Source organism: Salvelinus namaycush, chromosome 36 (assembly GCF_016432855.1).
Source record: "Salvelinus namaycush isolate Seneca chromosome 36, SaNama_1.0, whole genome shotgun sequence".
In the NCBI taxonomy this organism is placed as follows: domain Eukaryota; kingdom Metazoa; phylum Chordata; class Actinopteri; order Salmoniformes; family Salmonidae; genus Salvelinus; species Salvelinus namaycush.
In genome coordinates this window covers 19,844,439-19,916,527 of record NC_052342.1, presented here as the reverse complement: position 1 = coordinate 19,916,527, position 72,089 = coordinate 19,844,439, and the positions used below count along the sequence as shown (strand labels likewise).

The window sequence follows — 72,089 nt, the reverse complement described above, 5'->3', positions numbered from 1 at the left end:
CTCCACTACTGTCCCGTCGATGTGGATAGGGGGGTGCTCCCTCTGCTGTTTCCTGAAGTCCACAATCATCTCCTTTGTTTTGTTGACGTTGAGTGTGAGGTTATTTTCCTGACACCACACTCCGAGGGCCCTCACCTCCTCCCTGTAGGCCGCCTCGTCGTTGTTGGTAATCAAGCCTACCACTGTAGTGTCGTCCGCAAACTTGATGATTGAGTTGGAGGAGTGCAGTCGTGGGTGAACAGGGAGTACAGGAGAGGGCTCAGAACGCACCCTTGTGGGGCCCCAGTGTTGAGGATCAGCGGGGTGGAGATGTTGTTACCTACCCTCACCACCTGGGGGCGGCCCGTCAGGAAGTCCAGTACCCAGTTGCACAGGGCGGGGTCGAGACCCAGGGTCTCAAGCTTGATGACGAGTTTGGAGGGTACTATGGTGTTAAATGCTGAGCTGTAGTCGATGAACAGCATTCTTACATAGGTATTCCTCTTGTCCAGATGGGTTAGGGCAGTGTGCAGTGTGGTTGCGATTGCGTCGTCTGTGGACCTATTGGGTCGGTAAGCAAATTGGAGTGGGTCTAGGGTGTCAGGTAGGGTGGAGGTGATATGGTCCTTGACTAGTCTCTCAAAGCACTTCATGATGACGGAAGTGAGTGCTACGGGGCGGTAGTCGTTTAGCTCAGTTACCTTAGCTTTCTTGGGAACAGGAACAATGGTGGCCCTCTTGAAGCATGTGGGAACAGCAGACTGGGATAAGGATTGATTGAATATGTCCTTAAACACACCAGCCAGCTGGTCTGCGCATGCTCTGAGCACGCTGCTGGGAATGCCGTCTGGGCCTGCAGCCTTGCGAGGGTTAACACGTTTATATGTTTTACTCACCTCGGCTACAGTGAAGGAGAGCCCGCAGGTTTTGGTAGCGGGCCGTGTCAGTGGCACTGTATTGTCCTCAAAGCGAGCAAAAACGTTATTTAGTCTGTCTGGGAGCAAGACATCCTGGTCCGCGACGGGGCTGGTTTTCTTTTTGTAATCGGTGATTGACTGTAGACCCTGCCACATACCTCTTGTGTCTGAGCTGTTGAATTGCGACTCTACTTTGTCTCTATACTGGCACTTAGCTTGTTTGATTGCCTTGCGGAGGGAATAGCTACACTGTTTGTATTCGGTCATGTTTCCGGTCACCTTGCCCTGGTTAAAAGCAGTGGTTCCCGCTTTCAGTTTCACTCGAATGCTGCCATCAATCCACGGTTTCTGGTTTGGGAATGTTTTAATCGTTGCTGTGAGTCATCATACAATATGAGATGGAAGGAAGTTCCATGCAATAAGGGCTCTATATAATACTGTACGTTTTCTGGAATTTGTTCTGGATTTGGGGAATATGAAAAGACCCCTGGTGGCATGTCTGGTGGCATAAGTGTGTGTGTCAGAGATGTATGTAAGTTGACTATGCAAACAATTTGGGAGTTTCAACACATTAATGTTTCTTTATAAAAAGAAGAAGTGATGCAGTCAGTCTCTCCTCAACTCTTAGCCAAGAGAGACTGGCCTGCATAGTATTTATATCAGCCCTCTGATTACAGTTAAGAGCAAAACGTGCCGCTCTCTTCTGGGCCAGCTGCAGCTTCACTAGGTCTTTCCTTGCAGCACACTACCACACGACTGGACAATAATCAAGATTAGACAAAACTAGAGCCTGCAGAACTTGCTTTTTGGAGTGTGGTGTCAAAAAAGCAGAGCATCTCTTTATCACGGCTAGACCTCTCCCCATCTTTGCAACCATTGAATCTATATGTTTTGACCATGATAGTTTACAATCTAAGGTAACTCCAAGTAATTTAGTCTCCTCAACTTGCTCAACAGCCACACCATTCATTACCAGATTCAGCTGAGGTCTAGCGCTTAAGGAATGATATGCACCAAATACAATGCTCTTAGATTTAGAGATGTTCAGGACTATTTTATTGCTGGCCACCCATTCCAAAACAGACTGCAACTCTTTGTTAAGGGTTTGAGTGACTTCATTAGCTGTGGTTGCTGATGTGTATATGGTTGAATCATCAGCATACATGGACACACATGCTTTGTTTAATGCCAGTGGCAGGTCATTGGTAAAAATAGAAAAGAGTAGAGGGCCTAGAGAGCTGCCCTGCGGTACACCACACTTTACATGTTTGACATTAGAGGCGCTTCCATTAAAGAAAACCCTTTGAGTTCTAAACAGCAAAAAAAGAAACATCCTCTCACTGTCAACTGTGTTTATTTTTAGCAAACTTAACATGTGTAAATATTTGTATGAACACAAGATTCAACAACTGAGACATAAACTGAACAAGTTCCACAGACATGTGACTAACAGAAATGGAATTGTGTCCCTGAACAAAGGGGGGTAAAAATCAAAAGTAACAGTCAGTATCTGGTGTGGCCACCAGCTGCATTAAGTACTGCAGTGCATCTCCTCCTCACGGACTGCACTAGATTTGCCAATTCTTGCTGTGAGATGTTAGCCCACTCTTCCACCAAGGCACCTGCACGTTCCCGGACATTTCTGGGGGGGAATGGCCCAAGCCCTCACCCTCCAATTCAACAGGTCCCAGACGTGCTCAATGGGATTGAGATCAGGGCTCTTCGCTGGCCATGGCAGAACACTGACATTCCTGTCTTGCAGGAAATCACGCACAGAACGAGCAGTATGGCTGGTGGTATTGTCATGATGGAGGGTCATGTCATGATGAGCCTGCAGGGAGGGTACCACATGAGGGAGGAGGATGTCTTCCCTGTAACGCACAGCGTTGAGATTGCATGCAATGACAACAAGCTCAGTCCGATGATGCTGTAACACACCGCCCCAGACCATGATGGACCCTCCACCTCCAAATTGATCCCGCTCCAGAGTACAGGCCTCGGTGTAACGCTCATTCCTTCGACGTTAAACGCGAATCCGACCATCACCCCATGTGAGACAAAACCGCGACTCGTCAGTGAAGAGCACTCGCTCTCGTTGTCATTAATCTCGCTCTCGTTGTCCCTGCCTCTCTCCTTCTCCTACTCAGAATTTAGGAATAATTACTATTATGACTTTTGATAAGTTATTAGGTCTCACACGCACATAATTTTTTCCCCTGCTGATATCCTTCTTGTAATTTTCTCAATAATGTTGCCAAATCCTGTCCTCCTTCCTAGTCATGCCTGTTCTTCCTCATCCTCAGACTCGTCTCGCTCTCTCATTCACCTACGTTCCCTCTTCTGTCTCTCCCTAAACTGTCTCTGTCTGCTGTTCCTTGGTGGGGCCTTACAATCCTCTGCCATGTGACCTGTTTTATTGCAGTTGTAGCACTTTCTGTCCTCGGGTTCTATCCACCTTCTACTTTCCCTGTTTCCCCCTTTCTTTTTAAAATCTTTCCTGCTCTTTCCTGCAATTTCCCCAAGAGTGGCGATGAAATGTTCTGCTCCTGTCTGTTCTTTCTTAGTTTTCTTTTCCTTGCCATTATGCTCAGGGTGTATAGCATGCCTCTTTACTTCGGCTAATGTGGCTGTTCCTCACCCTATCAGAGTCTCTTTTATGATTTGGCAAATTTCAGGCTTCATACCACTCAAGAAGGCTATTTTTAACTGTTGGTGGTAAGGTCCGTCCTCTCCCTGTCTAGGATCTACCAGTCCACTATTAGCATTGAACACGTCCCTCAGTCTCTCTAAATACTGGCTAACAGTTTCCCCATCCCCTTGTTTACACTCATGTATCTTTGAAAAGTCTGCATGTCTATGGTAATAGTCCCTAAGATTATTACAGAGCTGTGTCAATTTGTCTGCATAATCCCCATCTCCTGCCCATGGTAAAACCTGTTCTCCTCCTTGCCCTGGAACCCAGGCTCCCCTCACTGCTGCCCAGTCTTTCCCCACTATCTGTCGGACAGCCCTTTCCAATTCTCCTGTATTTAGTTTAAAACTCTCGGTCAGTCCCTCCATATCTCTCCTAAACCCTTCTATTCCTGTTTTTGGATGTACTATTCCCTCAACTGCTCTTGCTACATATCTCTGAGTCCAGGGTCGATACACTTGTAAGGTATCCGATTGGTCAGCTTCGCCTGCTCTAGGATTAGGAAGCTCTATGAGAGGACACTGATCCTCTTCCCCATCTGATTGAACCTCCCTCAGCCCTGGCTTATTATAGGGTGCTAATCGCTTTTTAAGGTTAGACTCTCTTGGTTATGGCTCTTCTTTCCTCTCCCTGGCTATGGCTTGCTCTGTCTGTTCATGTTCATATCTTTCTCTCTCTCTCTCTCGTTCTTAATTCCGGGACCTCCTTTGAGGATTTACCACCCATGTTTATTCAATCACTGTTATGCTTATTCTCACAATCTATGTGTGTATTTACTCAATTACTACATTTATTTTCTAATATGTATTCTCACTTTCTACTTCTATAATCTGTTATTATACTTACATCTCACTTACTCCCGTTTGTCCTAGACTAACGTAATTTACTTTACTTTATTTTGCCTTCTATATTACGTTTTCCGGCTACTGTATTTCAACCAGTTTTACTTTTAGGTCTTACTGTTAGATACTGTACTTCAACCAGTTTTACTTTTAGGTCTTACTGTTAGATACTGTACTTCAACCAGTTTTACTTTTAGGTCTTACTGTTAGATACTTACTTCGAAATTTCTTAATTAGATCTGTGACCCAGTGCCGCCAACACTAACATAGATACTTTTGTCTTAAACTTTCTCTACATTAGATTATATGGACGATATACCCGATACAAATCTTACTTACGGTTAGTTTTACAGTTAAAAATCCTCCCTCACATTTATCTTGCTCTAATTTTTTGTAAGTTTAGAATTTAACCCCAAACAAATGAATAAAGATCACCGACCTTATCTTGCAGCTGAGAATTCAATGTTGGTTGGATTTCGTCACCGTTTTCTGTCGTGTACCAGTTTGCCACCGGCCTGAAATGGAACCTCAATTTCCAGAGGTCAGGTCTTTAACTTACGGATCTCTAATCCGTCCGTGCACGGTTTTCGGCGCTCCCATGGGACGACAGAAAACAGGTATTGAAATCCGGCTTCGAAGGACCAATTGATAAGAGAATTTCCAATCCCAATGATAATAACAATCAATCAATAGCTCTGACCAATTCCCGAGGTTTGTAAGACCATGGGTATAATAATAATTAGTCAAAGACCTAGCTTATACAAAAGGTTAGTACAGTTTATTCAGAGAACGTTCTGGCGTGCACAGTACAAAGACCTTCAATTTATAGTGACACACATACTTCCACACAAACCATCAAATCCGCCCGCCAATAGAGTTTAGGGGAGTCCGTGAGAATAGCGTCTCCCTGCCCTCCCCTAAGATAGGGAGAGACCTGGGACTGGGAAGTTCTCAGTGTCCCAGCCAAGGTCGTCCCGGATCTGGCTCAGACAGACAGTCTGTTATCAAAATACTAGACACATTGTCCCCAAAACATTGATTCTGACTAGGAACTACACTCCGGGATATATTATTATTCCCCTGACTAAAACCATCACACAGTATTATAATAATCGAATGATCCTAACACTTACATAAATGCATTATAATAGTCTAATGATTCAAATCAATTGCATACAATCATATGGCTAATCAATTTCATACAATCACATGGTTTCAGACTTATGGTTTTAGGAGTGTAATATTCTAATAATTTATTAAAACACATGTCCTTATCAGTTATTTACTTAAAACCTCTACTTCATCACCCTCCCGGATCCGGGATCCTCCTCATCAAAAAAGCTGACTACCATAGCCTAGCCTAACGGGACAGGGATATCATATAATATAATTTTCATGAAATCACAAGTCCAATACAGCAAATGAAAGATAAATATCTTGTGAATCCAGCCATCATTTCCGATTTTTAAAATGTTTTACAGCGAAAACACAATATGTATTTCTATTAGCTAACCACAATAGCAAAACACACAACCGCATATTTTCACCATGTTTCCACCGCATAGGTAGCTTTCACAAAACTGACAAAATAGAGATAAAATTAATCATTAACCTTGAACAACTTCATCAGATGACAGTCTTATAACATATTATACAATACATTTATGTTTTGTTCGAAAATGTGCATATTTGAGGTATAAATCATAGCCACCATCAAAAATAGCACCAAAGCAGCCAGAATAATTACAGAGAGCAACGTGAAATACATAAATACTCATCATAAAACATTTATGAAAAATACATGGTGTATAGCAAATGAAAGATAAACATCTTGTGAATCCAGCCAATATTTCCGATTTTTTAAGTGTTTTACAGCGAAAACACAATATAGAATTATATTAGCTTACCACAATAGCCAAACACACAAAGGCATTTATTCACCGCTGTCACGTTCCTGACCTGTTTTCTTTTGTCTTGTATTTATTTAGTTGGTCAGGGCGTGAGTTGGGTGGGTTTGTCTATGTGTGATTTTCTATGTTGGGATTTTGTGTTCGGCCTGGTATGATTCTCAATCAGAGGCAGCTGTCAATCGTTGTCCCTGATTGAGAATCATACTAAGGCAGCCGGGGTTTCACGTGTGTTTTGTGGGTGTTTGTTTCCGTGTTTGTATTCGTGCCACACGGGACTGTTGTCGGTTGTATTCATTTTGTTATTTTGTTTCATGTTAGTGTTCAGTTTCGATTTAATAAATTATCATGAGCACTACCCACTCTGCGTATTGGTCCGATCCGTCTCGCCTCTCCTCGTCCGAGGAGGAGGAAGATTATGACAACCGTTACAACCGCAAAGGTAGCTTTCGCAAAAACCAGCAATAGATATAAAATTAATCACTAACCTTTGGACAACTTCATCAGATGACAGTCTTATAACATCATGTTATACAATACATTTATGTTTTGTTCGAAAATGTGCATATTTAGAGCTGCAAATCGTGGTTATACATTGTGAATACGTAGCAACATTTCCCCAGAATGTCCGGAGATATTTTGGACACTCACCTAATCTGACCAAAGAACTCATCATAAACTTTACATAAAAATACTTGTTGTATGGCAAATTAAAGATACACTGGTTCTTAATGCAACCGCTGTGTTAGATTTTTAAAAATAACTTTACCACAATATACAGCTTGGGTTATTGTGAGACAGCGCTCACCAACACGGCGGAGAATAGGCATCAACATATTACACAGAAATACGAAATAACATCATAAATGTTTTCTTACTTTTGCTGAGCTTCCATCAGAATGTTGTACAAGGAGTCCTATTTCCAGAATAAATCGTTGTTTGGTTTTAGAATGTCCGTTTCTTCGGTCGAATTAGCAACCTTGGCTAGCATTGTGGCGCGAACATTCCCATCCTCTCTTGGCGCAAAGAACGGAAAATTCCAAAAGTCCCATTAAATGTTGAATAAACTGATAAAACTCGGTTGAAAAAACCTACTTTATGATGTTTTTCTCATATGTATCAAATAAAATCAGAACCGGAGATATTCGCCGTGTATACCGAACGCTTTTCAGAAGACAATGTCGAGCTCCCCCGCGCGCCGTCGAAGACAAAGAAAATACCGGACCTGTCACTCCAAAAGCTCTTATTTGGCCTCAGATCAAGCTAGACACCCCATTCCACCTTCCACTGCCTGTTGACATCTAGTGGAAGGCGTATGAAGTGCATACATATCGATAAATAAAATCCAGTTGAATAGACAGAGCCTCGTTTTCAGATTTTTCACTTCCTGTATGGAAGTTTGCTGCCAAATGAGTTCTGTTTTACTCACAGATATAGTTCAAACAGTTTTAGAAACTTCAGAGTGTTTTCTATCCAATAGTAATAATAATATGCATATTGTATGATCTAGAACAGAGTACGAGGCCGTTTAAATTGGGCACGATTTTTTCCAAAGTGAAAACAGCGCCCCCCTATTGACAAGAAGTTTTAACAAATAAGGAACACTCAAAATGTGCATATATAAAATTAAGATACTTTAATTAGAATACAGCTGTAGACAGAAGTCAAAGATCAAACATCAGACATACAACTGTTGTATCTCCTGAGTTCTGCCCTGAACAAAAGACAGCATCTTATATACCCCACACCTTATGGTATGATCTCCTGTCAAACCCTGCATGTGCAGCTAAAAGAACAAGTTATTCTTAACACAAGGTTTCTGAGAACCTGTCTTAGTGACATGCAAATCTGTCCTTGTTTTAGAGAAAAGCAGACGCTGTCTCTCTGTGTCTCGCTATCACCTTCAGTCCCTTTTCTCACCTTCTCTCACAGACGCGGGGCTGCGGGTTTTGGCAGAGAGCTAGACACAGACAGAGGAGTCAGGGAGCAGCATGACACAGTAATCATCATTGTCTATTCCAAGGGCCCTGCAGGCCCCTCCGTCTTTAGTCAATATGTAATCGAGTGCCATTTCATCTCTGGTCACTACTGCCTTCAAATTCTGCACATCTAGTGACAATTGAGCAAAACCCTGTACGGTCAAATTAGTAAGGGTCTGCATGGAGTAGGTCAAAATGTTAATCCACTTACCCTTTACTGCAACTCCTGCACCTGGAAAGATTACTAGGGCTGCCATCTCTATCTGAGACAGCACATGTCCATAAGCCTCACTTTTGGAAGTCCTATGCATTTAATCAGCTGGGAAATGTTACCTGGTTGTACGCTAGGAGCCTTCTTCAACCTTGGCCATTTAGTCTCAATGTGCCCACCCTCCTTAAATTCTTTAGCTGCATCTGAACTATTACCTATTGTCTTATTGGATAATCCACCTTCCCATGCTGCTTCCTTCCCCCTAGTGACCAACATCAGATTAGTATAATTGCTGTTTCTTTGTCGAACCCTGGTATTGTTCCTTTGCATCCAATTGGTACTACCTGGGTTCCCCACAGAGAGGCTGTGGAGGTGGGTTTATGGAAAATCATTACCTGTGTGCCAGATGTGTTCCCCTTCCCCTGTAATCCTATGTATGTCACCACGAGTGGGATTTGGAGAGCAATAAATACCCTGCATGTGTGTTTCCATGGTTGAGATTCTCTGTTTCACAACCATAGAGTGTGTGTATGATGGTGTCCTCGACATCTGATGACTTCAGGTTCTGTGGCTGAACCCTCTGTTGGTTCTTCTGGCCTTTGGTCTCAGCCCTCTGGCTGTGGTCTTCCCAGTTTCTCCTCTGGTTCACTCTCATCGGTGGATCTCAGCCTCTTTTGTTGCCATGGTCACCTGGAAGGGTCCATCTTGGCTGGTCCCATCCTCCTTTGGTCGTCTTTCCTTCCAGTTCTCTGCTGCCAATGACTGGAACGAACTGCAAAAATCTCTGAAACTGGAAACACTTATCTCCCTCACTAGCTTTAAGCACCAGCTGTCAGAGCAGCTCACAGATTACTGCACCTGTACATAGCCCATCTATAATTTAGCCACAACAACTACCTCTTCCCCTACTGTATTTATTTATTTAGCTCCTTTGCACCCCATTATTTCTATCTCTACTTTGCACATTCTTCCACTGCAAATCTACCATTCCAGTGTTTTACTTGCTATATTGTATTTACTTCGCCACCATGGCCCTTTTTGGCCTTTACCTCCCTTATCTCACCTCATTTGCTCACATTGTATATAGACTTATTTTTCTACTGTATTATTGGCTGTATGTTTTGTTTATTCCATGTGTAACTCTGTGTTGTTGTATGTGTCGAATTGCTATGCTTTATCTTGGCCAGGTCGCAGTTGCAAATGAGAACTTGTTCTCAACTAGCCTACCTGGTTAAATAAAGGTGAAATAAAAATAATATTTTTATTTTTATTTTTTATTTTATGGACTCGTAGTTTCACCTAGTCTCCTAAACAGATGGTCAGTGCATCTGGATCCTCACCTGGGATTGGTTCTGCTGCTTTCCTAGTGTGAGAGTGGAGAAAACTTACAACAGAAGTTAGTTCCTTCATGTACTCAAGATGGTCACACTGTCTCAGTTATGTCTATCTATCGGTCAGTCATAGGTCTCACCCCTGGGGGTTTTCTGATTTCCCATTGGCCATGGCTATCCTCTGTCATTAACTTGTCCTCCTTGTCCATAGGGCATAGGTGGCCCTGGGGGAGCATTTCCAGCTCCGGGCTAGTGGTACTGTGGCTGAGTTTCCTCTTCTTCTGCCAGACCCAAAGTTTCCTCTGCCCCTGTTGTAACCTTTTCCTCTTCCATTTCTCCCACACTGCGAACTCGCATGCCCCAACTGCCCACAGGTCCATCATTGAGTGCTGTTCCAGACACAAAGGGCTCTGACGGGCCCACCTCCTCTTCCAGTCCATGTTTGTGAGTCACCATAAGGTTGAGTGGTGAAAAGCACATACCCTGCAGGCACCAGGTTCACGGGTGTGACTGATGTGACTGTGGGGGAGCTGCAGGCTGTGGTTGTGGTGAGCCTGTAGAAACAACTTTGAGCAGCCATCATATTGTGAGTAAAACCACCACTTCCTTTCTCGATCTGTGCAAGCCGGGCCTTCTTCAGTGCAGTGTCTAGTCCTCCTTTTCTCTGAATTATCTCCTTGACTATATCCAACCTAGTCTTGTACAGGCTTCATTGCTCCTATCTCCTCATTCTGGTTTGACTGTGCCATGGTGCTCCGGCTTTTTATTTAGATAGTCTGCGTGTAATGTGTCTTCCAATTTCTATAGGGTTATCCTAAAGTGGGTGTAATATGTATGAATATTTCTATATCTCCTTTCAGTGTGTGTTCAACAACAGTAGGTGATACTGTAATCCTAATTCTACGCTCACTTAATCCAGGCTATAGTAAATGGTTCTACTAAATTCAAATATATTTCACACACGGGCCTCAGAGACAACCGCATGATAGACTTCAATTCCTAATATTATATCTTAAGGGTGTAGAGTAACAGTAATATGTTATTCACCAGTGCCCCCTTGGTGATAGCGTCACTAAGTAATTTTCTTTGAAAATCTCTACAGAACACAACTTCCTTGTAATAATTGTACCGGTATATTAAAGGTTGTACATCTCCTACACTGTCCTATGGTAGGAAAATGTCACTAACAAATATGTTCAACCTTTTATTGTAACGATTGTCCTCCTCCTCTTCTTCCGAAGAGGAGGAGTAGGGATTGGACCAAAGCGCAGCGTATGTTGAATCCATATAGATTTATTTACAGACGAAGACGAAACACGAAAAACACTTGAATAAACTACAAAACAAATAAACGATGTAGACAGACCTGAACTAGAGAACTTACATAAACACGAAGAACGCATGAACAGGTACAGACTACACAAACGAACGAACAAACGAAACAGTCCCGTGTGGTGCACAGACACAAACACGGAAGACACTCACCCACAAACAAACAGTGTGAACAACCTACCTATATATGGTTCTCAATCAGAGGAAACATCAAACACCTGTCCCTGATTGAGAACCATATAAGGCTAATTACCAATGACCTAAACATAGAAACACAAAACATAGAATGCCCACCCCAACTCACGCCCTGACCAACTAAACACATACAAAAACAAGAGAAAACAGGTCAGGAACGTGACATTTATTCAAATAACTTCTGTCCTACTCTTAACTTTTTATTCCACCATTGGGCCATTACCTACGTTCAAGACAAATGGGAACTCGGAAAAAAAATTGCTCCGACTGGGAAAAATAGTTTTCAACGGTCATCCAACTCGGAATTCCAAGTCAGAAACTCAGGCATCTTTCTAGAACTCCGACTTTCTGACCTGATGATCGCTGACATCATGATTGACCTTGTTTTTTTCCCCAAGTTCCAATTTGTCTTGAAAGCACCATAACTCATGACTAACTCCATGTACCATGCATGAATTAAATGACTGAGCCACGAGTTGAGGAACAATGAAATCAGAACCCCCCCCCCTTTTCATTTGAGGAAGAATACTGATTAAATATTTTATTATAGAAATGTTTTTGTGTGTTAAATAAATGTAATGTTAAAGTATCACTACACATTTAGTAATCACAGAATCCATTTTAAACTATTCACACAGTTTCACTTTTGTATAACTTAATACAATTATTCTATCAACAGGAATGGTAAAAAGGTGCTTTTGGTTATGCATTGATTAGCACACCAAAGTTGGCATAAACGATAAGTAATACAATTAAACTAAAAGCCTGTTTCACACCATAGCCTACTGAATTTGTAAGAAAACATTGATTTCGGCAAAAATTCAAACGTGGCACTGACTCGCCCATGGATTGATGGTTCAGCATTGTCTCAATGAAGAGTTTGGCGATCGACAAGCCACGTGCAACATGCACGCGCAGTTACAAGCCTGCTAGAGACGAGCAATATCCACTTTCATAGTATGGATGAAGCCTGAGCTGGAATGTGAAGCTAACTGAAGCTGGTAGGCTTTAGAAAACCCTGAATAGATCTAGCTTTCTTCGTAGGATACCGCTCAGCTCAGGCTTCATCCGTACTATGGTGGATATTGCTCGTCCGCCTCCCACTAACTGTAGCAGGCTTGTAACTGGCTTGTAGCAGGCTTGTAATAAAATATTGAATCAGTCGTCTTCCTCAAATGAAGGGGATGATGAATCTTTGCAAGAGGGATGGACTCTGATTTAATTTGTCCTCAACTTGCGGTTCAGTCGTTTCATTCAGGGTAAGTGGAGTTAGCCCTGAGTTAGCCTGCCCCGGAGCAGATTAGTTCTGAAGGATTCATTGCCGTAGAAGTTTACCTGGCTAAAAGATGAGCCACTTTCGAATGACAGGTTATCCCGAGTTGAACTCAAGAGTTGAACAAAGTTACCTGCTAATTCCTCAAACCTGCTTCGTAGGAGACCCCTCAGGCAGAGCGCGAGACTGAACCCAGCTGAACTTAGCTAGAAGGGATAGGATTAACACTACCACCACCTGATACCCCATCGGTGTTATCGCTACCCAATACTGTAGTGTTTGATTGCTGCATGGGGTCTTCTTGGTTCAGCTGCCTTCTTGCAGTCTAACATTACCACCCACAAGAGTCCATGTATAACTGAAACACAGAAAAATGTATATCAACATATATAATACTATATAATATTACATGTGTAAATGACCTGCATAATGTACATTAATTACTGAATGCATGATGACCATACATTTCAAAAAATCCAAAGGTCTCCGTCACTCCCAACGCCGAACATCCGGGATGACTTCAGTGTGTGTCTCAAATAGCACCAAACCACTACATAGTGCACTATTTTTTAACAGAACTTTGTGGACCCTGGTCAAAAGAAGTGCACTACATAGGGAATAGGGTGCCGTTTGAAGCAACCTTCAGTTCAAGCAGTAGCAGCATCAGTGGACTAGGTGCTAATTCTCTGTGGCAGAGTTCAACGGGAGTTCAATGTGGTGTGATAAGGGGGGGAAGGCTACAGCAGGCCTTTAGCACTTGTAGTGGAGGATGTCTACTCTCCAACTGTGACAGGCAGTGCAGGCCGGAGTAGGGCGTCCCTGAGGGGAAACATTCAGAGCAGCGCACATAGAAATACAATGAATAGAGCAGACAGTTATCACTTCTAGTAAAGGGTGTCTCCGTGTGGCTGGCCTGGGGTGAAACGTTCAAAGCACTGGGCTTGGGTGAAATGTTCAGAGCACTGCATGTAGAAATGTGACATATAGAACATGACAGACAAGACAATCCTATCTGTTCTATCTAATGCTTTTCCATGTGAACAATCTGTAACAAACCTTTCTGATTAGGCAGCGCTCATTGAGGTGAAACGTTCCCAACGCACAATTCTACATCCACGTAGAAATGTGATGTATAGAGCATGACAGACAAGACAATCCCTATCTGTATTTTCTATAATGTTGAATCTTTCTGACAGACTCTCGGATATAAATGTATTGAATAGAGCTGGCATGATTACATGACAAGATATTGTCAACAAAATATATTTAGATCTGAACGTTGTGTAACATTGCCATCCACAGGTCTAGCCTACTCAGACAGTTTGACTGAGGATGCAACAGGCCTAGCCTACTGAGACAGTTTGACTGAGGATGCAACAGGTCTAGCCTACTCAGACAGTTAAACTGAGGATGCAACAGGCCTAGCCTACTCAGACAGTTAAACTGAGGATGCAACAGGTCTAGCCTACTCAGACAGTTTGACTGAGGATGCAACAGGTCTAGCCTACTCAGACAGTTAAACTGAGGATGCAACAGGCCTAGCCTACTCAGACAGTTAAACTGAGGATGCAACAGGCCTAGCCTACTCAGACAGTTAAACTGAGGATGCAACAGGTCTAGCCAGCTCAGACAGTTAAACTGAGGATGCAACAGGCCTAGCCTACTCAGACAGTTAAACTGAGGATGCAACAGGCCTAGCCTACTCAGACAGTTAAACTGAGGATGCAACAGGCCTAGCCTACTCAGACAGTTAAACTGAGGATGCAACAGGCCTAGCCTACTCAGACAGTTAAACTGAGGATGCAACAGGCCTAGCCTACTCAGACAGTTAAACTGAGGATGCAATAGGCCTAGCCTACTCAGACAGTTAAACTGAGGATGCAACAGGCCTAGCCTACTCAGACAGTTAAACTGAGGATGCAACAGGTCTAGCCTACTCAGACAGTTAAACTGAGGATGCAACAGGCCTAGCCTACTCAGACAGTTAAACTGAGGATGCAATAGGCCTAGCCTACTCAGACAGTTAAACTGAGGATGCAACAGGCCTAGCCTACTCAGACAGTTAAACTGAGGATGCAACAGGTCTAGCCTACTCAGACAGTTAAACTGAGGATGCAACAGGCCTAGCCTACTCAGACAGTTTTACTGAGGATGCAACAGGCCTAGCCTACTCAGACAGTTTGACTGAGGATGCACCAGGCCTAGCCTACTCAGACAGTTAAACTGAGGATGCAATAGGCCTAGCCTACTCAGACAGTTAAACTGAGGATGCAACAGGCCTAGCCTACTCAGACAGTTAAACTGAGGATGCAACAGGTCTAGCCTACTCAGACAGTTAAACTGAGGATGCAACAGGCCTAGCCTACTCAGACAGTTTTACTGAGGATGCAACAGGCCTAGCCTACTCAGACAGTTTGACTGAGGATGCACCAGGCCTAGCCTACTCAGACAGTTAAACTGAGGATGCAACAGGTCTAGCCTACTCAGACAGTTAAACTGAGGATGCAACAGGTCTAGCCTACTCAGACAGTTAAACTGAGGATGCAACAGGCCTAGCCTACTCAGACAGTTTTACTGAGGATGCAACAGGTCTAGCCTACTCAGACAGTTAAACTGAGGATGCAACAGGTCTAGCCTACTCAGACAGTTAAACTGAGAATGCAACAGGTCTAGCCTACTCAGACAGTTAGACTGAGGATGCAACAGGTCTAGCCTACTCAGACAGTTTGACTGAGGATGCAACAGGCCTAGCCTACTCAGACAGTTAAACTGAGGATGCAACAGGTCTAGCCTACTCAGACAGTTTGACTGAGGATGCAACAGGCCTAGCCTACTCAGACAGTTAAACTGAGGATGCAACAGGTCTAGCCTACTCAGACAGTTAAACTGAGGATGCAACAGGTCTAGCCTACTCAGACAGTTTGACTGAGGATGTAACAGGTCTAGCCTACTCAGACAGTTAAACTGAGGATGCAACAGGTCTAGCCTACTCAGACAGTTAAACTGAGGATGCAACAGGTCTAGCCTACTCAGACAGTTAACCTGAGGATGCAACAGGCCTAGCCTACTCAGACAGTTAAACTGAGGATGCAACAGGTCTAGCCTACTCAGACAGTTTGACTGAGGATGCAACAGGCCTAGCCTACTCAGACAGTTAAACTGAGGATGCAACAGGCCTAGCCTACTCAGACAGTTAAACTGAGGATGCAATAGGCCTAGCCTACTCAGACAGTTTGACTGAGGATGCAACAGGTCTAGCCTACTCAGACAGTTAAACTGAGGATGCAACAGGCCTAGCCTACTCAGACAGTTAAACTGAGGATGCAACAGGCCTAGCCTACTCAGACAGTTAAACTGAGGATGCAACAGGCCTAGCAATAGAAAGACAGAGAGAGAGACAGAGAGAAAGAGAGTGAGTTAGAGGGCGAGAAAAAGAGAGTGTGACAGAGAGAGAGACAGAGAGAGTGAGAGACAGAGAGAGTGAGACAGAGAGAGTGAGACAGAGAGAGTGAGACAGAGAGAGAGAGACAGAGAGACAGAGAGAAAAAGAAAGAAAGAGAGCGAGAAGAGAGAGAGAGAGAGAGTGAGAAAGGGAAGAGAGAGGGGTAGAGAGGGAGAGAGAGAAAGAGAGGGGTAGAGAGAGAGAGCGATAGTGTCACGCCCTGACCTTAGATATCTCTGTTTTTCTATATATTTTGGTTAGGTCAGGGTGTGACTAGGGTGGGTACGCTAGTTTGTATGTCTAGGGTTTTTGTATGTCTAGGGTTTTGTATGTCTAGGGGTGTTGTATGTTTAGGTTGGCCTGATATGGTTCCCAATCAGAGACAACGATAAACAGCTGTCTCTGATTGGGAACCATATCAGGCCAACATAAACTGAGGATGCAACCTAACCTACAGTTAGGTAGCCATTTTCCTCGTTTGTGTTGTGGGATCTTGTCTACATTGAGTTGCCTGAGTGCACACCTGTAGCTTCACGTTTCGTTTCGTTCCTTCCTTCCTTCCTTCCTTCCTTCGTTCGTTCGTTCGGTTGGTTGGTTGGTGTTTTGTTAGGTGAGTTTCGGTTTATTAAAAGTATGTGGAACTCTACAGAGACTCTACTCTAGAGATAAAGCCCTTGGAATTGAATGGGCGGTGATAGTCAAACCAGTCAACGTTTATGTTCAACATAAAGTAAGTTTATGCCAAATTGTTCTTACTCAGGCAGTCGCCTGAGACCTTCACCAGGGATCACAACAGCACATAGACCTAGTAATACTGGGCCATAGGATCAGTCTAAACTAGATTAGACCCATCTGATTGACCAAATGCCCGGCCATAAACTGTCGAATGCCCAGAAGATTTGGACAACACAGAGGGGATAGCCACATAGCCTAGTCAGTGATTGATCGATTCACCAGGACATTTATTGATTGCCTGATGTAATCAAATTAGTGACAAATCAATAATAGACTCATACACTCAGACCCAGCCACACAATGACTAGACCAGCTAGTGTAATGGCTAGCTGACTGTCTGACCCAGCCACACAATGACAATCTACTGTATATACAGTTGAAGTAGGAAGTTTACATACACTTAGGTTGGAATCATTAAAACTAGTTTTTCAACCACTCCACAAATGTCTTGTTAACAAACTATAGTTTTGGCAAGTCCGTTGTGTCATGCACAAAGTAGATGTCCTAAGTCATTTTTCCAACAATTGTTTACAGACAGATTACTTCACTTATAATTCCCTGTATCACAATTCCAGTGGGTCAGAAGTTTACATACACTAAGTTGACTGTGCCTTTAAATAGCTTGTAAAATTCCAGAAAATGATGTCATGGCTTTAGAAGCTTCTGATAGGCTAATTGACATCATTTGAGTCAATTGGAGGTGTACCTGTGGATGTATTTCAAGGCCTACCTTCAAACTTGGTGCCTCTTTCCTTGACATCATGGGAAAATCAAAAGAAATCAGCCAAGACCTCAGAAAAACAATTGTAGACCTCCACAAGTCTGGTTCATCCTCGGGAGCAATTTCCAAACGCCTGAAGGTACCACGTTCATCTGTACAAACAATAGTACGCAAGTATAAACACCATGGGACCACGCAGCCATCATACTGTTCAGGAAGGAGATGTGTTCTGTCTCCTAGAGATGAACGTACTTTGGTGTGAAAAGTGCAAATCAATCCCAGAACAACAGCAAAGGACCTTGTGAAGATGCTGGAGGTAACAGGTACAAAAGTATCTATATCCACAGTAAAACGAGTCCTATATCGACATAACCTGAAAGGCCGCTCAGCAAGGAAGAAGCCACTGCTCCAAAAACGCCATGAAAAAGCTAGACTACGGTTTGCAACTGCACATGGGGACAAAGATCGTACTTTTTGGAGAAATGTCCTCTGGTCTGATGAAACAAAAATAGAACTGTTTGGCCATAATGACCATCATTATGTTTGGAGGAAAAAGGGGGACGCTTGCAAGCCGAAGAACACCATCCCAACCGTGAAGCACGGGGGTGGCAGCATCATGTTGTGGGGGTGCTTTGCTGCAGGAAGGACTGGTGCACTTCACAAAATAGATGGCTTCATGAGGCAGGAAAAGTATGTGGATATATTGAAGCAACATCTCAAGACATCAATCAGGAAGTTAAAACTTGGGTTGCAAATGGGTCTTCCAAATGGACAATGACACCAAGCATTCTTCCAAAGTTGTGGCAAAATAGCTTAAGGACAACAAAGTCAAGGTATTGGAGTGGCCATCACAAAGCGCTGACCTCAATCCTATAGAAAATTTGTGGGCAGAACTGAAAAAGCGTGTGCGAGCAAGGAGGCTTACAAACCTGACTCAGTTACACCAGCTCTGTCAGGAGGAATGGGCCAAAATTCACCCAACTTATTGTGGGAAGCTTGTAGAAGGCTACCTGAAACGTTTGACCCAAGTTAAAACAATAAAGGCAATGCTACTGAAGGATTAAAATTGATTATGGGGGTCTTCTAAAGACCTTACGTGCCACCGTTTGCTTACGTGCCATTGTACTTATGCTCACTGTATAGCTGAATATTGAGGCCTCTGTCGGTGTCTAGGTCTCTGCCAAATCCTGCAGCCCCGCGTCTGTGAGAGAAGGTGAGAAAAGGGACTCAGGGTGACAGCGAGACACAGAGAGACAGCGTCTTCTTTTCTCTAAAACAAGGGCAGATTTGCATGCCACTAAAACAGGTTCTCAGAAACCTTGTGTTAAGATTAACTTGTTCTTTTAGCTGCACATGCAGGGTTTGACAGGAGATCATACCATAGGGTGTGGGGTAAATAAGATGCTGTCTTTTGTTCAGGGCAGAACTCAGGAGATACATCAGTTGTATGTCGGATGTTTGATCTTTGACTTCTGTCTACAGCTGTATTCTAATTAAAATATCTTAATTTTATATATGCACATTTTGAGTGTTCCTTATTTGTTAAGTAAATAACTGAGCCCAGAAAAGTGGAACCAACATTTGTCGAGCTTGCCAGGAGGGAGTGAGTGTAACACTACTGGACGGAACCTGAACCCCCCCTTCTCTGATCACCAAATTATAAGGTAAGCAGACACCTGTTATATCGAAGTCTGTAATTTAGAAGAAGTGGGTGTTCAGCGTTTCGCTGGTATGTAAAAGCACCACCTCCCTCTTGTAATTATAAAAATAATGGAACCTAAAATGTGTATGTATAAGTCAATGAATGTATGGTAATTGTTATATGTCAATGTATGTTATATGTATTAAGAACAGGTGACACCTGGAAGATAGATTGTTTAGTTAGGGAGCAGAAGCTGTATCCAGCGTGAACAGTTCTGGAACAGGTGATAACAGAATGACACCTGGAAGATAGAAATAATATGTTGTCTGTCCTTATGTGTTTGGTGTGAGTGAAATGCACAGTGGGTGAGGAGATAAACAAATCGAGAATTGGTTATTTGGTCTGAGGACTGAGAGTCGTTATAAGTGGATTTTTGATAAAGAGAGTTTCAAGTTCCTTGGTGTCCACATCACCAACAAACTATCATGGTCCAAACACACCAAGACAGTCGTGAAGAGGACACAACAACACCTTTTCCCCCTCAGGAGACTGAAAATATTTGGCATGGGTCCCCAGATCCTCAAAATTATACAGCTGCACCATCGAGAGCATCCTGACCGGTTGCATCACCGCCTGGTATAAGGCGCTACAGAGGGTAGTGCGTACGGCCCAGTATATCACAGGGGCCAAGCTTCCTGATATCCAGGACCTATATAGTAGGCGGTGTCAGAGGAAGGCCCCAAAAATTGTCCTCGACTCCAGTCACCCAAGTCATAGACTGTTCTCTCTGCTACCGCGGGGTAAGCGGTACCGGAGCGCCAAGTCTAGAAACATAAGGCTCCTTAACAGCTTCTACCCCCAAGCCATAAGACTGCTGAACAACTAATGAAATGGCCACCCGGACTATTTACATTGACACCCCTGCTACTACTCGTTGTTAATTATCTATGCAAATTACCTCGACTAGCCTGTACCGCCGCACATTGACTCGGTACCGGTATGGCCTCGTTATTGTTATGTAAATGTATTGTGTTACTTTTTGATTGATTCCATTTTTTTAACTTTAGTTTATTTAGTAAATATTTTATTAACTCTTTCTTGAACTGCATTATTAGTTAATTAAGGACTTGTAAGAAAGCATTTCACGGTAAGGTCTACATCTGTATTCGGCGCATGTGACAACTACAATTTGATTTGAAAAAAAGGCCACTCTAAAATGTGCAGTTTTCTCAATCAACACAATGCTACAGATGTCTTAAGTTTTGAGGGAGTGTGCAATTGGCATGCTGACTGCAGGAATGTCCACCAGAGCAGTTGACAGAGAATTGCATGTTAATTTCTTTACCATAAGCAGCCTCCAACGTGGTTTTAGAGATGTTGGCAGTATGACCTTACGGCCTCACAACCGCAGACCACGTGTAACCACGCCAGCCCAGGACCTCTTCACTTACGGGATCGTCTGACACCAGCCATGAAACTGAGGAGTATTTCCATCTGTAAATATTATTTTTTTAAAGGAAGGTCCAAAAAAATCCTTCTGATTGGCTGATCCTGGCTTCCCAGTGGGTGGGCCTGGCATTTTGTTGCTCAAAATGATAATTATTGGGCTATTAATGGGATTCAAGGAATAAAATGTTCAGTGTAAGGGACTCAAGGGAAAAAATGGGCCATTGTGTTAGAAATTCCAGAGCCGATGTCTGATCCCAGTCTGCCCCTGTTGCTATAGGATACCCCTCAGGACTCTGCTCTGCACCTCGGTTCGTTCTGTCGTGCATCATCCGAGCAAACTAACCGAAGGCTAGATCCATGACGTCAGAGCTCAACCGACTCACAGTGCAGTGGGCACAGCAATCTCTCTCTCTCTGTGTGTTACTCCCCCGCCCCTCATCACACACACACATAACGCATACCAAACTCTCTCCCCGTCCAAACATGTTTTATCCTGGAGCCATGAAGGAGCAGCCAACCAGGAAAGAAGGGCGCAAAATAAAAGCGAATTAAGCTTGAAAATCAGCACTTTGAGAGCGGCCGCGGCATGTACGCCCAATACTGTACACTACAGTCGTAAAGCAAAAACTTCTGGTATTTTATACAGGCGACAATAATACCCGTTCTACTATATCTCTCGATGGCTTGATTATTTTGAAGCCTATCGTCGGTGGTTTTCGGTCAAGGCACGGCCAGGGCTCAAGCCTTCGAGATGCACGGTGGCTGCTGCTGCCGCCAACCACTGCACCACAACACGGACACCGCCACGGGCCCAGTTCTATCATGGTGTTCAAACGGAGAGCGAGGTAAGCACACCGGGGTTATTTTCGGTCGGGAACGGGGGCTTGCATTGGCGGCGGGAGCACAACGGAGGTTGAGGACGATAGATAGGGCTTTGAAATTATGATTGAAACTGAAGCTGCGATTGATACAGTGACTGCAGCTGTGGTCCGTGCAGACAGGACCTGAAAGGAGAGAAGCCTTTGCCTTACCAAACAAAGCCCCCCCCTTTCGTTCGTGCGAGAATGTGTCTTGCTTATACCCGTCATTGAGCATTCATTGCGTTATATAATGTATGTTGACGTCTCGAAATATAGCCTAACTTCGCCTCGCCATTGGCTGCCTTGCTTGTAGCAAGTCGAATCATCATGCTTGCTTGTGTTTCAAAAATCAAATCTGTGCTTTGGTAGACACTGTTTATGATTCGGCTATCAAGCAAGATTCATTTTCAATATACACTATGCTGTTCTTGTGTAATTGTTAGCTTAATCTTTCAGCCCGGAAATCTTTGTTCTTGATTGAACTTCTGGGCACATTTAAGTATATTCCCCCCCTCTTTATAATGATTTTATTATAGTAATAAATCCGTGTATTGTAGCACTTACCGAAGTGTGGGTGGTTATACACACTGTGACAAACATTAGTGGGACAGTTGGTGAGAATGTAATAGGCTATCTAACAGTACAATGCATGTTATTGTTCTGACATTTGTTTAAGTTCTTCATGCAAAACGTCCAGTGGTGAACAGTGAGGCTTTGCACAGTCCATTGATTTAATCACAGTACCACTAAACCAGGAATGGGCATTAGTCAATTTCGGGGCAATTGTACACATTTTGCCATGGGGCATAGAGAAAGTGTTTCCGTTTTACAACAAATTTCCTGCAATTCTACACATCTTTCCATAGGGTGGAGAGAAATGTTTGCATGTTTTAATATCTGAGTAAAACAGAAAATAAATTGGGGCCGGTATTTAGACCATGATTACTTAGTTTAGATAGCTGGCCGCTAGACTAATTTACCAATCTAAAAATTGTTAGCTGACATGGGCTAATTGAGTGACTCAGTGACCGACATAAGAGAAAAAAACCATTTCGAAATTGCACCTTGTGTAGTCTACTGTTCTAACTTGCAACAGTAAATTGAGCCCAAATGAGTTCACCCCCCCTAAAAAAAATGTTTTTTTGTCTACTCCCACGATTTGCAAGCGTTGTAGCGCTGATAAATTGTCATTCACTGCTCTGTTTATAGTACAGTACACTGAGTATGAACAACATCAGACTCAGAGTGTACTGTACTAGCTGGATGATACTGGTGCTTCTCGCTGGTCATCACAACCCTCAAGTCATATTTGTTTGGTGAGCCATACAACTCCCCCTCTCTCCCCATATCTCTCTCCCAGCTCTCACACTCCCTCTTTCTGTTCTCCATATTTATTTGTCCATTCTGTCTCGCCCTCTCCCCTCCCCTTATATTAGCTTGGTGTGTTATATAATATTTGTTTGATGACCCTTGGCAATTCTCTCCCTCCCAGCCTCTGTCTCTCTCTCTCCCCAGAAGGATGCGGCTTGGGCCCATGTGGATCTGGACCCTTAAATAATAATATAACAACAATAATAATATTTATTTTTCTCTCTCTCTGTCCAGGAGGATGCGTCTTGGACTGCGGTGCTATCGGGTGGGGCCCACGTGGCTCTGGAAGGCCCTGCTGGTGTTCGTGGCCATTGCCTTCGCAGGACAGCTCCTGGGAGTCATTTACAACAAAAGGTCAGAGGTCATATAGCTTTTAGCCTGGTCACCTAGCCTGGCCACCTAACCCGGTTCCAGATCAGTTTGTGCTGTCTTGCCAACTTCTATGGCCGCACTGCAGCTTTTGTTGTTGTTCTACTTCATCACCATCATCAATCAAATCAAATGTATTTATAAAACCCTTTTCACATCAGCCAATGTCACAAAGTGCTATACAGAAACCCAGCAAGCAATGCAGGTGTAGAAGCACGGTGGCTAGGAAAAACTCCCTAGAAAGGCAGGAACCTAGGAAGAAACCTAGAGAGGAACCAGGCTCTGAGGGGTGGCCAGTCCTCTTCTGGCTGTGCCGGGTGGAGATTATAACAGTACATGGCTAAGATGTTCAAACGTTCATAGATGACCAGCAGGGTCAAATAATAATAATCACAGTGGTTGTAGAGGGTGCAACAGGTCAGCACCTCAGGAGTAAATGTCAGTTGGCTTTTCATAGCCGAGCATTCATCATCTTCTTCTTCTGTTATTACTCTATATCTGTGTTATGTTTCTATTTCATTCTGCTCTTCAATAGAACATAGATTAGAAAAGACTAAGAGGATAGAGCTGTCTCTTCTATAACTGCCTAAAGGTAGCCCATCCTCCTATAGCTCCTCCCATCAGCCTCCACTCTTTTTTTAATAAAAAAAAAATGTAACTAGGCAAGTCAGTTAAGAACAAATTCTTATTTACAATGACGGCCTATACCGGACGGTGCTGGGCCAATTGTGCGCCGCCCTATGGGGACTCCCAATCATGGCCGGTTATGATACAGCCAGGAATCAAACCAGGGTCTGTAGTGACGTCTCTAGCACTGAGATGCAGTGCCTTAGACCGCTGCGCCACTCGGGAGCCCTATGGTGGGTGCATAGACAGATAACAGGACAGACGAGGCAGAACAGAAGACAGCAGGACTGGTTGGACTGGATTTCTAGGCGGGCATGCTCTTGGTAAGACTTAGGTGTATTGCCTGGGGCTGCATAGATTGACTGTGGTTGATTTTATATTATTTCATTCACCATTTGGTTCACAGCCCATATGGGAATACAAGACACTCTTCAACAAATACTTGTGCACAAAACAACATTACAAAATAGCTTATTAGGATACAAGCTTTAGCTATATGGGCCTTGGGTTGGGTAGGTTACATTGTGTATTGCCAAAGCAGCAATACACCTTTTTCTTTTGTCATGCCAATAAATAATTTTTGAAATTGAGAAGTTGGGACACACTCCAGCGAATAGACACACTTGAATGTAATTTGTTGTTTTGTACACTAGAGAGACAGACATGTGCTTAGTTTTGTTGTTGTTGCTGCTTTTCTCCCTCTCTCTGTCCCATTCTTTCATACTCTCTCTCTTCCTCACTCTCTCAATAACTTTCTCTCTCTTCCTCACTCAACTTTCTCTCTTTCATTCTTCTCTCTTTCTCCCTTTCTGCCTGTCTTTCTCTCCACATCTGGCAGTTTTACCTAGGGGTTTTGGCTAAATCCTTCAGCCTTCTGAGGAGAACTAGCGTCCCTGCTCTCTTTCAGTGCTCCAACTGTTGTATGGATAAAAGTGTCTGCTAAATTATTACAATCTAACCTGTTTTATTGATATTCAAATGACTGTCACCCTCTCGCTGTCCTCTTTGTCCCTCTCTCTGTCCCTCTCGCTCTCTCTGTCCCTCTCGCTCTCTCTGTCCCTCTCGCTCTCTCTGTCCCTCTCGCTCTCTCTGTCCCTCTCGCTCTCTCTGTCCCTCTCGCTCTCTGTCCCTGTCTCCCAATAGCCTCCAGCAGGACAGGTTGCGGTGGTTGTTCTCGTCCGATGGCCAGGGCCCGTCTCTGGGCTCCTGTCGGCCCCGCAGCCACGTCATGTTCCTGAAAACCCACAAGACAGCCAGCAGCACCGTCCTCAACATTCTCTACCGATACGGAGAGGTACAGACTCCATCTCCACATTCAGGGAAACATTTCTGTGTTTCAAAAGAGCACAAAGCTGTGCAAAAATACTGTAAACCTCATAATAATCTGGCAATTGGATTCTTCTTCTTCTAGGAGAAGGACCTGCGCTTCGCCCTGCCTCTGGGGTATCAGTTCGACTACCCCCTCCCTTTCAACGCCCACAGGGTCAAAGGTTACAGAGGGCCCCGTGTGGCAGAATTCAGCATCATGGGAAACCACATGCGCTTCAACAAACCAGAGGTACGTTACTTCAGGGGCGTATTCATTACGTCAATTCTGTTGCAAAACGTTTTTTTAATTTTTAATTTTACCATCTTTTCTCCCCAATTTCGTGGTATCCAATTGTTAGTAATTACTATCTTGTCTCATCGCTACAACTCCCGTACGGGCTCGGGAGAGACGAAGGTCGAAAGCCATGCGTCCTCCGAAACACAACCCAACCAAGCCGCACTGCTTCTTAACACAGCGCGCCTCCAACCCGGAAGCCAGCCGCACCAATGTGTCGGAGGAAACACCGAGAACCTGGCTACCTTGGTTAGCGTGCACTGCGCCCGGCCCACCACAGGAGTCGCTGGTGCGCGATGAGACAAGGATATCCCTACCGGCCAAACCCTCCCTAACCCGGACGACGCTAGGCCAATTGTGCGTCGCCCCACGGACCTCCCGGTCGCGGCCGGCTGCGACAGAGCCTGGGGGCGAACCCAGAGTCTCTGGTGGCATAGCTAGCGCTGCGATGCAGAACAAAACAGGGAGGGACCTACCTGAATTTGTCCAATAGAAACTCTTGTTTTGCCCTTCCATTTGGTTCTTAAACGGTTTCCGCAATGAATACGCCCCAGATTACGCCCCAAAATTATAAAAGTAGAACATTTTCCACATTTTATTTGAAGTTTTAATTAGAAATACATGTTGGAATTTTATTTCTTGAGGAAATGAAATAAAATTAAAATCAAATGTTTTGGTATTGTCGTATGTTAGCAAAACACAGATTGTAATTTGCATGGAGCTGATATCTTTTGTAGGTCTGTCAGCTCCCTGGTGTTTCGTTAACTCATGTCACTGTTGGAAAAGAAAGGACTGAATGTTTAAGTTGTATGTACTGTAGGTGAATGTTTCAACAGGAGTTAGCCACGTATTGTAACTGAAGAAGGAGCGATACTGTGTGTGGGTGTGTGTATATTACTTTTGATAACAGGACACATCAGAGCTAAAACGGGTTTGTCAGTTTGAGATGACAGTGCATGCTGACATTCTGTGTCATCTGCAGTGGTGGAAAAAGTACCCAAATGTCATACTGGAGTAAAAGTATAGATACCTTAATAGAAAGCTACTCAAGTAGAAGTGAAAGTCACCCAGTAAAATACTACTTGAGTAAAAGTATAGATACAGTTGAATTTGGAAGTTTACATACACCTTAGCCAAATACATTTAAACTCAGTTTTTCACAATTCCTGACATTTAATAGTTGTAAAAATTACCTGTCTTAGGTCAGTTAGGATCACCACTTTATTTTATGAATGTGAAATGTCAGAATAATAGTACAGAGAATAATTTATTTCAGCTTTTATTTCTTTCATCACATTCCCAGTGGGTCAGAAGTTTACATACATTCAATTAGTACTTGGTAGCATTGCCTTTAAATTGTTTAACTTGGGTCAATCGTTTCGGGTAGCCTTCCACAAGCTTCCCACAATAAGTTGGGTGAATGTTGGCCCATTCCTCCTGACAGAGCTGGTGTAACTGAGTCAGGTTTGTAGGCCTCCTTGCTCGCACACACTTTTTCAGTTCTGCCCACAAATTGTCTATGGGATTGAGGTCAGGGCTTTGTGATGGCCACTCCAATACTTTGACTTTGTTGTCCTTAAGCCATTTTGCCACAACTTTGGAAGTATGCTTGGGGTCATTGTCCATTTGGAAGACCCATTTGCAACCAAGCTTTAACATCCTGACTGGTGTCTTGATATGTTGCTTCAATATATCCACATCATTTTCCTGCCTCATGATGCCATCTATTTTGTGAAGTGCACCAGTCCCTCCTGCAGCAAAGCACCCCCACAACATGATGCTGCCACCCCCGTGCTTCACGGTTGGGATGGTGTTCTTCGGCTTGCGAGCATCCCCCCTTTTCCTCCAAACATAACGATGGTCATTATGGCCAAACAGTTCTATTTTTGTTTCATCAGACCAGAGGACATTTCTCCAGAAAGTACGATCTTTGTCCCCATGTGCAGTTTCAAACCATAGTCTGGCTTTTTTTATGGCGGTTTTGGAGCAGTGGCTTCTTCCTTGCTAGGCGGCCTTTCAGGTTATGTCGATATAGGACTCGTTTTACTGTGGATATAGATGCTTTTGCACCTGTTTCCTACAGCATCTTCACAAGGTCCTTTGCTGTTTTTCTGGGATCGATTTGCACTTTTCGCACCAAAGTACGTTCATCTCTAGGAGACAGAACGCGTCTCCTTCCTGAGCTGTATTATGGCTGCATGGTCCCATGGTGTTTATACTTGCGTACTATTGTTTGAATAGATGAACGTGGTACCTTCAGACATTTGAATGAAAAAGGAAACAACACACTGCTCTTGATAGTATCACTGATCTTTAATAAGCTTTACGTATCGGCCTCATGGCCTTCGTCAGAGCTTTTGTGAATTTAAAAAAAATTAGCACCCTTATGTAGACCTAGCCCAGTTCTACAATTTTTTTCTGAGGTTTTGGCTGATTTCTTTTGATTTTCCCATCATGTCAAGCAAAGAGGCACTGAGTTTGAAGGTAGGTCTTGAAATATATCCACAGGTACACCTCCAATAGGCTAATTGACATCATTTGAGTCAATCAGAAGCTTCTAAAGCCATGACATAATTTTCTGGAATATTCCAAGCTGTTCAAAGGCACAGTCAACTTAGTGTATGTAAACTTCTGACCCACTGGAATTGTGATACAGTGAAATAATCTGTCTGTAAACAATTATTGGAAAAATTACTTGTCATGCACAAAGTAGATGTCCCAACCAACTTGCCAAAACTATAGTTTGTTAATGTAACAGTATAGCTTTCGTCCGTCCCCTCGCCCCGACCCGGGCTCAAACCAGGGACCCTCTGCACACATCAACAACTGACACCCACGAAGCATCGTTACCCATCGCGCCACAAAAGCCCCGGCCCTTGCAGAGCAAGGGGAACAACTACTTCAGGTCTCAGAGCGAGTGACGTCACCGATTGAAACGCTATTAGCGCGCACCACCGCTAACTAGCTAGCCATTTCACATCGGTTACATTAACAAGAAATTTGTGAAGTGGTTGAAAAACGACGTTTTTGACTCCAACCTAAGTGTATGTAAACTTCCGACTTCAACTGTACCTTAATAGAAAGTTACTCAAGTAAAAGAGAGTTACCCAGTAAAATACTACTCGAGTAAAAGTATTTGGTTCTAAATATACCTAAGTATCAAAAGTAAATGTAATTGATTAAATATACTTCAGAATCAAAAGTAAAAGTTAAAATAATTTCAAATTCCTTATATTAAGCAAAGCAGACGTCACCATTTTCTTGTTTTGAAAATGTACGGATGGCCAGGGGCACACTCTGCATTTGTGTTTAGTGAGTCTGCCAGATCAGAGGCAGTAGGGATGACCACGTATTCTCTTGATAAGTGTGTGAATTTGAATATTTTCCTGTCCTGCTAAGCATTCAAAATGTAACGAGTACTTTTGGGTGTCAAGAAAAATGTCATGATTTCATTAAAATAACATCCTATCTAACAGTTTGACGATGGCATCCGTCACTCATTTTCTTTCTCCATGACCTTTGACCCCTCTAACCTCTCACCTCTCTTCTTTTGCGGTCTACTACAGGTAGGGAAGGTGATGCCAGCCGACACCTTCTATTTCTCCATCCTTCGTGACCCTGTAGCGCTCACCGAGTCGTCCTACGCCTACTACAAATCCGTTGCCCCTGCCTTCAGGAAAGCCAAAGGTACATATCAAATCATAGTGCATAGGCCTCCGGAGTGGCGCAGCGGTGTCACTAAAGACCCAGGTTCGATCCCAGGCTGTGTCGCAGCCGTCTGCGACCGGGAGACGCATGAGGCGGTGCACAATTGGCCCAGCGTCGTCCGGGTTAGGGGAGGGTTTGGCCATCCGGGATGTCGTTGTCTCATCGCGCTCTAGCGACTCCTTGTGGCGGGCCAGGCGCATGCACGCTGACTTCGGTGTTCCCTCCGACACATTGGAGCGTCTGGCTTCCGGGTTAAGCGAGCAGTGTGTCAAGAAGCAGTGCGGCTTGGCAGGGTCTTTTTTCGGAGGATGCATGGCTCTTGACCTTCGCCTTTCCCGAGTCCGTATTGGAGTTGCAGCGATTGGACAAGACTGCTAATTGGATGTCACGAAATTGGGGAAGAAAAAGGGGTAAAAAGTACAAAAATGTAAAATTAAATAACAGCATACAACAATATTTTAAACTACCTAATTAAAAAATCCATACTTGGAGTCAGTCAGGGTCTGGGTCAATTCTATTTCAATTCCAGTCAATTCAGAATGTTAACCAAATTCAAATTCCACATTTTCCTCATTGAAAAGCATTTAAGAGATTTTAAATTGGAATTTCAGTGTACTTCCTGAATTGACTGGAATTGATCCCAATGCTAGTATCGATATAATATCGTCCAAAATAACATTGAGATATGTAAATGTATAGACCCCCCCCCCCCCCCCCCCATCACCAATGTATATAGAGTCTGGATGCTATCAAATGAATAGCCTCATTGAGGACATTTTAGGTTTTCTAATCTTAATCTAATCTTAATCTGACAGGCCTGGGAGACTTCGCAGACAACCCCTGGAAGTACTACGACCCCCGTCTCCATAACAACCACTACGCTCGCAACCTGCTGTGGTTCGACTTCGGCCTGGACCACAACGCCAACTTCTCCACCTCACTGGCGCAACGAGGTGAAGTGGCCATCCGACGTGCCTTCAAACTCATCCTGGTCTCGGAGCACTTCGACGAATCCATGGTACTGCTCCGCCACGCCCTCTGTTGGCCTCTGGACGCTGTCGTCTCCTTTAGCCTGAACGCCCGGCAGCAAAAGTCCAGTGGAAGCCGCTCCTGGGTGGATAAAGCGGCCGCTGCTCAGCCCCCCGCCAAGGCTCTCACAGACAACCAACGCCAGAAGCTCCGGGAGTGGAACGCCCTGGACTGGCACCTCTATCAGGCGTTCAACCGCTACTTCTGGGACGAAGTGGATCGCTTTGGGAGAGCCAGAATGGACCAAGAGGTCGTTCTACTCCGGACCCGCCGGGAGTTGCTGGCTAAGGCTTGCCTGAGGGAAGGCGGGAAGCCGGTAGAGGCAAGCCGCATCCGAGACAAGAACATCAGGCCCTTCCAGAGCGGCTTGGTGAAGATCCTAGGATATGAGCTCCAGCCTGGGCTGGACAACGCTACCCGTCAGGCCTGTCTGAGGATGATCAGGCCGGAGATCCAGTATAAAGATCTGCTGGATGCCAGGCAGTTCCCCAGGGCAGCTCCCCAGCCTGCCCAAGCTCCGCCCCCAGCTATCCCTGCTGGGGGAGCCTACGTGAGGAAAGGCCCCTCCCAACTCAGGACAGGAGAGCTGGGAGTGGAGGGAGGAGGGAGGATGGGGGAGGAGGAGAGGGACTGGGACGGGAGTCGGTTATCTCGTAGTAGTAATAATAATAACCAAACATTGGCGCGAGATAGAGGGGGGAAAAGGAACATAAGATAGTTTTCCATCCAGAATTAATTCCAGGTGGGGAGTGGATAAGACTAAACCCCGCATGAGCCTGTGTACTCGTACTCAAGCACTTGTTGAGTATTTCTATTACTCAAGTACTACTGAAGTACTCCGAAAGACCCATTCTCCCTCCAACCCTGCTGTACCTCCACTTTATTGTACATTCCCGTTTTTCTGGCACATCTTATGACTCATTTATGAACGGTTATGACTGGTTATGACTCCCTTATGTTCATATTGACTATGTAAGGGTGCGAATTATGGGGAAGCTAAGCTTCCCTGAATGACACATGAGCTCCTCTAAAGGTAATAAAAGTCCCAAAATGTTTTTTGGGGGGGAGGGGTATTGATAATTTGACCTAGACACGCACCGACAGCAAGACGCATCAATCTTACCGCTCAGTATGTGTTGCCCATATCTGATGCTGTCGGGACCAAACAAGTATGACAGAGGGGTGGCGTTTCGCACGCTCTGATCCTTTCTCTGGTGAGATACAAGTAACTGCCAAAATAACGGAAACACCAACATCAAGTGTCTTAATAGGGCGTTGAGCCAGAACAGCTTCAATACGCATGCCGCCGTGGCATAGATTCTGGAACTCTAAGTGTCTGGAACTCTATTGGAGCGATGTGACACCATTCTTTCATGACAAATTCCATAATTTGGTGTTTTGTTGATGGCGGTGGAAAATGCTGTCTCAGGCACCACTCCAGAATCTCCCATAAGTGTTCAATTGGGTTGAGATCTGGTGACACACACACACACACACACACACAAACCCTTTAAACCCCCTATGCTCATTTGAGACCCCTTTTTCAAAATCACTGAGATCTCTTCTAGTCATGGTAGCCAAAATAATGGGCACCTGGTCATTTTTATACATGACCCTAAGCATGATGGGATGTTAATTGCTAAATTAACTTAGGAACCACACCTGTGTGGAACCACCTGCTTTCAATATACTTTGTATCCCTCATTTACTCAAGTGTTTCCTTTGCGAATTGAGGGAAAATTACTAAACTTATTTTTGTATTTTTTTTTATTGTTCACATTTTGGGGGAAACATGGCTTCCCTTGGCATCCAAGAATACATCCACTGTAGAAGACCTAATGACAATCACCAAATGTCATTACACTGATGGTGTCTGTAACAGATGTCTCTTTCTATTCATTAAATGGCGCGTGCACAGTGCACTGTTTGGATGCTGGAATTATTTTGGAGTGGAGGAACGTGCGCAGCCGCAGGTAGCCTATTTTTTGAAGTGATATGTTTGACAATCAGATGACAACTTCATGACTGGTTGTGTTCATGCCACATTAAAATGTAATACATTTTTACAGATAAATTATAATTATATCTTTACTATTAGGCCAATAAAAAAAAAAAAATCCTAGTAGAGGCTCCCCTGAATGTCACAGTATAGTTCGCTCTCTGGACTTTATGAACACTGTGGACGTGAAATGGAATTGCATTGCATTCAGTGGGCCAACTGTTGTTCAAAAAGTTTGCTTCTCTGCTTGAGATTCGGAGGTCCAACTTCTCTTGCACGATCAAATTGTCAGCATTTTTTTCGTTTTTAGAAAAATAACTTGGCTTTTACCTTTTTCTTGAATGCTAATGTTAAAACAGCAAACAGGCAGCCAGCCATAGCTACTGTAAATGCTGGGATAGGGATGATGTGAATTGCATGTTCTGACTGAGGATCGGAATGGAATCCATCCCTCTGAACACAGTGTGCCTGGCGTAGAAAATGTAGTCCATATGAAGCAGCGGAGGCTGGTGTGAGGAGGACAGCTCATAATGGCTGGAATGCAATGAAAGGAACGGCAACAATCACATGGTTTCCATGTGTTTGATAGCATTCTATTCATGCCATTACAATGAGCCTGGCCTATAATTTAAAGTGACACCAGCCTCCACTGATACAAAGCCAGCATTGAAGAGCAGTGAATCTCACAATAGGCCTTACTGTGATGTCTTCTAGAGAGATAGATGGAAAACATCTTAAAGGCACAATGCAGCCGTTTTTAATCTCAATGTCAAATCATTTCTGGCTACCAATAAGTAATAGACTTCTATTAAAAAGGGCAAAAATAGTTTCTTGATGAAAAAATTCTCAAGCTAGAATTTTGCTAGGAATGTCTGGGGGGGTGGACTGAACTAGCTGTTATTGGCAGAGAGGATTTTAACTCTTTGTTATTGTTATCTATTAAACAATTTATCGCATGGTGATGTCACCATGGAAAGCCGTAACTCCAGCCCATGCAAGCCTGCTGATTAGAAGGTCCTGTGTAGATATTTATTTTTCGACCAGCAACTATCAGGAAATAACACTGATAATAACAATGTAAAAAACTTCTACAGTGTTAGTTTCATCAGCGGTATCAATTAGATAACAGAATTTTGACTGCACTGGGCCTTTAATGTTAACACATGGTACTTTGATAGGGACCGACATGTACTGTATCTGAACTGAAGCACTGTGGTTGAATGGATAGCAAGTCTGACTATGAACCTTTTTTAGTGTGTCTTTTCATACTGTATGTACAGTGTATGTAATATAGTATACCCAGTATTTCCCTGGCTCAATGGTAGGTTTCAATGCGAGCTATGATTCCACCCCCTCACATAGATATTCACATGTGAAGCCTGAGTACGTCTCATGCATACCTTACATACAAGAACACGTATGTAGATCATATCTTACATAGTATATACATTTTAACACACACACACACACTGTACACCGTCATGCTTGACAGCGTAAGTGAATCATGGAAGCTCATTGAAATGCATTCTCACATGTCCATGTGGCACAGCCAGCCAGCCAGCGCAATTGGTGTCAAGTGACCATGGGGTGCATGTATAAAGGCACGCCATCTGGTGGTGTGGAGGTGTAATGCTATAGCCTGGTCCCAGATCTAGTTGTGCTGTATTAACCAACTCCTATCCTGATCTTAGACCAGGCTATAGTAATACCACTGAGGCCACTGAGTACCAGGATGTTATTATTGGTTGACGATCTTACTAGTGTAAGATACACACAGGTATTAATGTCTTTGGCAGAACAAGCTGTGATTTTTGGAGAGAATCTGTGACCAAGTCAGTTCATTTTTATTAAGCAATCTACATTACATAACTGCTGGTGTGACACAACATCTTTGAACACAATCTACATGACATAACTGCTGGTGTGACACAGCATCTTTGAACACAATCTACATGACATAACTGCTGGTGTGACACAGCATCTTTGAACACAATCTACATGACATAACTGCTGGTGTGACACAGCATCTTTGAACACAATCTACATTACATAACTGCTGGTGTGACAGCATCTTTGAACACAATCTACATGACATAACTGCTGGTGTGACACAGCATCTTTGAACACAATCTACATTACATAATTGCTGGTGTGACACAGCATCTTTGAACAGAATTTACCGGAGGCTTCTTTAGATAACAGGGACACACACACACACAGCTATCGTTTCCCTTTCCATTCACCACTCCAGGTGCAGTGTAATCTATTTAGTTGTTTTTTTTATCACTTTGGCACATTTTTCAGATGTAAGTGGTATATTTTCTGAGCTCTATGTACAAAACTCTAAACTGATAACACGTGTAATGCCTCCTGTCTTATGTTCAGAACCTTTGATTGTGCCTTCATTGAGGTTGCACACATCTTTCACCCCTGTGTCATTCATGCCAAATCAAAGTTTTCCATAAAATACAACATTTACTTTAGTCGCCAATACATCAGATAATGATAGGCTCACCATTTAGTAATTTTAACTAACATTAAATCCAATAGCAAAGAATACAAGATGCACATTGTAAAAACTGTTATTTTTGAAGTGCTGGTTAGAAAGAATAGTAGATTGTAAATATAATTTTCCATACAGAATTTGACTATAACTTGACATGCACCATTTTAGTTGCAATATCCTTACACAGTACATACAGTACTACAGTACATAGGTCAAATAATCAGATATAGTGGTATTTTAAAGCCGTCGGCTACGGTAAAAACGTTACCACGGTGTTGTATGCCATTTCTGCCCCATGGAAAATTGTACAATATCACCTTTTCTGAGTGACTTGTCAAATGACACAGTATCACCTGTCTCTGCTTGACATTCATTAGCTTAATGTATCAATGAAATTCAGATACTGGCTGGAATGTATTGTTATATACTGTATAATCCCAGGTATTGCAGCAGTGCATTGTACACTACGCTATAATGGTAGCACATGGTATAATGGTAGCACACTGGCTGATGGAGAATGAGGATGTAGTATTTACAGCCACATCCATACATGATTTGAAATTGACAATGTTCAGCAGTTATCAAGCTATACACGTTAGCTAGGCACTACATCATGTTGGTTCAGTAGTGAGCAGTTTGATTAAGTAATAGTTAATTGTATTGTTTGCAAAATCATATCAAAAGTAAAGTGAATATTGCGTTTTGAAAAGCAGATGCTTATATTGAATATGCATCCGAATTGAAAGAGCGATTCGGTGCAGTGAACACTGAATTTGTTTGGTGCTCAGTCAATGGAAAATGTGCTTAGAGTTTTGAAATATGAGCCATTTTGATGATCTGTTTAGATTTCTGTGCTTAGTTGTAAAAAATATACCACAGACTTGTGAAAATTGCACCAAACGGATTGAAAAAAAAACTGACTTGGTATTACCATTGTGAAAGTGGCGTCTGTTAGTTAGTGTGTGACAAACAGTCAAGGAATTCGTTGTCCATAAAACCTGGAACATTTATTACACAATCACATTGACACATTAGCCTACTGCAGTTTTACAACTGTTAAATTCACCTTTTAAGGAAGGAGGCGTGACGTTTTATCATTTTATTTCATCTCAGTACACTACACTCCGTTGGGTAACTGCCGTTCTTTGTTGAGTTCAGGTAGTTTCCTCAACAGCAATACAGTTGATTCATCCACAACTGAAATATATATTTTAATTTAGTACAATGGTTAGACTTAAAACTAAAAATAGAATTTGTTGGTTACATCAGTGCTATGTCTTTCATTGTGTCTATGTTATGAACTACGGTTATGGTGGGCTTTTAGTTTCACTGTTTTACTGTCTCCATGTTTGTAGTTTTTGATCGTCTTGACCGAGACTCGGAGATGGTGGTTTTTGGTGGTTTTATTAAGAGAAAAAGAAAATGTTGAATGACAAAAATACAAACGCTAATAAAAGTTATTTTTTTTGCCTTAAACTGTACATTTTGGGAACAGGGTTTTAAAAATGACAGTTTCTGTATTTATCATTACTTTTTAAAATCTCTTGTATATATGTTATGTATTATTTTAAGGTAAATTTGACTGGAATGCACTCTTATTTTTTTTATTTTTACATTTAAGAGCTAATGGAAACATACACACATTGATACACAATTTAATTATGTTGATTATCCCATATCTTTGAGACATAATTATTATAATATTATCAATATACAAAAACACACAATGTACAGTATGTGACCCAAGTTACCACATTTATGAATTATTTATTCATTAAAGCAATGGCAAGAATACAACCACACACACAAAGCAGTGAGTGATATAGGCAAATGTATCCACTGACAATACTGTAAGAAATTGTCATTTTGTTCCTCCAAACTTGTTAATTTTTTTAAAGTGATGGGATTTACACTTCTTGAAAGCAGCCTGTAAGGCAACTCTGTCCCCAAGGCTGATGTTTAACCACTCTGCCCCCAAGGCTGATGTTTGACCACTCTGCCCCCAAGGCTGATGTTTAACCACTCTGCCCCCAAGGCTGATGTTTAACCACTCTGCCCCCAAGGCTGATGTTTAACCACTCTGCCCCCAAGGCTGATGTTTAACCACTCTGCCCCCAAGGCTGATGTTTAACCACTCTGCCCCCAAGGCTGATGTTTAACCACTCTGCCCCCAAGGCTGATGTTTAACCACTCTGCCCCCGAGGCTGATGTTTAACCACTCTGCCCCCGAGGCTGATGTTTAACCACTCTGCCCACAAGGCTGATGTTTAACCACTCTGCCCACAAGGCTGATGTTTAACCACTCTGCCCACAAGGCTGATGTTTAACCACTCTGCCCACAAGGCTGATGTTTAACCACTCTGCCCCCAAGGCTGATGTTTAACCACTCTGCCCCCAAGGCTGATGTTTAACCACTCTGCCCCCAAGGCTGATGTTTGACCACTCTGCCCCCAAGGCTGATGTTTGACCACTCTGCCCCCAAGGCTGATGTTTGACCACTCTGCCCCCAAGGCTGATATTTGACCACTCTGCCCCCAAGGCTGATGTTTGACCAGAGGTTGAGAGTCTCACAGGCTACTTTCAAGGCATCTTTGTGCAGATTGCTATGCCCGTACAGAAAAACCACATGATTTCCCATGTGGAACATTTCACGTGTCTTCACATGTTGTCACGTGTTATCACATTAACGTCTCATACGATCACGCGAAAACGTGCGTTTTTGGAACACTTCACGTAATTCTGTGAAATTCATGTGGTTTTGGAACATTATATGTGAAATTCATGTGTTTTTTTTTCAATAAGGGTGGTACTGTGATAATGATACTTTCCTGTTGACCTCTCTACTATTGACTTGATACACTATTCTCACATGATGGGAACCATGTTACATATTGTATATCTGTGAGAATGAATGGTACTGGACACCATTGAAATAAAGGGGTTTTGTCTCATGTATGTTGACTTGAAGAATACTCACCTGGAATCATGGGACATGTTTTCTCACTGCCATTAAAAAAAACAATAAGGTGTTGAAACAACGAAATGTAACTTAAATACATTGTCATTCCACCAAATAGTATTATAAATTGAATGGATATCATTATGATTTAATTAATTTGTATGGGAAAAACAAGGAAATAGTAACTAGGGTAAATCGAGGGAATAGAAACTTTCTTTGATAGGCCTAACATTAACATACAACCATAATGTACTGGTTTGATAGGCCTAACATTAACAAACAACCATAGTGTACTGGTTTGATAGGCCTAACATTAACAAACAACCATAATGTACTGGTTTGATAGGCCTAACATTAACAAACAACCATAGTGTACTGGTTTGATAGGCCTAACATTAACAAACAACCATAATGTACTGGTTTGATAGGCCTAGCATTAACAAACAACCATAATGTACTGGTTTGATAGGCCTAACATTAACAAACAACCATAGTGTACTGGTTTGATAGGCCTAGCATTAACAAACAACCATAATGTACTGGTTTGATAGGCCTAACATTAACAAACAACCATAGTGTACTGGTTTGATAGGCTTAACATTAACAAACAACCATAATATACTGGTTTGATAGGCTTAACATTAACAAACAACCATAATGTACTGGTTTGATAGGCCTAACATTAACAAACAACCATAATATACTGGTTTGATAGGCCTAACATTAACAAACAACCATAATGTACTGGTTTGATAGGCTTAACATTAACAAACAACCATAGTGTACTGGTTTGATAGGCTTAACATGAACAAACAACCATAATATACTGGTTTGATAGGCCTAACATTAACAAACAACCATAATGTACTGGTTTGATAGGCCTAACATTAACAAACAACCATAATATACTGGTTTGATAGGCCTAACATTAACAAACAACCATAATGTACTGGTTTGATAGGCCTAACATTAACAAACAACCATAATGTACTGGTTTGATAGGCCTAACATTAACAAACAACCATAGTGTACTGGTTTGATAGGCCTAGCATTAACAAACAACCATAATGTACTGGTTTGATAGGCTTAACATTAACAAACAACCATAATGTACTGGTTTGATAGGCCTAACATTAACAAACAACCATAATGTACTGGTTTGATAGGCCTAACATTAACAAACAACCATAATATACTGGTTTGATAGGCCTAACATTAACAAACAACCATAATGTACTGGTTTGATAGGCCTAACATTAACATACAACCATAATGTACTGGTTTGATAGGCCTAACATTAACAAACAACCATAATGTACTGGTTTGATAGGCCTAACATTAACAAACAACCATAATGTACTGGTTTGATAGGCCTAACATTAACAAACAACCATAATATACTGGTTTGATAGGCCTAACATTAACAAACAACCATAATGTACTGGTTTGATAGGCCTAACATTAACAAACAACCATAATGTACTGGTTTGATAGGCCTAACATTAACAAACAACCATAATATACTGGTTTGATAGGCCTAACATTAACAAACAACCATAATGTACTGGTTTGATAGGCCTAACATTAACAAACAACCATAATGTACTGGTTTGATAGGCCTAACATTAACAAACAACCATAGTGTACTGGTTTGATAGGCCTAACATGAACAAACAACCATAGTGTACTGGTTTGATAGGCCTAACATTAACAAACAACCATAATGTACTGGTTTGATAGGCCTAACATTAACAAACAACCATAGTGTACTGGTTTGATAGGCCTAGCATTAACAAACAACCATAGTGTACTGGTTTGATAGGCTTAACATTAACAAACAACCATAATGTACTGGTTTGATAGGCCTAACATTAACAAACAACCATAGTGTACTGGTTTGATAGGCCTAACATTAACAAACAACCATAGTGTACTGGTTTGATAGGCCTAGCATTAACAAACAACCATAGTGTACTGGTTTGATAGGCTTAACATTAACAAACAACCATAATGTACTGGTTTGATAGGCTTAACATGAACAAAAAAACATAATGTACTGGTTTGATAGGACTTTTATTCTCATTCAAATTGGGACTATTCTACCGTACTTGAGAGCATACTTTTTGCAGACATTGTAGGTTATACTTCAGAAAACTATATTTAACATGTCATTATCTCCCCGTGACTTGAAGATGTTTATACTTGGTTTGAAACCTCGATATACAGTATATCTGCATGCATTCATTCATTGGTTTTACAAAGCTTCTGCCTGTGATCCTTGTGTGGTTTTGAGTGGGTTATCTATTTAAGATTTAAATAGAAAGTGCAAATCTCTAGGCATTGTTGCAAATTGATCACATCAAGTTTACAATGGGTTTAACAGGATTTTCAGTCAATGTTTTCAACTGACAAAATCAAGTGTTATTTATTTAATTGTGAGACACTTTTTTAAAAATAATACTATAGTTTTTAGTAGGCCTACCTGACTGGGGAGAGAAAGGCCTGCTATGTGGGCTTCTGTGAACTATATTTATAGGCAGTTGATTACTCCTGCCTATTTTAAATATTCTTTTTTTTTTGTCTGTGATCGACTGGTTGTACTGAAGGACAATGCAAAGTGAAGAGTCGGTTGCAGGTTCATCGACTGATGGCCACAATGAATTGGATTTTAAATGTTTATTATTGAGAATATATTTATAGAAAATAGGCCAGCCGTTGACGCTGGTCATAAACGGAGACTATAACTCCAAGAGGGGGGGTGAATCGTATTAGCTTGTTTGTATGTGGCAATAACCGGGTAAATAAGCTAGCTAACGTTAGCAATGGTTCTAATGATGGAATCGCAATGCGAGTATTTTATGTATTTCCCTGCTGTTCCCATCACGGACCTTTCCGACCCGTCAAAATACCGAACTCTCCCCCGTCGCAGTCACCTCTATCTCGGCGAGACCGTGCAGTTCTTGTTGGTCCTGCGGTCCAGAGATGAAAGGTCAGGTTCGGGCGGGACAAAGGGAAACGGGGATAGTGACAGCGGTACCCAGGCTTGGAAGGAGCTGGTCGGGTCCCTCTCCGCTGTAGCAAGTGTCTGCCCCGGAGAGAGCCGACATCGCTCCCAACTTCACCCCCACGAGTTCCAGAGAAGCTACAGCGACGACGGTGCAGACGAGGACCCCGACGAGGTTGACTTTGCTGCGGGTACAGCCCATATAGGCAGAAGGGAGACCAGGAACCGAGGCTTCAGAGAATGCAAGCCGCTTCTCATTCACAATAACACGGGGAGTGATGGGCGGCAGTATCGGCGGGCACCGATGCAGGTAATATGAAATAATTAATAACAGTCTGGTGATAAGTGGAAGGGAAAGAAGGGTCCGTAAGTGGACTATAAACATGCCCAGTTTATTGTATTTTATAATAGGCTACGTGTACACCTCTTGTGTGAAATAGGAAGTGCTGACATTTCCTGAGCTGATAAGAGTGCAGCAGAATCACACATGTAAACCACGACCACAGTGAACCAGACCTTTTTCAACTTCCTGCATGCACTGACCCAACAAGCCAAAACACTGTCTCACTCTGACTATGATAACTTGTTATTGTGATCTGCTGTACATGTCGGCGCTATCTAGTAGTTACTGATGACATACAAGACGCCTCAAGCATGCGAGCCTCAGCACTGTTTCGATTTGTCCGAACTTGACATTGAGAGAGAAAGAGCAGGGCTTGTGGAGTATTTGCTCACCGTTGCCTGTTATGAAGCCGCACGGTGCCAGTGCAGACAGACTAAAACAACCCAGTCATATTTTCAGAGAAGTCATACCACCTCTCATAACACAGCAGCTCATAGCCAAACAAATGTACCTTGAGGTGTTGGCAACGCTGCAAGAATACACCCACTATGATAGTCAATGTGGGCAAAATAATGGGAATGGATTGTTGTATTTGTGGCACTCAACCACACTTTCATTTCCCATGTCTTTTGTGAAAGATCCTGTTTGTCCATCATACACTGCTGATGTGGGAGAGTGGATAACAGTAGTGACTCACATCCGTATCAAGAATCTATAGTCCAAATAAAGCCTCCTCCTTTCTTTTTGTGAGAGCCCATTGTTTACATAATCTCTCTCTGTGTGGCACACACACACACACACACACACACACACATATAATATAGTTTTTCTGTCTCGTCTTCTCTCTCCTAGTCACCCATGAACAATCGAAAACGATATAATATTTCTGTGTGTGTGTACTTGTGCCCTCCTCTCTCCTAGTCACCCATGAACAATAGAAAACGATATAATATTTCTGTGTGTGTGTACTTGTGCCCTCCTCTCTCCTAGTCACCCATGAACAATAGAAAACAATATAATATTTCTGTGTGTGTGTACTTGTGCCCTCCTCTCTCCTAGTCACCCATGGACAATAGAAAATGATATAATATTTCTGTGTGTGTGTACTTGTGCCCTCCTCTCTCCTAGTCACCCATGGACAATAGAACATGATATAATATTTCTGTGTGTGTGTACTTGTGCCCTCCTCTCTCCTAGTCACCCATGGACAAGCCAGTGGTACTGAACGATGAGGTCATCTTCCCTCTGACCGTCTCATTGGACAAACTCCACGTCAACACGCTCAAGGTCAAGGTGAGAGTGTGTTTATGTGTGGTAAGATCGTAGTGACTATTCATGTTCATAACCTCGCCATAACCTGTGCATTCCTATCTATGTCAGATCGTAGTGACAGTGTGGAAGCAGGAGAAGGAGAAGGCAGAGATCAGGGAACATGGTTACCTCACCATCCTACAGCTGAGGAGTCCCACACACACCTTCAGACAGGACCTCAACACCTTCAAGGCCCAGGGTACACACAAACACACACACATGCCTTTGAAATTCAAAAAACTCAAAACATCATATTTGCATTCAATTAAATATTGTACAGAATAGTTTTTGAATGTCTTTTTTATGACATATCTCTCTCTCTCCCCCTCCTTCCCCCTCTCTGTCCAGTCAGCACCACCCTGAGTGTTCTTCCTCCTCCGACTGTGAAATGTCAACAGATTACCGTCTCCGGGAAGCACCTGACCGTACTCAAAGGTAGGGAGCTGGGGAGGTTAAACTTTGTTACACTGAACGAGAAACACTCTGGACCCTAGTTACACTGAACGAGAAACACTCTGGACCCTAGTTACACAGAATGAGAAACACTCTGGACCCTAGTTACACTGAATGAGAAACACTCTGGACCCTAGTTAAAGCCTTGAAATGGTAGGGGGCTGTTTGTGGATTTAGAATGGGCTCACACTATTTCTTCTTAACCCTAGACTCATTGGGTGTTTTCTATTCTCAGATTTGCAAAGTGTCACTCTCACCCTGCTCTGAAGCAGAGCTAAGAGCTCCTGACTTCTGAATAAAGGAAAGATTGAAACAAGCTCTGTGTGTGTGTGTGTGTGTGTGTGTGTGTGTGTGTGTGTGTGTGTGTGTGTGTGTGTGTGTGTGTGTGTGTGTGTGTGTGTGTGTGTGTGTGTGTGTGTGTGTGTGTGTGTGTGTAAAATCCTGTTCATTCACTGGAATTAATCAGAGCCATGAATATAGAGAGTTGGGCCAACTTTACGAATTTTTAATATTGTTCCAATTCTAGAAATTCAGTTGCAAAGCATTATTTAAATATTCCCCATGTCATGTTAATGGGGCGCTAACATGGCTGCCATAGAATGTTGGTGTGTCATGTAAAGGAATCATAATGCAGAAACCTCAATCTATCTAAATACATGGCTCTGGAATGAATCAACCAGCAAGGACAATCATTTGCTGTTGTCCAGTCTGACCTGGTGGCAGTACAGTAGCTGCTTGGGTAATGCCCTAGTTGAGGAGTGCCAAATGAAGATTCATGATTAGTCCTGTGTGGCTCAGTTGGTAGAGCATGGCACCTGCAATGCTAGGGTTGTGGACTAATATTCCCGCTTCGGCCACCCATATGAAAAAGTTATGCACTTACTGTTGTAAGTCGCTTTGGGGAAAAGCATCTGATAAATGGTATATTTATGTTATGTTATTTCCTGTTTGAAAACAAAGTGCCTAAGCTAGTGGTTATGCTAACACAGTCTTGGTTTGTTAACAGCAACAGAGAGCAAAGTATGACAAATCAAGTACTTTATCCTCGCTGCCACAGTGTTATTACAGTGTTATGCAACAAGAAGTGTAATGGCTCATATGTGGTGTGTGTGTGTGTGTGTGTTTACACTATAGAGTAAGAGGACCCTCTGAAATGACCATGTATTGTTTTAAAGGGATAGTGTGACAACTACAGCGCCTTCAGAAAATATTCATGTCCTTTGACTTATTCCACATTTTGTCGTGTTGTAGCTTGAAGTAAAAATTGATTTAATATATATATTTTCATACCCATCTACACACAATAACCCATAATGACAAAGTGAGAGAAAAAAAAAATGCAGATGTATTGAAAAAAAATTACAGAAATATTTAATTTCCATATGTATTCGCACCCCTGAGTCAATACTTTTAAAAGCACATTTGGCAGCGATAACAGGTGTGAGTCTTTTGGGGTAAGTCTCTAAGAGCTTTCCACACCTCAAATGTGTAACATTTGCACATTATTCTTTTCATAATTCTCCAAGCTATGTATAATTGGTTGTTGATCATAGCTTGACAACCATTTTCATTGCCATATATTTTCAAGTAGATTTAAGTCAAAACTGTAACTCGGCCTCTCAGGAATATTCACTGTCTTCTTGGCAAGTAACTCCAGTGTAGATTTGGCCTTGTGTTTTAGGTTGTTGTCCTGCTGAAAGGTGAATTCATCTCCCAGTGTCTGGTGGAAAGCACACTGAACCAGGGTTTCCTTTAGGATTTTACCTTTCTGTTTTTTTTTATTCTGAAAAACTCCCCAGTAGATGAACGATTACAAGCATAACCATAACATGATGCAACTACCACCATGCTTGAAAATATGGAGAGTGGTACTCAGTAATGTGCTTTACTGGATTTGCCCCAAACATTACACTTTGTATTCAGGACAAAAAGTGAATTGCTTTGCCACTTTATTTGCAGTATTACTTTAGTGCCTTGTTGCAAACAGGATGCATGTTTTGGAATATTTGTATTCTCTACAGGCTTCCTTCTTTTCACTCTGTTAATTAGGTTAGTATTGTGGAGTAACTACAATGTTGTTGATCCATCCTCAGTTTTCTCCTATTACAGCCATTAAACTCCGTAACTGTTTTAAAGTCACCATTGGCCTCGTGCTGAAATCCCTGAGCGGTTTCCTTCTCCTCTGGCAACTAAGTTAGGAAGGATGCCTGTATCTTTGTAGTGACTAGGTGTATTGATATACCATCCAATGTGTAATTAATAATTTTACTATGCTCAAAGGTATATTCAATGTCTGCTTTTGATTTTTTTTTTTCCATCTACCAATGGGTGACCTTCTTTGCGAGGTATTGGAAAACCTCCCTGGTCTGTTTTGAAATTCACTGCTCAACCGAGTGAACTTACAGATAATTGTATGTGTGGGTCCAGAGATGAGGTAGTCATTCAACATTCATGTTAAACACTATTATTGCACACAGAGTGAGTCCATGCAATTTATTATGTGACTTGTTAAGCACATTTTTACTCCTGAACTTATTTAGGCTTGTCATAACTAAAGGGGTTGAATACTTATTGACTTAAGATATTTCAGCTTTTCATGTTTAATTAATTTGTACAAATTTTGAGAAACATCATTTCACTTTGACATCATGGGGTATTGTATGTAGGCCAGTGACAAAATAAATCTACATTGTAATCCATGTTAAATTCAGGCTGTAACACAACAACATGTGGAAAGGTAATGGGGTGTGAGTACTTTCTGAAGGCAGTGTAAGCCCTTTTTTCTACTTACCCAGACACAGATGAACTCATGGATACCATTTTTATGTTTCTACATACATACACAAACCCCACTTACAGCATCCACATCCCATTAAAGGAATAGTGCGACATTTTGGCAACCGAGAGCAGTTTCTCTGTGTGCAGGTTGAAGGAAGTTGAAGGTCGTATGCTAGCAGTTCCTATACACTTCCAGTCATTGCACTAACTGTAGTTAGCAATGGCCCCAGAATCTACCTTCAACTTCCTTCAAACTGCACACAGAGAAACTGCTCTCGGGTGCCAAAATGTTGCGCTATTCCTTTAATGGGATGTGGGATTTGTGTATGTGTATAAATATTGTCCTATGGAAGTGACTCCATTGTTTTAGGAGACAATACTACCATGACTTTTAGGAGACAATACTACCATGACCTTTAGGAGACAATACTACCATGACCTTTAGGAGACAATACTACCATGACCTTTAGGAGACAATACTACCATGACCTTTAGGAGACAATACTACCATGACCTTTAGGAGACAATACTACATCACTTAAACATCTCCTTCTCTCTGTTTTCCTGTTCGTGTCTCTTTTTTAATATCTCCTACCTCTCTCTCGCTCCCCGCTCCACCTCTCTCTCCCCCCTCCACCTCCCACTCTCTCACCCTTTTCCACCTCTCTCCCCCCTCCACCTCCCACTCTCTCACCCTCCCCCCCCCCCCCCTCCACCTCTCTCCCCCCGCCCCCCTCCACCTCTCTCCCCCCTCTCCCCTCCCCAGTATTAAACTCCAGTTCCCAGGAGGAGGTGTGTGTTAGGAACGTGAGGGTTCTTCCTAACTTCAACGCGTCCTACCTCCCCATGATGCCTGATGGCTCTGTACTCCTAGTGGACAATGTCTGGTAATTACAGTCCCAACCTTAACCATTAGGATTTAATGCAAAACTGGCCTTAGGTCAGTGTCTGGTAAACAAGTGTTTGAAAGATGTAATGTCTGTCTAAATATTGTCTGTTTTTTTAAAACTGCTGTAAAAAAATAACAATTTTTAAAGACCTTGATCAGAATGTTAAAAGTGCCACTTTTTGTAACCATTTTGTAACCACAACATTCTATACTACCTGTCTGCAGCCACCAATCAGCGGAGGTTACCATGGCATCATTCCACAGAATGAACAGTAGCTCCTCCCACCTTCCCAGCATGCTCTCTGCCCTGGAGGAGCAGAACTTCCTGTTTCAGCTGCAGCTCAGAGACCAGCCAGAGGAAGAGTCCAGCGAGGTGAGAGTGGGGAAGATTCTCAATTGGCAAAAGTCTATCCTCTCCTCGACTCCTTCCCCGAAACCGATAAGTGGGTGATAGTCGTGGAGAGTGTCAATTTGTTAGTAGGAGAACGGAGGATTGTGCTCACCTCCATGATAACCTACTTCGGCAGAGGATGCACAGGTGTATCCTCATGGAGGAGTGTTTAAACATTGGCCACTCCCCCCTTTGAATCAGCTGTTGTTTTTTGGAATGAGAAAAGCAAGCACACATTTAAAATCTATATGCTACTTATCCTTTTATCTAGAAAATGTTAATGTGCGAATGCAGATGTCTCATTTCATACAAGCGCATTTGTTTCTCCGTTTCCTCTCCTCGGCTCCTCTCCTCGGTTACCTTCAACCTTTTTCAAAAGCAGGCAGGGAGAGATTCTCTCACGGAGAGAAAGGAGAATGTAATACCAAATGAAATAGTCCCAGTTTGTAACATAAAGGGGAGTGAAGGGAGTATCTGTGTCAGTGAGATACATTCCAGACTATAATATCATACTTAACCCGAATGTACACTACACGATTTTGGCCCGGATTTAGTTTTTGAGATTGGAGACAAAATTCCCATGTCATTGCCTACTCGGGACGCGCAGCCATCACTGACACTTGTTTAATGTGAGCGGGTCAGAGACACAATCTGAGGACTACCGATCTCGTCTTTGAGCAGTCCCAGACGTCCCAAATATTTTCAAACATGTTTGATTTTATCTGCATAAAATCTGCAATGCTCGTGTAGTGTGCTACAACAAGTTTTGAAAACGGTGACAAGCAATAGCCAATGAGAGCTCGCCAGAGAAGAAAACAGGGAGATGATGAGTGTTTCGCTTCACCCAGGATGTGTAGACTAGAGCAGGAGCGATGACTACAACTAGTATGTGTTTGTACTTGCCTTTAACCAAAGCCAAAGTGTCAAATCGCTATAGCTCTGAAGTTCACAACCAATGTTATTCAATTCAATATGTTGGCTTGATACAGTTGAAGTCGGAAGTTTACATACACTTAGGTTGGAGTCATTAAAACTTGTTTTTCAACCACTCCACAAATTTCTTGTTAACAAACTATAGTTTTGGCAAGTTGGTTAGGACATCTACTTTGTGCATGACACAAGTACATTTTCCAACAATTGTTTACAGACAGATTATTTCACTTATAATTCACGGTATCACAATTCCAGTAGGTCAGAAGTTTACATACACTAAATTGACTGTGCCTTTAAACAGCTTGAGAAAATCCAGGAAATAATGTCATGGCTTTAGAAGCTTCTGATAGGCTACTTGACATCATTTGAGTCAATTGGAGGTATACCTGTGGATATATTTCAAGGCCTACCTTCAAACTCAGTGCCTCTTTGCTTGACATGGGAAAGTCAAAAGAAATCAGCCAAGACCTCAGAAAAAAATGTAGACCTCCACAAGTCTGGTTCATCCTTGGGAGCAAGTTCCAAACACCTTAAGGTACCACGTTCATCTGTACAAACAATAGTACGCAAGTATAAACACCATGGGACCACGCAGCCGTCATACTGCTCAGGAAGGAGACACGTTCTGTCTCCTAGAGATGAACATACTTTGGTGCGAATGGTGCAAAACAATCCCAGAACAACAGCAAAGGACCTTGTGAAGATGCTGGAGGAAACAGGTACAAAAGTATCTATATCCACAGTAAAATGAGTCCTATATCAACATAACCTGAAAGGCCGCTCAGCAAGGAAGAAGCCACTGCTCCAAAACCGCCATAAAAAAGCCAGACTACGGTTTGCAACTGCACATGGGGACAAAGATGGTACTTTTTGTAGAAATGTCCTCTGGTCTGATGAAACAACAATAGAACTGTTTGGCCGTAATGACCATTGTTATGTTTGGAGGAAAAAGGGGGAGTCTTGCAAGCCGAAGAACACCATCCCAACCGTGAAGCACGAGGATGGCAGCATCATGTTGTGGGGTGCTTTGCTGCAGAAGGGACTGGTGCACTTCACAAAATAGATGGCATCATGAGGAAAGAAAATGATGTGGCTATATTGAAGCAACATCCCAAGACATCAGTCAGGAAGTTAAAGCTTGGTCCTAAATGAGTCTTCCAAATGGACAATGACCCCAAGCATACTTCCAAAGTTGTTGCAAAATGGCTTAAGGACAACAAAGTCAAAGTATTGGAGTGGCCATCACAAAGCCCTGACCTCAATCCCATAGAAAATGTGTGGGCAGAACTGAAAAAGCGTGTGCGAGCAATGAGGCCAACAAACCTGACTCCTTTACACCAGCTCTGTCAGGAGGAATGGGCCAAAATTCACCCAACTTATTGTGGGAAGCTTGTGGAAGGCTACCCGAAACGTTTGACCCAAGTTAAACAATTTAAAGGCAATGCTACCAAATACTAATTAAATGTATGTAAACTTCTGACCCACTGGGAATGTGATGAAAGAAATAAAAGCTGAAATAAATCATTCTCCCTACTATTATTCTGAATTTTCACATTCTTAAAATAAAGAGGTGATCCTAACTGACCTAAGACAGGGAATTTTTACAAGGATTAAATGTCAGGAATTGTGAAAAACTGAGTTTAAATGTATTTGGCTAAGGTGTATGTAAACTTTCGACTTCAACTGTTTTTCCACTTTGTTCAGTTCATCCGGAAAATATTCAAATCTGGACTTTTGTTACGTTACAGCCTTATTCTAAAATGGATTAAATAAATAAAATCCTAATCAATCTACACACAATACCCTATAATGACAAAACAAAAACAGGTTTTTAGAAAATGTTTGCAAATGTATAAAAAATACAAAACAAAAATACCTTATTTACATATGTATTCAGACCCTTTGCTATGAGACTCGAAATTGAGCTCCGATGCATCCTGTTTCCATTGATCATCCTTGAGATGTTTCTACAACTTGACTGGAGTCCACCTGTGCTAAATTCAACTGATTGGACATGATTTGGAAAGGCACACACCTGTCTATATAAGGTCCCACAGTTGACAGTGCATGTCAGAGCAAAACACCAAGCCATGAGGTCGAAGGAATTGTCCGTAGAGATCCGAGACAGGATTATGTTGAGGCACAGATCTGGGGAAGGGTACCAAAACATTTCTGCAGCATTGAAGGTCCCCAAGAACACAGTGGCCTCCATTATTCTTAAATGTAAGAAGTTTGGAACCACCAAGACTCTTCCTAGAGCTGGCTGCCTGGCCAAACTGAGCAATCGGAGGAGAAGGGTCTTGGTCAGGGAGGTGACCAAGAACCCGATGGTCACTCTGACAGAGCTCCAGAGTTCCTCTGTGGAGATGGGAGAACCTTCCAGAAGGACAACCATCTTTGCAGCACTCCACCAGTCAGGCCTTTATGGTAGAGTGGCCAGATGGAAGCCACTCCTCAGTAAAAGGCACATGACAGCTCACTTGGAGTTTGCCAAAAGGCACCTAAAGGACTCAGACCATGAGAAACAAGATTCCCTGGTCTGATGAAACCAAGATTGAACTTTTTGGCCTGAATGCCAAGCGTCATGTCCGGAGGAAACCTGGCACCATCCCTACGGCGAAGCATGGTGGCAGCAGCATAATGCTGTGGGGATGTTTTTCAGCGGAAGGGACTGGGAGGCTAGTCAGGATCGAGAGAGAGGTGAATAGAGCAAAGTTCAGAGAGATCCTTGATGAAAACCTGCTCCAGATTGCTCAAGACCTCAGACTGGAGAGATGGTTCACCTTCCAACAGGACAACGACCCTAAGCATACAGCCAAGACAACGCAGGAGTGGTTTCGGGACAAGTCTCTGAATGTTGTGGTGGTTATTTCTTTATTGTCAAATGAGGAGACATAAACTTTTCATACAAGTCAGAGTTAAACTAAATCTTTATTCACTTATTAATAAGAAAAGCATGTCACACCACACACACAGGTGATTCATGTGAGTGCTCTGCAATAACGATGGCTGGTCGACACAACACTCTTGAATGTTGTGTTGAGAGCCCCGACACAAAAAATACCAACATCTTTTATATGGCAAAGATACACCCCCTTAGTCTAGATGACACACAACAGATGTGTGGAATGGGTCACAAGGTCAGGATTTGTATGAAATAAATGAATAATTCATAGCAGACAGTATCTGCTGTGAAGACTGTTCTCATTGTAAGGAAACCAGGGTTTAGCCCCCAAAACGAGGTTCCTCTCAACCCGAGCCATCTCTCCCTGGTACCTTCCAGTCAGACCAGAGCAATTTCCTTCACATGAATGGAATGTGGATTGTTAGGTTTACCACCAAAGGCAACGTAAATCTACTCTTTGCATTAAGCCGCAGAGGCCCACTCTCAGTTCACACAGACACAATAGAGTTCTAAGAACCCTTATTCTGTTGCATAAAATTACCATTTGATGCAATAACAGTATTATGACAATCTTGTAATTTCACCACCACAATGTCCTTGAGTGGCCCAGACAGAGCCCGGACTTGAACCCAATACATCTCTGGAGAGACCTAAAAATAGCTGTGCAGCGACCTTCCCCATCCAACTTGACAGAGCTTGAGAGGCTCTGCAGAGAAGAATGGGAGAAACTTCCCAAATACAGGTGTGCCAAGCTTGTAGCATCATACCCAAGAAGACTTGAGGCTGTAATCGCTGTCAAAGGTGCTTCAACAAAGTACTGAGTAAAGGGTCTGAATACTTATGTAAATGTAATATTTCAGTTTTTTTTTTTTATAAATAGTTTTTGCTTCGTCGTTATGGGGTATTGTGTGTAGATTGATGAGGGAGAAAAACAATTGAGGCTGTAAAATAAAAACATTTGGAAAAAGTAAAGGGGTCTGAATACTTTCAGATTGTATTGTATGGCAAGCGTTAATGTCTGACTGAAAATATTTGAGGCTGCTTTGAGCCACAGCTCGTTGTAGCTACGTTAAATCTAATCACATCGTTGTTTTGGCGAGACAGCGTGGTATCGACAATCCTTACGACCAAGTGAAGAATCTTGTAGTGTGTGACCCCCATCTGTGCCACATTGTTTAGTGTGCGCACCACTATGTTGGCAAGACCATCGCTCAGCAAATTATTATATATATTTTTTCTTTGTGTAGTGTACAACCGGCTTTAGTGTGAGATCATTTCAACTGTTTTAGATTAAACATATGCATGAAAGATCTGCCAATAATGTCCTTATGTCTACAGCATGAGATCATTTGAGGAATGTGTTTTTCTTTCTGCTTTAGGGTCTGGAGGTTCCATTGGTGGCTGTGCTGCAATGGTCTACCTCTAAGCTTCCATTTACCAGGTAGGTTTACTTTTTAAATGTTTCTATTTTACCCTCTTTTCTTCTCCACAATTACGATCTTGTCTCATCGCTGCAACTCCCCAACGGGCTCGGGAGGCGAAGGTCGAGTCATGCGTCCTCTGAAATATGACCCGCCCAACCGTGCTTCTTAAAACCAGGCCGCTTAACCTGGAAGCCAGCCGCACCAATGTGTCAGAGGAAACACCGTTCAACTGACGACCGGGGTCAGCTTGCAAGTGCCCGGCACGCCATAAGGACTCGCTAGAGAGCGCGATGAGCCAAGTAAAGCCCCCCCCGCCAGACCCTCCCCTAACCCGGATGACGCTGGGCCAATTGTGCACCGCCCTATGTGACTCCCGATCACGGCCGGTTGTGATACTGCCCGGGATCGAACCCGGGTTTGTAGTGACTCCTCTAGCACTGCGATGCAGTGCCTTAGACTGCTGCGCCACTCAGGAGGCCCAGGGGCCGGATTCACAAAACCTTCTTAAGAAGCGATTACCTCTTAACTGCCATTTTTTTCCTTAACTATAGACTCGAGAAGAAAGTTAAGCAAAGCTGCTATTCCTCAAAAAGGTTATTGGAAATTTTCTTGTGCTATTTCTTATGTTTCTCCTTTAGCAAAAAGATTCTTGAAAATGAAGTTCTTGGAAATGTTCTTAATTCCAAGATGGCTAAGCCCTTGTCTTTTCTTTTTTTTTTTTTTTTTTTTTCTTGGGGTGGATCAGCTTAATATTGCGGAAAGAATGTTGCTTCCAATGTAATTGTCTGCATCATTTCCAATCCCCCATATTTTTTGGGGTAAATATATATATCCATACACGCATGCATACATATATACATATATACATACACATACCTATATAGACATACATACTTTTTTAAAGAATATACCTTTATTATTATTCCCCGCAACCCTACCACCGCTCCCCCAATTGGAGTAAACTAATAAACACTTCTGCTTTTACCTTCAATTTATACATCTTATACCTATTTTACAGACACAGACTACTTTATAATAGTTCTCTCTTGTTTGTTCTTAGTCCTTCCTCTATTTCTGTTGTCCATCCAATTTTATTTCCACTTGTAACTGTGCTATTTCACAAAAGCTCCGCACCTATACACATTTCACAGATCCCGTATGCCCTACATTGTTTATCTTGTTATTAGTCCCACCCTTCAGTTCTACTCAACCCTTCCCATCTATCTTCCAACATCATCCATTTCGGATTTTTATTTGCCATATATTTTTCAACTGTGCTGTGATGCTTCACAAAAGATTTGAACCTTCCTATTCTCATAGCTTCTACAGATTGTAAATTAAAAATAAACATTTTTGCTAAAATAATTATTATATTATTGATTGATTGACTATGGCTTTTCAAATCCCCCAGTATTGCTATCTGTAGCGTTAGTTCTAGGCAAATGTTGCAATTCTTCAGCCATTCCTGGACCTGTGACCAAAAACGAGCTACATATGGACAATACCAAAATAAATGGTCTAATGACTCTGCCTCCTCACAGCAGAATCTACAGAGCTGGGAAGATTGTATACCCCATATATATAACATTCTATTAGTTGCAAGAATTTTGTACAATAATTTAAATTGAAAAATTCGAAGTTTTGAATCCGGCGTTGTTTTGCGTATCAATTCATAAACCATGTGCCATGGAATGGGTACATCGAACATCTCTTCCCAACTATTTTGCAATTTATATGGCACAGCTGTCAGTTTTTTGGTCCTTAAATGAAATTGGTATATGTTTTTATTTATCACACTTTTCTTTAACCATTTATGTTCTTTAATACAGGGCCGACATACAAGTTCCTTACTTTTTTCCCCTTCTACTTGCCTCTTCCATTTTTGTGGTAATGCTGCAATTAATTGGTTGTAATTTTGGGTAGAGCAGACATTTCCATATGTCTGTGTGAGCTGCATGTGTGACATAACTCCACCAGTCCTATTTATGATATCATTCACAAAAATTATACCTTTTTTAAACATTTCTTCGATAAATACAGTTTTTTTATCAATTACTATATTTGAATTTAACCACAATATTTGTTGTACTATTTGTTCCGTCCTTTCAGGTGGATTAAACTGAAATTGCAACCAACTTTCTAAGGCTTGTTTAAAAAATAAGGATATTTTGGAGATTATTTCCTTTTCAAACAACCGAAAGTGAGCAGGTGTAATCTGAATAAAGGGAAAAAGGCCCTTCTTGAACATAGGATGAGACATTCGTACCAATTTACTAGAGAACCAGTTTGGATTTAAGTATAACTTTTGTATGACTGATGCCTTTAGTGAGAGGTCTAATGCTTTAATATTTAATAATTTCTGCCCTCCGAATTCATATTCGTTATATAAATAGGCCCTTTTAATTTTATCTGGCTTGCCGTTCCAAATAAAATGGAATATTTTTTGTTCATATAATTTAAAAAGCAGGTCACTAGGTGTAGGCAAAACCATAAGCAAATAGGTAAACTGTGATATGACTAAAGAGTTAATCAGGGTGATTTTTCCACAAATAGACAAGTATTTTCCTTTCCATGGTAGCAAGATCTTATCTATTTTTGCTAACTTTCTATAAAAATGTATTGGAGTGAGATCATTTCTTTCTTTTGGGATTTTTATACCGAGTATATCCACATCTCCGTCAGACCATTTAATTGGTAAACTACATGGCAATATAAAATGTGTATTTTTTAGTGATCCAATACGTAATATGGTACATTTATCATAATTTGGTTTTAATCCAGAGAGGATAGCAAAGGTATCTAGATCCTCTATGAGGCCGTGGAGAGACTCTAGTTGTGGTTTTAAAAGAAAACATGAATCATCAGCGTACAATGACACCTTAGTTTTTAAGCCACGGATTTCTAATCCATTAATATTAATGTTTGATCTAATTTTAACAGCTAACATTTCGATGGCAATAATAAATAGATATGCCGATAGTGGACAACCTTGTTTTACTCCTCTAGATAGTTTAAAACTTTCTGAGATGTAGCCATTATTTACTATTTTACACCTAGGGTTACTATACATAATTTTAACCCATTTTATAAGAGATTCCCCAAAATTGAAATACTCTAGGCATTTATATATAAACTCCAGTCGTACTTTATCAAAAGCCTTTTCAAAATCAGCTATGAAAACCAGACCTGGTGTCCCCGATATTTCATAGTGTTCTATTGTTTCCAGTACTTGCCTTATATTATCTCCAATGTATCGTCCATGTAAAAAACCTGTCTGATTAGGATGAATAATATCTGACAAAACTTTTTTTATTCTATGCGCCAAGCATTTTGCTAGGATTTTTGCATCACAACACTGAAGTGTAAGAGGTCTCCAATTTTTTAATTGGACTGGATCTTTATATATACCACTTGGGTCCTGTTTCAGTAATAACGATATCAGACCTTCTTGTTGCGTGTCTGATAATCTACCATTTATATAGGAGTGGTTAAAACAAGCTAATAATGGTCCTTTGAGTATATCAAAAAAAGTTTTGTATACTTCCACTGGTATGCCATCCAGCCCTGGAGTTTTCCCATCCTTAAAGGCCCCAATTGCATCAAGCAGTTCCTCCTCTGTAATTTGGCCTTCACATGAGTCTTTCTGTACAGATGTTAATTTTACATTATTAATAGGAAAAAAATCCATACAATTAGTTTCAGTTAGTGGAGATGGAGGAGCCTGAAACGAAAACATATTCTTAAAGTACTTTACTTCCTCTTTCAAAATATCATTTGGTGAATCATGCGTGACTCCATCATTTGTAACAAGTTTTAATACATTTTTTTTGGTAGCATTTCTATATTGAAGATTGAAAAAGAATTTGGTGCATTTTTCCCCATATTCCATCCAGTTCGCTTTATTTTTATAATGTATTACACTGGATCTTTCTTGAATAAGTTCCTCCATTTCTTTTTGTTTTTCCTCTAACTTATTCTGTGCCTCTATGGTACTGTTTTTATTGCTATCTAACTGTACTGTTAGTCCTTCAATTTCCTTTGTTAATATGGACTCTTTTGATCTAAATTGCTTTTGTTTTATAGATGAGTACTGAATTGCATGGCCTCTAAAGGCACACTTAAAAGTGTCCCATACAATAAGGGGATCTGCTGTACCTATGTTATGTCTGAAAAAGTCAGTTATAAAATCTTCTGTCCTAGTTCTAAACAATTTATCATCTAGTAGACTTTGATTAAATTTCCAATATCCTCGCCCACGTGGAAATTCTGTAAGAGAAATATATATGCCAATTATGTGATGATCCGACCGCATTCTGTCCCCTATCAACACTTTTTTAACTTTTGGTGCCAGAGAGAATGGTATAAGAAAGTAGTCAAGACGACTAGCTTGATTCAGCCTCCGCCATGTATATCTCACTAAATCAGGGTATTTAAGTCTCCATATATCCACTAATTCCAATATATCCATGACATTCATGATTTCCTTAAGTGCCTGAGGGTGATAGTTTGTAGTGTGATTTCCTTTCCGGTCTATAGAGGTATTTAAGACCGTATTAAAATCTCCCACTATAATAATAGAGTCTAGTGTTGCTTGTAGAGTTGATAAATTCTTATATATATTTTCAAAGAAGCTTGGATCATCATTATTCGGACCGTATAGGTTAACAAGCCATATTTGTTTATTGTCCAATAACATATTTAAAATAATCCATCTACCTTGAGGATCTGTTTGGACAATTTGCACATTTGGATCAAAATTATTGTTAATTAAAACCATCACCCCTTTTGAATTTCTTTGCCCATGGGAGAAATATATTTTGCCCCCCCAGTTCTTTTTCCACAAAACTTCATCTAAAACTGTTGAATGGGTTTCCTGTAAACAATAGATATTATAATCCTTCTCTTTTAGCCAGGTAAATACTGATCGTCTTTTCTTATTATCTGCTAAGCCATTACAATTGTAACTGGCTATACTTATTTCACCACTTACCATAATGAGACACACCTTTCATTCTTTTAATCAGAATATATTTTTGTAAACGTACTATTAAAAAGTAACATAATGATTGAGTGTCTATATAGTTGTACCATGATATTTGCATTTCTACTAAGTAAACCTCCAATTGGTCCCTACTATTCCACCCGCTAAAAGGCCTCATCTCGAGATGGCTTGTCATCCCAATGCCCGGTAGACCACCCTCGACCCCCTGTATCCCATAGCCCTGAACCGACTGGGATCCATTCTTTGAAAAGAGCATACAGTGCCATTTACCGAATTGAAGAAGATCAATTACCATATGCATTTCCATTGCCCTCACCTCGATTTGTATTATGTATATCTGTGGATCATCCTCTATTGTCCCTAACATCTTTTACTTCTTCCTTCGCAACAGTTGTGGGATACACACATACACCCACACACACTCAGCCCTTACCCCCACACAACCATAAGCTCACTTTCTCAACAATTGCACCATCCCAGAGCCCAACTCAAGATGGGTCATGATTTACAAATGCACTTGCAGTTGCAGCTGCATGAGAAGGCCTGCAAGACCGCACAAAAAATTAGCAAAAATTGAGAGATTTATTTACCATTGTCATATCCTAGATAATGGAGGTCAAATGTACACCTTATTCCTGAAACACCCACAATACGGCCACCCGTCATGACCATGTCCCCACGCATCTCCATGCAGTCCGACTTTGATTTTGTGCCGCCAGGGCCACAATAATATACCCCCTCTCTGAATGTCCGAGTGTGACCCCCTCCCCATGGGTTACTGCAGCTAGTGTTGCCAGCACTGCCACTGCCTGGGTGGGGGCACCCCACCGGAATCCCCACCCTAAGCCCTTGTCTTAAACTCAGGGCAGTGAGAGAAAAAGCTCATGAAAGCAATTGACCATGTTTAATTCACACAACTTCATCTGAAAGTTTCAGTATGGACATATTTTAGAACAGTAATCTCTGTAAGAAAATACATGATTGCCATTGCTTGCTAGAGTTAAATCTTGGTTTCATCAGACCAGAGAATCTTGTTTCTCATGGTCTGAGAGTCCTTTAGGTGCCTTTTGGCAAACTCCAAGTGAGCTGTCATGTGCCTTTTACTGATTGGTGTTGCTACAGAGATGGTTGTTCTTCTGGAAGGTTCTCCCATCTCCACAGAGGAACTCTGGAGCTCTGTCAGAGTGACCATCGGGTTCTTAATCACCTCCCTGACCAAAGCCCTTCTCCTCCAATTGCTCAGTTTGGCCGGGCAGCCAGCTCTAGGAAGAGTCTTGGTGGTTCCAAACTTCTTCCATTTAAGAATGATGGAAGCCACTGTGCTCTTGGCGACCTTCAATGCTGCAGAAATGTTTTGGTACCCTTCCCCAGATCTGTGCCTCAACACAATCATGTCTCGGAGCTCTACTTACAATTCCTTCGACCTCATGGCTTGGTTTTTGCTCTGACATGCACTGTCAACTGTGGGACCTTATATAGACAGGTGTGTGTCTTTCCAAATCAATTGAATTTACCACAGGTGGACGCCAATCAAGTTGTAGAAACATCTCAAGGATGATCAATAGAAACAGGATGCACCTGAGCTCAATTTCGAGTCTCATAGCAAAGGGTCTGAATACTTAAGTAAATAAGGTATTTTTTTAGATATATTTTTTATACATTTGCAAAAATCTCGAAAAACCTGTTTTCGCTTTGTCATTATGGGGTATTGTGTATAGATTGATGAGGGAAAAAAAGTATTTGAATCCATTTTAGAATAAGGCTGTAACGTAACTAAATGTGGGAAGGGGTCCCAATACTTTCCGAATGCACTGTAACTACCCTATTATAACTACAAGCATAACTACAAGCCTTCCCTTCACAAGATACATGTACACCCAGTATTTGTTGGAACTACCCCATAATAACTACTCTCCATTTTAATTCTATTATCTGTCCAAATATACCTACCCCATTATTACCTGATTTGACCTTCTTCACTTCCCTTCCCCAGGTACATTTCGACCCACTACCAGCTACCCAGCGTGAGACTGGACTGCCCCCGTTTGGTGATGACAGCTTCCTGTCAGAGTGCCGTGAGGCCGCAGGAGCACTTCCGGGTCAAATACACCCTCCTCAACAACCTGCAGGACTTCCTGGCTGTACGCCTGGTCTGGACACCCGAAGGTGAGAAGAGATAATCGTTATGGAGGGGGGAAAAGAGTGATAGAGAGAGATTGGAAGAGGGATGGAAAGAGACAGAGGGAAGATGGAGGAGAGCGAAAAAATAATGGAGAGGTTGTTACAGGGGAGGGAGGGAGAGGGGGAGAGAGAGGTATAGTGGTAGATGAGGGGTGAATCCTGTCTAACATCCAGTCATGATTTGTAACAAAGCCCCTAACTAACTGACTACATACCAGAGGAACAGAATGACTTTAGGTTATATTATATTGCTCTCTCCTTGGTTAAACTAAGCACCATCCTCTCTCCCTTCCTCCCCTCAGGTCGTGGTCGGCAGGAGGACCCGTCAGCGAGTTCTGTGGTGTGTCACTCCCCCCTCAACAACTTGGGACAGTGTCGGAAAGGATCCACCCTCTCCTTCACAGTTGCCTTCCAGATTCTCAAGGCAGGACTGTTTGAGGTACCAACACACACACACACACACACTCTGTCTGTCTGTCTGTCTGTCTGTCTGTCTGTCTGTCTGTCTGTCTGTCTGTCTGTCTGTCTGTCTGTCTGTCTGTCTGTCTGTGTCGTTTCTCAGACCAAACATTACTCACTCACCCTCCTCTTCCTCTCCAGTTAAGCCAGCACATGAAGCTGAAGCTCCAGTTCACAGCGTCCTGTTCTAACCCCCCTGCTGAGGCCAGAGCCATGTCTCTGTCTCTGTCCCGTAACAACTCTCCCTCCAGCCCTGCAGTTAGAGACCTGCTGGACAGACAGAGTCTGGGACGGTCACAGAGCTTCTCTCACCAACAACCCTCGCGGTCACATCTTATGAGGTAGGAGACACAGACGCGGATATACAGTCGCTAGTGAAAGTCTTGCTGCCTTAAAATGTCATCTAAAAAGGAATACATTCAATTTTTTCCCTACCGATCTACACAACCTACTCCACATTTTCAAAAAATAATTAACAGTTATAGAACATTTCCCAAATGAATAAAACGAATAATGAATAAAGAAATGAATAAAAGAAAGGTGTTTTGATTGCGTAGGTATATAGTTCTCATTCACTTTGAGAATGTACAGTAGGTTGTATAGATCGGGGAGGAAAAACATCAAATGTATATTCCCTTTTTAGATTTAACTTGAAGGCAGAACACACACGTAGACACACACACATTAGCATTGTCAGACACGCACACACCCAACCATACTGTAATCCCCAAGTTCTGGCAGTGCCTCCCTGACCGCTCTGACTCTTTCAACTCTCTCCTAATCATCCCCATCTTGTGTGTGTGCCTGTGTGTGTCTGTCTGTTGCATCTGTCTGTATCTGTCCGTGTGTGTGTTCCAGGACGGGCAGTGTTATGGAGCGGCGGGCCATCACTCCTCCAGTGGGATCTCCAGTGGGTCGACCCCTCTACCTTCCCCCCGAACGCCCCGTCCTCTCACTGGATAAGATCGCCAAGAGAGAGTGTAAGGTATTGGTACTGGAACTTGGAAGAGACTGGGAGAGCGAGGGAGGGAGGGTTGGAGGAATGAGGTAGAGAGGAAATAAGAGATGTAATGGGAGATTTAGAGGAAGAGGGGGGGGAGAACATTTTTCATTGAGCATTTCATCCAACCTGAAACAAAATGCAAAAACTGGTTCACACAAAAATACAGACCACAGTCACCACACTGAATGACTTACTCTACATGACCCACATCATTTCAAGACACCGGAGAAGTTACTTTCAACACAATTATTTTTCTTTTTTTACTATTATTTCAACATTCTGTTTTATTCCTTGTTTTATGTCTTGGTGTGTAATTAAATATGTAAATAACTGTTTTACACAAAAAAACATCGGGTGGCGAGCTAGATCTGCAGTAATATTTGGGCTGCCATTTAACGTGAAATTCACAGGGTTTGGTTAATTAATAAACTTAATACATTGTCTAACTAACACTATTAAGTGTTCTCTAACACTGTTCTGCATGCGACATGTTTGATGTAAAACGTTGGATGTTAAAGCTAGAGTCCTTGAGTCAAGCAATAACAAGCAGCCACCCCGCCTCTGTTTTTGTAAAAATCTTTGGGATAGGCCTGGAGTGATGTAACCACTGTCATAGACAGAGCTATGGATGCGAAGACTGACCTTCCATGATATCAAAATTATTATTTTAGCCATGTTTTGAAGGACTGACCATCCATGATATCAACATTATAATTTAGCCATGTTTTGAAGGACTGACCATCCATGATTTCAAAATTATTATTTTAGCCATGTTTTGAAGGACTGACCATCCATGATATCAACATTATAATTTAGCCATGTTTTGAAGGACTGACCATCCATGATTTCAAAATTATTATTTTAGCCATGTTTTGAAGGAATGACCATCCATGATATCAACATGATAATTTAGCCATGTTTTGAGGCTGTACAGTGTTTGTTTACATTGTTTTACTCCAATGTTTGTAAACAAACTTATATTTTTGGTTCTGATGGTTCTGATGGTAAGGTACGACTGTTGCTCTTGAGGCATTTATAATATTCTTCAAGAATCAATGGGTATATATAATTCCTAAGTGAAAAAAAAATGATGTAGCAACTAAGGATTCTAGCTTTAACAAAAGCACCAGGATGACCCAGAGAAAGGGCTGAGTTCGGTTTCATTGTGGAAAAAATGTAGTTTCACTCTTGTTACAATGTGTTGTAGTTTAGTGACTAAGGGTGTTACGTTCCCCAGTTTCTGTGTTGTGGGAGGCGTGCGTAACAAAGGGCCACAGTCTCTACACTGAATTTAAAACATTTAATATTTTGTCTTTGCACTGGCTATCAGAGATTTTGTGTATTTGTCGGATTTTTATTATTTTATTTTGTCAGCATTTGCTGCTGCTTAAAAATCTACAATTTTCTCATCTCCTTAGTACACTACATATTAGTACACACTCCATGATAGGGAATAATCCTGCATCCTTTCCAATCATTTGTCTTTCCTTTGCGTCCCTATACAACCTACAGTCTAATGGATTTAACAATGGTGGAACCTCTCTCCAATCCAATACTTTCACATCCAAGCCGGGAAATTGTGCAAGTGCACATTTTGGGAGAAGGGTGGAGAATTGGGACATAGCCTGCCACTGTGGTTCACAGCTGTTTAAGCTTTGACTGGTTGAGCCTGTTGATCGTTGTAGTCATTCAGACTTGACCTTATTATTAGGGATTTAGTCCTCTTGGCTAATCCAGAATAGTGCATTATTTAAAGTCAGTCCCTGTAGCTGTTTTCAACTGTTTCCATTTGTGTTAGTAACAGAGAATGATCGTGGTGTGTGTGTGTGTGTTGTATGCTTCTGAATGAGCCTAAAACACTGGATCTATATTTGTCTTTTCATTTTATTTTCTGGTTCATAAACCAATGGGAATGGCCAAGAGGTATCTATCCCTGATGTAAAAGACAATGTGATATTCGGTGGGGACATTTCAAACAATCTGACAAAATGTGACTGTCTACTGAGTGGTATGCCTCATTTTCCCTGGACACAAACTACTTTCTTGTGTATCCTTTGTTCATTTCTATATCTTGTCAAGAAGGACACAAGAGACTTGAGTAGAGGATGTAGTTTGCTATTATCGTGTTTGTTTTTTGTTTAATTTCTGATGAAAAAACTCTGCATTGTTGGAAAGGGACCCGTAAGTAAGCATTTCACTGTTAGTCTCCACCTTTTTGATTCCGAAGCATGTGACATTTTTTGTTGTTGTTGATTCCAGGCTTTGTTTAATGCTAGTGGTAGATAATTGGTAAAGAATAGAGAACAGTAAAGGACCAAGACAGCTGCCTTGCAGAATACCACTTTTCCATTAAAGAAGACCCTCTGTGTTATATTGGATAGATACAGTGCATTCGGAAACTATTCAGACCCTTTTACTTTTTCCACATTTTGTTAGGTTACAGCCTTATTCTGAAATGCATTACATTGTTTTTTCCCCCACATCAATCTACACACAATACCCCATAATGACGAAGCAAAAACAGGTTTTTAGAAAAACCTATTCAGACCCTTTACTCAGTACTTTGTTGAAGCGCCTTTGGCAACAATTACAGCCTCGTGTCTCTGCAGATCCTCTGAAACTCTGTCAGATTGGATGGGGAGTGTCGCTGCAGAGCTATTTTCAGGTCTCTCCAGACATGTTCGATCGAGTTCAAGCACGGGCTCTTGCTGGACCACTCAAGGACATTCAGAGACTTTTCCCGATGTTGTCTTGGCTGTGTGCTTAGTGTTGTTGTCCTGTTGGAAGGTGGACCTTCGCCCCAGTCTGAAGTCCTGAGCCATCTGGAGCAGATTTTCATCAAGGATCTCTCCATACTTTGCTCCGTTCATCTTTCCCTCGATCCTGACTAGTCTCCCAGTACCTGCCGCTGAAAAACATCCCCACATCGTGATGCTGCCACCACCATGCTTCACCGTCGGGATGGTGCCAGGTTTCCTTCAGACGTGAAGGTTGGCATTCAGGTCAAAGAGTTCAATCTTGGTTTCATCAGACCAGAGAATCTTGTTTCTCATGGTGAGAATCATTTAGGTACCTTTTGGCAAACTCCAAGCGGACTGCCATGTACCTTTTACTGAGGAGTGGCTTCCATCTGGCCACTCTACCATAAAGGCCTGATTGGTGGATTGCTACAGAGATGGTTGTCCTTCTGGAAGGTTCTCCCATCTCCACAGAGGAACTCTAGAGCTCTGTCAGAGTGACCATCGGGTTCTTTATCACGTCCCTGACCAAGGCCCTTCTCCCCGATTGCTCAGTTTGGCCAGGCGGACAGCTCTAGGAAGAGTCTTGGTGGTTCCAAACTTCATCCATTTAAGAATGAGTGAGGCCACTGTGTTCTTGGGAACCTTCAATGCTGCAGAAATGTTTTTATACCCTTCCCCAGATCTGTGCCTCGACACAATCCTGTCCTGGAGCTCTACGGACAATTCCTTCGACCTCATGGCTTGGTTTTTGCTCTGACATGTACTGTCAACTGTGGGACCTTTTATATAGACAGGTGTGTGCCTTTCCAAATCGTGTCCAATCAATTGAATTTACCACAGGTGGACTCCAAGTTGAAGAAACATCTCAAAGATGATCAATGGAAACAAAATGCACCTGAGCTCAATTTTGAGTCTCATAGCAAAGGGTCTGAATACTTATGTAAATAAGGTATTTCTGTTTTTTATTTTGAATACATTTGCAAAATAATCTTTAAACCTGTTTTTACTTTGTCATGGGGGTATTATGTGTAGATTGATGAGGATTGTTTTTTTGAAAAAGGCTGTAAGGTAACAAAATGGGGGAAAAGTCAAGGGGTCTGAATACTTTCCGAATGCACTGTAGCTGTCAACCCATAGTAGAGTAGAGGATGTAGGCTTGTTTATCAGGATTTATTTTGTTTGTTTTTATTTACCTTGAAAAACAGCCCCATTCCATCTGCATTTCCATTGTTCCCTTTATCAGAGAAAAAGTTTGGTCATAACATTTCCATTCCTTTCCTTTTGTGATTTGAAATTAATTTATTATTTCCACTCAGACCAAAGTAACTCATAATTGCATTGTTTATGTATATTTTGGACTTATTTTTAACAGGAATTTGTTTTTAAGCACTTTATTTACATTTGAATTGTATTGTTCATGGTTCCTCGGACACACAAACACAAGGAATGCCTTGAATGCAAACGTCTGTTGGCAAAAAGTGTTTTGAATTTGCAACAAACATGTTGGAAAAAAGTGTTTTTGGTCACTCCTAGTTTGTTGCACTGACTGAATAAAGACAATTGGAAAGATTGGGCAGTTTGTATACATGCCTTTTGTTTGTGTGTGTGTGTGTGTGTGTGTGTGTGTGTGTGTGTGTGTGTGTGTGGTGTGTGTGTGGTGTGTGTGTGTATATATACATACATACACACATACAGTATATATACATACACACATATATATATAAAACAAGACCATGTTATGCTTGCAGCCAGTGGGGATTTTAGCATGTAACTCTTGGTGGGGCAAACAAAAACATGTGGGATGCATGCCAGCAATGCCACTACACAACACAACACTAAGCAATACATTAATTGCACTATAACGGTGACAAATGGTGCCCACAAACTGTTAGGGCCTACATAAAGCTGTCCCACCAGCAGAGTCCCAACAGCAGTCCCAACACCTTACCACAACTATACCTGGCTTTCAGCGGAGCCTTGTCTGGCAGCGAAACAGTTTCTTCAGCCTCATTTACTGCCTTTTAAAAAAAAAAAACAATGGAGCTGTTATGGCTGACTTGCTTAAACAAATGTGGTTTCTACTGACAATTGAGATATACAAACTAAACCATAAGGGGGACGACAAGCGGATAAGCGGTAATCCGTAATTTCGATTAAGAGGCTAGGACGGACATAGTCAATATAACTATTTGTTCAGCACTTTTGAAATGTAGAGTGACAGAATTCAGAACATGGGCCGTTCTTACAGTATTCTCCCTGTATACCAAGTCAGAACCGTGGGATAAATAAAGTTGGCATATAAACAGACAATGAAAGCTCTTACAATATTCAATGACTCCATTTCTTTAAAACAGGTTATAGGCTACATGTGCACCACCAAGTCAGAACCGTAGGTGAAATTAAGAGGGGAAAATAGACCAAATTATTAGGGTGAATCACATGGGCTACTAATAGCTTACTACACAACATACACTTAGTATTACTTTCTTAGTTACAGTATACATATTTCCCTGGCAGCAGCACCTTCCCTGCAGCAGCATACAAGACATTTTTGGACTCACCTTGTGCTGTGCTCACTTGAACAAGAAGGTGGCACGGCGGTCCTTCGTGGGCAAATTTTGTCATTAAACTTTGTCATCAAAGGGTCGAATCATGATCACGACAGTGATCTTCAGGTCGTAGCTCTAGAAAGTGGCCCGAGTTCCCGATTTACAATTCCGAGTTGGATGACCGTTCAAAACGTATTTTCCCAGTCGGAGCTCGTATTTTCCCAGTTGTCTTGAACTCACTGAAGTCAGATTTCCCAGTTCTGAGTTAACAGTTGTTTTGAGCGCGGCACAAATCATGCTTCATTGACAGCATGGCCAATGTTGAATGTTTATCATTTTAAGCTTGGAAAAGAGACCTTTAATCCCAGACTTGGGCCCACACAGCCACTCCACTGAATAGCAGGCTAGTGATTGCTTTTCAATGCTTGCAGTTAGCCACTGATTCGGGGGCAAACATGGAATATGACTGATCCTTGTGGCTCACCACATTCACAGTATTGGTGCTTCACAAGATAAATAACACACATTACAAAAATTGCAAAAGCACACAGGTATGTTACAGCACATGGAGGACAGTCAGGTGTGTGTGTGTGTGAGTGACTTAAGACAGAAGGTAAAGTTGTAAAGATTGTTTCTTTAAAGCCAACGTAAGTATATATTCATTGTTTTATCCTTTATTTAACCAGAGGTCACATTGAGATTTGACATAATTAAACAGTATTAAACATTCACTAAGGTGAAACACAGGAGGGTTACTCACAGGATGGTAGTCTCCAGAGGAGTTGACACAGCCACAGTCTTTAACAGGAACACACTTGTCGTCACTGAGGATAAAGCCAAGGTCACACTCACACCCCTCCACACACACCTTGGAGCAGCCAGGGGGGCCGCTGACACCCAGACATGTCTCTGGACAGGAGCTCACACACATGGAGTAAGAACTGTTGGGAGGACAGGCCAGGGCTGTAGAGGTAGAGGAGGGAGAGCAGAAACGGGTCAGTACAGGAAGGTCTTCTGAATCATAAAGCACCTAACAGTTCCAAACATGATCAAGGAATGACTGTAATATTGGGATCGATTGACAAACATATTTGCACAGCAACTGTGGGACTTTGGCCTGTGTGCCAGCCTGAGAAATCATGGGGGACAGAAAAATGGATTTGCACGATATGTAAATGTACAATTTGCACAATATGTATATGTATTGAGATATCACCTAATTTGCATATTTCAAAAAAATATTTATTTTTGTTTTTAATAAAAAGTATTATATTCATGTCTACACTCAATGTTGATTATGATCTGGGAGAAAAAAGGGAGAGAATAAAAGACCCTATGAGGGTGTGGCTCCTGGCCTTAAAAATAATGTTTTGAAGTTTGTAATTTCCACTTTTTTTCCCTCAGAGGTAGGTTAATATAACACACCACCCAGGTAGGTTAATATAACACACCACCCAGGTAGGTTAATATAACACACCTCCCAGGTAGGTTAATATAACACACCACCCAGGTAGGTTAATATAACACACCACCCAGGTAGGTTAATATAACACACCTCCCAGGTAGGTTAATATAACACACCACCCAGGTAGGTTAATATAACACACCACCCAGGTAGGTTAATATAACACACCACCCAGGTAGGTTAATATAACACACCACCCAGGTAGGTTAATATAACACACCACCCAGGTAGGTTAATATAACACACCACCCAGGTAGGTTAATATAACACACCACCCAGGTAGGTTAATATAACACACCACCCAGGTAGGTTAATATAACACACCACCCAGGTAGGTTAATATAACACACCACCCAGGTAGGTTAATATAACACACAATCCCAGGTATGTTTTTTCTCACGTGATTTTGTCATGTGTTTTTTATTTGTAAGGGGTAGGCTGAAGTAATTTGTACATTATATCTTTGGAAAAGACACAAAACAACTAAAACAATTATTGATTTAAATCGTTGTGCAACATTATAGGTAAGCTCAGCCATCATGCCCAGCATCCAAGATTCAAAATATATATGCAGAAAGTTAAATAGGCGATTCAACGGTCTTGGGACAAGGTCCCTGGCATAAACATGGGGTGGCTAGTTGTTTAGTGGATGGAAACCGAACCCACCTTGCTGTTGCTGAGTTGTGGTTTATTCCAGGGTGCTGAGTGGGTAGCCTCCACAGTCTCCAGGCTCTTGTCCTGTATCACCATCAGTGGGAATAAAGACAGGGTTAGAAAACACAGAATACATCCACACACTAGTAGGCTGATTATACTGTCAAATCCTAGTGTTTACTACAAAGCCGGTCTTGTCACAATGTAGCTCTGGTTACAAGTAGTGCACTTAATGGAAAAGAGTGGGCTCTAGTCAAAAGTAGTGCACTATATAGGGAATAGTGTGTCATGTGAGACAGCCATAGACGACATCATCATCAGGGTCAGTTCCAAAGACATCCTTAGTGTGATTATATGTTCCTGGAATTCTCCAATTGTTTCCCTGTAACTCATAAGACATGTATGACATTGGAACTGGATAGGTGTTATGAGAATTTTGTTATCAATGTTCATAAACTTCAATTCCTCTACTCAGTCTGCAACCCAGAGTTTGTAATATTCTGGTTGATTGAAACAGACAAGAGTCCCAACTTACAAAAATCAAAGTGTTTATTCACGAGAACGTTCTAACATCAAAAATGCTAACCCAGTCTTTATAACACGCACAAACAAGTTCAAAATCTTAAGCTACGCCTTGCTCAGACAGTCTGTGTTTTTCCACTACACAGATACATTGTTTAATCTGCAACATGTTTCATAATTTTCTGCCAGCCTAACAGTTTCTCCCCTCCATGGGTGGTGACAGAATGTCCTGTAAGGAACACAGTAGTCCAGCTTGTCTGTCGATAGCTCCTCTTATCATTTGTTTCACACTTGCACCCTGCTTACATACTAAAAAGGAACAAAAGGTCCTCGTTCTAATTCTGACTAAAACTACACACATCATCAGATTATAGTTTTATGATTATAATACATTTCATACAATTATATGGTTTTAGAGTGGAATTATTTAATTATTATCTTTAAACATACAAATTATTTTATCAATAGGGCACCATATAGGGAATAGGGTGTCATATGTCATAGAAGACAGCCTGCTTGTCACTGAGGTTGGGCTTGTTCCAGGGTTCTGAGCCTCTGTCCTCCGACCTCTGGTGATGGTCCTTCTCCTTCATCTTAGGAGACCGGCTATTGTGGTTATTAGGCTGCTGAATTGTGGACTATGGAGAGGAGGGAGGGAGGGCGAGAGAGCAAGAGAGAAAAATCTCAGTAAGACTAAAATAATGGTGTTCCAAAAAAGGTCCAGTTGCCAGGACCACAAATACAAATTCCATCTAGACACCGTTGCCCTAGAGCACACAAAAAACGATACATACCTCGGCCTAAACATGAGTGCCACAGGTAACTTCCACAAAGTTGTGAACGATCTGAGAGACAAGGCAAGAAGGGCCTTCTATGCCATCAAAAGGAACATAAAATTTGACATACCAATTAGGATCTGGCCAAAAATACTATCAGTTATAGAGCCCATTGCCCTTTATGGTTGTGAGGTATGGGGTCCGCTCACCAACCAAGAATTCACTAAATGGGACAAACGCCACATTGAGGCTCTGCATGCAGAATTTTGCAAAAATATCCTTGTGTACAATGTAAAACACAAAATAATGCATGCAGAGCATAGTTAGGCCAATACCTGCTAATTATCAAAATCCAGAAAAGAGCTCTTAAATTCTACAACCACCAAAAAGGAAGTGATTGTGTGTCCCCACCACCAAACTGATATCACCCGGGTCTAGTCGCTTATCCTTCAGCCTTTTCACTAGAAAGTCCCGGTCCCACGGTCCTCCGGTGTCTACTAGAATAGTTCTAGGTCCCGTTAGGAGAGAGATAGTCCCGTCTGCTCGAAAAGAACCGTCCTGTTCGGACAGACAATAGCCTACTTTGAGCACCGAGATGGAGTAGGGTTGCCCCACAATCTCGAGTTCTGTGTCTGATAACTCGCTTCTTCTAAACTCGCTACTGTTACATGCATTATTTTTTTCAGTCGCTTCCATCTCTGCTCAATAATAGATGTTTGCCAGCTACAGAATCACAGTTTGTGATCGATTAACTACAAATATCACTACATGTATCTAACAACCACACCGGTTGTTGACAGCTTGTACCAGTTCTACGGTATGGCAAGAAGAACAAGTGTAATTTTGTCGTTTGGAAAAATAATTAGTTGTCACATCAAAGTGCTTTGTCGCCATCTGTTGGACGGCAGCGTCTATTACATTGTGTAAGGCCAGCTGGCGTCACGCAACTTTGCACCATGATCACTCTTACCTATATCTGCCTAGCCTAAACTATGGCAGGTTGAAATATATTTGACTTCCAGTAAAATGTTATGATTTCTTTCGGTATAAGTCCACTTTCAAGACTATAGTGCATCTACTGTGTGTATGACCAACAGTAGTACCATGAACACAACAGAAGCAGGTGAGTGATAAACAGGTAAGTCACTTTTTGTGTTTAGGAGGTCAATTCTGGGTATTTTCAGATATTTCATAATTATAGATGCTGTATAGTATGAGATGCTAATATAGATGTCTTAAACAGAAAAAAAAGAAAGCTGACAAAAGTGTCAAACCTCAGTCAAACCTCAAACCAAAATGTGTAAAAACTCAATGTTAATAACTGTCTTAAAAATAACTGTCACAAACGTATTGTTTAATTACTATTTCATACATCTGAGATATATGATTTAAAATAACTCACAAATATGACATTAAAACCCACCTCAATCAAAACAAAGCAAGTGCACCTACAGTTACAGTATTATACCTGAAAAGGTTTTGAATCTAAGAGTTCTGTGAAATGATTGATCACATTGCATGAGGTTGATGTTGGTTCAATACGTTTCTTCTTTTTCTGCCGAAGGTAGACCTGGCTCTCAAGAGAAGACAGGCTATGTGCACACTGCCCACAAAATGAGGTGGAAACAGCTGAACTTCCTAACGCCCTGCCAAATGTATGACCATATTAGAGATGCCACAATCACAGCAGCAGGATGTGTGACCTGTTGCCACAAGGCAACCAGTGAAGAACAAACACCATTGTAAATACAACCCATATTTATGATGATTTATTTTCCCTTTTGTACTTGAACTATTTGCACATCGTTACAACACTGTATATAAACATAATATGACATTTGAAATGTCTTTATCCTTTTGTAACTTTTATGAGTGTAATGTTTACTGTTCGTTTTTTATTGTTTATTTCACTTTTGTTTATTATCTATTTATTTCACTTGCTTTGGCAATGTAAACATATTTTCCCCATGCCAATAAAGCCCTTAAATTGAAATAGAGACAGAGACAGAGACAGAGACAGAGAAATTAGGTAGTAAGGGTGATAAAGACAAAGAAAGGGGGAGAGAGAGAGATGTACTATTTCACAAGAACAAGAACAGTTGAGCCATGCAGTCAAGTTGTCTGCCAGTGTTTATAGGATCAAGGGTCAGTTCCACAGACTGCGATACAGTGATTACACGTTACTGGAATTCTCCAATTATTTCCTTGTAACTCATAAGAAACGTATTGAACCAACATCAACCTCATGCAATGTGATCAATCATTTCACAGAACTCTTAGATTCAAAACCTTTTCAGGTATAATACTGTAACTGTAGGTGCACTTGCTTTGTTTTGATTGAGGTGGGTTTTAATGTCATATTTGTGAGTTATTTTAAATCATATATCTCAGATGTATGAAATAGTAATTAAACAATACGTTTGTGACAGTTATTTTTAAGACAGTTATTAACATTGAGTTTTTACACATTTTGGTTTGAGGTTTGACTGAGGTTTGACACTTTTGTCAGCTTTCTTTTTTTTCTGTTTAAGACATCTATATTAGCATCTCATACTATACAGCATCTATAATTATGAAATATCTGAAAATACCCAGAATTGACCTCCTAAACACAAAAAAGTGACTTAC

The 72,089-nt window shown here is 41.8% G+C and overlaps 3 protein-coding genes across 6 annotated transcripts; 2 read left to right on the top strand and 1 right to left on the bottom strand.

Annotated features, from left to right (window-relative positions):
- The first annotated feature begins 23,941 nt into the window (after positions 1 to 23,941).
- LOC120030464 (galactose-3-O-sulfotransferase 2-like) lies at positions 23,942 to 30,932 on the top strand. The gene is made up of 5 exons (XM_038975880.1): positions 23,942 to 23,961; positions 25,018 to 25,168; positions 25,286 to 25,432; positions 29,044 to 29,164; positions 30,001 to 30,932. Exons 1-5 carry the CDS (start codon positions 23,942 to 23,944, stop codon positions 30,930 to 30,932), a joined length of 1,371 nt encoding a protein of 456 aa, XP_038831808.1.
- Positions 30,933 to 40,319: 9,387 nt separating this feature from the next.
- Positions 40,320 to 60,802, top strand: LOC120030463 (microtubule-associated protein 11-like). The gene is made up of 11 exons (XM_038975879.1): positions 40,320 to 40,992; positions 42,223 to 42,318; positions 42,406 to 42,535; positions 42,685 to 42,771; positions 46,334 to 46,454; positions 46,682 to 46,829; positions 52,065 to 52,126; positions 59,105 to 59,277; positions 59,595 to 59,731; positions 59,893 to 60,092; positions 60,610 to 60,802. The coding sequence occupies exons 1-11, from the start codon at positions 40,501 to 40,503 to the stop codon at positions 60,800 to 60,802; spliced, it is 1,839 nt and encodes a 612-aa protein (XP_038831807.1). The 5' UTR covers positions 40,320 to 40,500.
- An 8,202-nt stretch (positions 60,803 to 69,004) lies between these two features.
- LOC120030614 (metallo-beta-lactamase domain-containing protein 1-like) lies at positions 69,005 to 70,271 on the bottom strand. Of its 4 annotated transcripts, none has more exons than XR_005473658.1 (2): positions 69,797 to 70,271; positions 69,005 to 69,323 (listed from the first exon to the last, which is right to left on the bottom strand). XR_005473658.1 is itself a non-coding variant. In XM_038976038.1 (2 exons), the coding sequence occupies exons 1-2, from the start codon at positions 70,155 to 70,157 to the stop codon at positions 69,177 to 69,179; spliced, it is 432 nt and encodes a 143-aa protein (XP_038831966.1). In that variant the 5' UTR covers positions 70,158 to 70,271; the 3' UTR covers positions 69,005 to 69,176. The 4 variants fall into 4 exon arrangements, 1 of the variants encoding a protein (XP_038831966.1); XR_005473660.1 differs by lacking the exon at positions 69,797 to 70,271 and adding an exon at positions 69,480 to 69,527; XM_038976038.1 differs by having other exon boundaries at positions 69,873 to 70,271.
- Between the last annotated feature and the right edge of the window lie 1,818 nt (positions 70,272 to 72,089).

Coding starts and splice junctions, on each gene's coding strand:
- LOC120030464 (XM_038975880.1), top strand. CDS start 23,942: ATGACGGCCTATACCGGACG. Junction 25,169..25,285: donor TTCTCTACCGATACGGAGAG/GTACAGACTCCA, acceptor TTCTTCTTCTAG/GAGAAGGACCTGCGCTTCGC. Junction 29,165..30,000: donor TGCCTTCAGGAAAGCCAAAG/GTACATATCAAA, acceptor TTAATCTGACAG/GCCTGGGAGACTTCGCAGAC.
- LOC120030614 (XM_038976038.1), bottom strand. CDS start 70,157: ATGGAAGCGACTGAAAAAAATAATGCATGTAACAGTAGCGAGTTTAGA. Junction 69,324..69,872: donor CGGGTGATATCAGTTTGGTG/GTGGGGACACAC, acceptor TCCTCTCCATAG/TCCACAATTCAGCAGCCTAA.
- LOC120030463 (XM_038975879.1), top strand. CDS start 40,501: ATGGTTCTAATGATGGAATCGCAATGCGAGTATTTTATGTATTTCCCT. Junction 40,993..42,222: donor ATCGGCGGGCACCGATGCAG/GTAATATGAAAT, acceptor CCTCTCTCCTAG/TCACCCATGGACAAGCCAGT. Junction 42,319..42,405: donor TCAACACGCTCAAGGTCAAG/GTGAGAGTGTGT, acceptor TATCTATGTCAG/ATCGTAGTGACAGTGTGGAA.